The sequence below is a fragment of the Rosa rugosa genome, chromosome 6, assembly GCF_958449725.1.
Source record: "Rosa rugosa chromosome 6, drRosRugo1.1, whole genome shotgun sequence".
Classification (NCBI taxonomy): Eukaryota; Viridiplantae; Streptophyta; class Magnoliopsida; order Rosales; family Rosaceae; genus Rosa; species Rosa rugosa.
This window is the reverse complement of record NC_084825.1, coordinates 42557985-42627228: the sequence shown is the minus strand read 5'-3', so window position 1 is coordinate 42627228 and position 69244 is coordinate 42557985. Positions and strand designations below refer to the sequence as shown.

The 69244-nt window shown below is 39.7% G+C and overlaps 8 protein-coding genes and 2 long non-coding RNA genes across 14 annotated transcripts in view; 6 read left to right on the top strand and 4 right to left on the bottom strand.

The window, feature by feature from the left end:
* The first annotated feature begins 17636 nt into the window (after positions 1 to 17636).
* LOC133717960 (uncharacterized) lies at positions 17637 to 19675 on the top strand. The gene is made up of 4 exons (XR_009850046.1): positions 17637 to 17676; positions 17936 to 18068; positions 18329 to 18426; positions 18776 to 19675. It is a non-coding gene; the product is annotated as an uncharacterized LOC133717960 (long non-coding RNA).
* A 2613-nt stretch (positions 19676 to 22288) lies between these two features.
* LOC133714829 (uncharacterized) lies at positions 22289 to 28977 on the bottom strand. 2 transcript variants are annotated; one of them, XM_062141086.1, is made up of 9 exons: positions 28823 to 28976; positions 28639 to 28680; positions 28511 to 28558; positions 27970 to 28038; positions 26332 to 26391; positions 26112 to 26216; positions 25210 to 25347; positions 24203 to 24307; positions 22289 to 22909 (listed from the first exon to the last, which is right to left on the bottom strand). In XM_062141086.1, exons 1-9 carry the CDS (start codon positions 28881 to 28883, stop codon positions 22524 to 22526), a joined length of 1014 nt encoding a protein of 337 aa, XP_061997070.1. In that variant the 5' UTR covers positions 28884 to 28976; the 3' UTR covers positions 22289 to 22523. The 2 variants fall into 2 exon arrangements, with proteins under 2 accessions (XP_061997070.1, XP_061997071.1); XM_062141087.1 differs by lacking the exon at positions 26332 to 26391 and having other exon boundaries at positions 28823 to 28977.
* Positions 28978 to 32877: 3900 nt separating this feature from the next.
* Positions 32878 to 34622, bottom strand: LOC133718170 (uncharacterized). Of its 4 annotated transcripts, XR_009850122.1 has the most exons (4): positions 34095 to 34622; positions 33955 to 34018; positions 33107 to 33237; positions 32878 to 32966 (listed from the first exon to the last, which is right to left on the bottom strand). XR_009850122.1 is itself a non-coding variant. In XM_062144988.1 (3 exons), the coding sequence occupies exons 1-3, from the start codon at positions 34363 to 34365 to the stop codon at positions 32904 to 32906; spliced, it is 327 nt and encodes a 108-aa protein (XP_062000972.1). In that variant the 5' UTR covers positions 34366 to 34622; the 3' UTR covers positions 32878 to 32903. The 4 variants fall into 4 exon arrangements, 1 of the variants encoding a protein (XP_062000972.1); XR_009850121.1 differs by having other exon boundaries at positions 32878 to 33237; XR_009850123.1 differs by lacking the exon at positions 33107 to 33237.
* Positions 34623 to 36744: 2122 nt separating this feature from the next.
* Positions 36745 to 41778, bottom strand: LOC133718226 (uncharacterized). Its single transcript, XM_062145049.1, has 4 exons — positions 40040 to 41778; positions 39248 to 39687; positions 37103 to 39107; positions 36745 to 36968 (listed from the first exon to the last, which is right to left on the bottom strand). The coding sequence occupies exons 1-3, from the start codon at positions 41477 to 41479 to the stop codon at positions 37634 to 37636; spliced, it is 3354 nt and encodes a 1117-aa protein (XP_062001033.1). The 5' UTR covers positions 41480 to 41778; the 3' UTR covers positions 36745 to 36968; positions 37103 to 37633.
* A 776-nt stretch (positions 41779 to 42554) lies between these two features.
* On the top strand, positions 42555 to 43581 carry LOC133718227 (GCN5-related N-acetyltransferase 8-like). The gene has a single exon (XM_062145050.1). It carries the CDS (start codon positions 42652 to 42654, stop codon positions 43351 to 43353), a length of 702 nt encoding a protein of 233 aa, XP_062001034.1. The 5' UTR covers positions 42555 to 42651; the 3' UTR covers positions 43354 to 43581.
* A 2643-nt stretch (positions 43582 to 46224) lies between these two features.
* LOC133713426 (uncharacterized) lies at positions 46225 to 48750 on the top strand. The gene is made up of 3 exons (XR_009848009.1): positions 46225 to 46913; positions 47588 to 47663; positions 48619 to 48750. It is a non-coding gene; the product is annotated as an uncharacterized LOC133713426 (long non-coding RNA).
* Positions 48751 to 49458: 708 nt separating this feature from the next.
* LOC133714814 (lysM domain receptor-like kinase 3) lies at positions 49459 to 51054 on the top strand. The gene has a single exon (XM_062141067.1). It carries the CDS (start codon positions 49684 to 49686, stop codon positions 50866 to 50868), a length of 1185 nt encoding a protein of 394 aa, XP_061997051.1. The 5' UTR covers positions 49459 to 49683; the 3' UTR covers positions 50869 to 51054.
* Positions 51055 to 53468: 2414 nt separating this feature from the next.
* LOC133715234 (uncharacterized protein C24H6.02c) lies at positions 53469 to 55714 on the top strand. Its single transcript, XM_062141651.1, has 2 exons — positions 53469 to 53626; positions 55012 to 55714. Exons 1-2 carry the CDS (start codon positions 53548 to 53550, stop codon positions 55533 to 55535), a joined length of 603 nt encoding a protein of 200 aa, XP_061997635.1. The 5' UTR covers positions 53469 to 53547; the 3' UTR covers positions 55536 to 55714.
* A 428-nt stretch (positions 55715 to 56142) lies between these two features.
* Positions 56143 to 60204, top strand: LOC133714979 (ATPase GET3B-like). Its single transcript, XM_062141270.1, has 11 exons — positions 56143 to 56366; positions 57433 to 57644; positions 57778 to 57840; positions 58006 to 58116; positions 58220 to 58294; positions 58369 to 58437; positions 58527 to 58592; positions 58854 to 58928; positions 59006 to 59104; positions 59304 to 59438; positions 59694 to 60204. The coding sequence occupies exons 1-11, from the start codon at positions 56171 to 56173 to the stop codon at positions 59829 to 59831; spliced, it is 1239 nt and encodes a 412-aa protein (XP_061997254.1). The 5' UTR covers positions 56143 to 56170; the 3' UTR covers positions 59832 to 60204.
* Positions 60205 to 68048: 7844 nt separating this feature from the next.
* The window catches only part of LOC133716809 (pectinesterase/pectinesterase inhibitor PPE8B-like), a 1533-nt gene continuing 337 nt past the window's right edge, over positions 68049 to 69244 (bottom strand). The window contains exons 2-3 of the mRNA XM_062143465.1: positions 68710 to 69123; positions 68049 to 68179 (exon numbers count right to left, since the gene is read on the bottom strand). Coding sequence (XP_061999449.1) covers positions 68049 to 68179; positions 68710 to 69123 — 545 coding nt within the window. The remainder of the gene's footprint in view (positions 68180 to 68709; positions 69124 to 69244) is intronic.

Genomic DNA, 69244 nt, shown 5'->3' with positions numbered 1-69244 from the left:
CTAACACTTATTTCATCATCATCTACTCCAATGTACCTAAAAATAAAAATTGAATTAAAAATCGATTCGTTAAGGAATTAACTAAGCAAAATGTGAGGAATTAACTATTAAAATATCACATTAAAATGCTTCTATCATGACAATGAGCCACCATTGAAGCATGTGATGTGGTTCCTACTTCTACTTTGGAGCCTACTATCGAGCTTGAAAAGCAAACAACCCCTACTCTTGAGACTTATGAGCAACACAAGAAGAAGAGTCCACCATTAAGTGAAGCACAAGAGGAGTCCATCAAGAAGTTAAGGGAGGTTTGTGGAGTTGTCAAGAAGAAGGAAATATCTAAGAGGTATGATTGGCCTCCACCTCCAAGCTACAAGCTCGCTTCTTCAATTGCTAGATGTTTTGGAAATGATAGTGATGCTAGCACAATTACTGTGAGTGGTAAGAAGACATCCTTTGAGCCACCTTGAGGGAGAAAAGTGAAGAAGACCGGCTTGGGGTCTTTAAAAACAAGCGCTTCTAGGGAGGCAACTCTAGGTTGTTTTGTATTTGCCTTGTTCATTTTGCATCAATAAGGCTATTTAGCCATCTTTTTGGGAGGATGGGAGGTGTTCGGTGTTGGAAGTGTGAAGAAGAAAGAATGTGGTAGGATGCAGTTTCTGTCTAGAAATTTCAGTTCAATTTGGGTGACTAAAGTTTTAAATCTACATGCTATTTTGAGCTGAATTTTTCTAGAGATATTCCTCTGTGTGCCTGCTATGTATTACCAAAATTTCAGTCTCTTTCAGCCACTGGAGCTCTAGTTATTTAGTGGTCAATGCATGGAGGTCAGAACAGAGACAACTACTGTAGAGTGAATTTGAGAAGCCATATCCTCTACATATCAAGCTATTTGGAGCTAAAATTTCTCAGAGTTGTATCTTCATACGTCTTCTATATATTGATACAATAGTTTTTCATTTGAACCTTCCTAGCTTCAGATTTTGTGTTCCAAGTGACAGAGGTCAGAAATAGGGCACAGCAGAAACTGCAGAACAGATTAGTGAGTTTGGAGGCCAACGATTTTTGACTCAGAATTTATATTTCAGTGAAATTTTACCATCAAGTAGCCTTATGAGTCTAATTTCATATCTAGTTGGTCTCACCCTCTTTGCACCTTTGGAGCTTCAGACATTTCTGTTTTGGTGACTGAGGGTCAGCAGAAGACTTCATGATAGATAAGCAATTTTGACCAGCTTTGGTTTTCATCTCATTTGGATATAGGTGGCTTACTTTATATGGATAGAAAGCTATCTGAGTCTATTTTCCATGCCAAGTAGTCTCACTTATTTATCTCTTTCTGAGTTTGAGATATGGGCATTTGAAGATATAAAGGTCATTGCTGGAAGTTTTCTGCACTCACTAGTTTGTGTTCACTCGGGGTGGTTGTACGTCTTGCACTTCAACTCTTCAATGGAGGCCATTATAGGGCTGTTGTGAGGTGTGCTGGAGGTGGTCAAGGCCATGTGCTTAATGGAGGACCTTGTCCTTATTCTTTGGTGGCCTATTTGTGATGCATTGCTCTTTGGATGCTATATATATCTCAATGGAGTCAATCTTTCATGAGCACCTAGAGTTAGCTTGGAGCATACGTTATGGAAGTCAAGGTCTTGTGCCTTGAGGATGGTGTCTCATATTAGTCTTCTCCAAAGGTCGTGAGCAATGGAAGTGTCTACAAAGGGGGTTTTCCGTATCTTTTCTCCCCATTTAGATAGTTAATTTTTGTGCCTTCGCCCGAACTTCACTCTCATGCCTAAATCTAACATGGATTTAGCTTTCGAGCTCATCACTTGAAAACATTGAGGACAATGTTGGTTTTAAGTAGGGGTAGGCGTCCGGACCCGAAAGACCGAGGACCCGACCCGAACCGAGGAAAAAAGACCGAATCGGTTCGGTTTTAGAATAGAAATTTTTGGATCGGTCTAAAGCCCGACCCGATTTTATGTAATCGGTTCGGTCTCCGGTTGCATATTTTCAGGGCCCGAAAGCCCGACCCGACCCGAATACTGTAGCACATGCCACATGTCAGCCCATAATTGGGTGTTATAATAATAAGTTTAATATTAAAAAAAATATATATACACAACCCTAAACTCCTAAAGGCCTCGGTGTCCACTAACTCAACCTCAGCCTCCCTCTCTTTGCAACTTTGCAGCCTTTGCTTGTATCGACTATCGACCTCAGCCCCAAATTTCAGATCTGATGAAATTGATTGAAATCTCCCTCTCCCTCTCTCAGTCCCAGTGAGTTGTGTATCTCTCTCTCCGGTCTCCATTACCAGCTCCTGCTCCGGTCTCGATCTCCGAATATCGAAATCCTCCTCCTCCTGCTCCGGTCTTGACCGTTACTTTTTCTCAACGTCTCTCTATCTCTCTCTGTGATCAAAGCTTCTTCCTCTCTGCCCAGTTACCCACCACCGCTCCACCATTCACAGACAGAGAGAGAGACGATGATACCGCAGCAATGGGGTCCTCCCTGCAATCACGAATGCACGCACAAGTACGCAGCCCTTATGCAGATTCCATGTAAAAATCCCTCTCCTTCCTCACTTTCCCTCAACACCTCCCCGATCTGTAATTTCTTTCATCATTTTATCAGATTCTTGTTTCGATCTTCTTGTTTTTAAGCTCCGGCGACACTTTGTTTCTGTAATTCTGGCTGCAAATGATACTATTTGTGTTTCATTTAATCTCGTATGTTACCGGACATAATTTGCAAAATTAGGAAAACCCTGATTGTAATCAAATTTGAAAGATGTAGCCTCTATTAATGTCTTGGTAATGGAATTAGCAGGGAGTTGTGTAGCAAATTATATCACAGAGTCTTTCGAGAACCCAATATTAACCTCAGTGTGGTAGGGCGCTTATGTTTTCTATCATCTGCTGTTTTATCATACTATACAGTATTCTAATTCTATATTACTTATGTTAATAGAGTGAAAATAATTAGCATCATTTGATTTGTTTGTTTCTGCCCATACTATAGCTATTTACTTGAGACTTTCTCACCATCTATATTTTGTACTTCTCAGTTTTGCTGTTATATTGAATTGTCATTCATACCCCAAATACTTCAACTTTCAATATACCCATGCTAGTATAAATCTATAGCTACTTGGATTGTGTTTCATGCATTGGAACAATGAATTTCATTTGTTGGATTTTATCTACTATGCAATCTCTCTACGAATCCATTTAGTCTTCATTAGGTTGCAAGTAAGGAATACTGTAATTCTACTGTGTTTTAGACATGTCATTTCATTAGGGTTAAGTTGTTAATAAAATACATTATGTATATATGTATGTTTCCTGATTTGGTTTCCAAATGTATATTTTGTTTCTGACATTGGACTGTGTGTAATGCAGAGCTGCATATGAGAAGTCAGTTTTCTGTGATACATTTCATTTAGGGGAAACATGTTGGAGGGACTGCAGTTCGTGCCACAAGGTTAACTGGAAGTTTGATTATGTTTAAAGAATTCTACCTCTCTCTCTCTCTCTCTCTCTCTCTCTCTCTCTCACTCACTCTATTGATATATTTCCTTAATTTTCTGCAGCCTCTCCACTGTGGATGCGTAGCCTCTAGGTCATTATATGAGTGCCTGGATTACGGGGGTGTAGGGTGCATTGCCTGTGCAAACAGTTCTCAACCTCGTGTGGTATGAACAAATTCAGGATTTTTATTGTATGCTGAGTTTATGATTACAATGTTGATATCCACTGAATTATGGATTTTGTTTAAACCCTCACTTTAGCTTCCATCATTGATATTTAACTTCAGTAATCAGAACATAAATTGATGCATTTATTCGATGAAGTAAAAGGGAACTGTACTTTCTTTCTACTCCTAGTCTGCTTCCATCACTTGTTGCTTTCAAGATATTGGATTATTGGTTACTGCTTTAATGTTGTGTTGCTGTGTTGGTATCTTTGTGATTTGGTATCTTGCAGATTTGTGCACTTGTCGAGTTGTCATGGAGGTTTGGACTTGTGGAGCAAGGCAGCAACAAGGCGTTTGTGCACTTGTGGACAGTTTGACTTTGTGCAAAACTGCAAATTGTGTTTATTCATTTGGATTGTTTAATTTCTGTTGGACAATTTGGATTGTTTAATTTCTGTTGGACAATGTATTCTGGACTCTTGAGTTTGTGTTGTAAAGTGTAAACTCTGGCTAAACTTGATTATTGCAAATTGATTATAGTTATGTTAATGAGTTTATTTCACAGCATTATATAATTTGATATGCATTCTAGGTACCAAAACTGGCAAAACAGGCAAAACAGACAAAACTGTCATTTTGGGCCCGAAAAAGCCCGAAAACCGAACCGGACCGAATGGGTTCGGTTTCTGTCGGTTTTCAGTTTACAAAAAGCCCGAACCGACAGTTTCGGGTTCGGTCTCGGTCTCACCAATTTTCGGGCCCGGCCCGACCCGAGCCCAGCCCTAGTTTTAAGTGTGGGGGTGAGGGCTCGGGTGCCCTATAATAATAATAATAATAATAATAATAATAATAATAATAATAATAATAATAATAATAATAATAATAATAATAATAATAATAATAATAATAATAATAATAATAATAATAATAATAATAATAATAATAATAATAATAATAATAATAATAATAATAATAATAATAATAATAATAATAATAATAATAATAATAATAATAATAATAATAATAATAATAATAATAATAATAATAATAATAATAATAATAATAATAATAATAATAATAATAATAATAATAATAATAATAATAATAATAATAATAATAATAATAATAATAATAATAATAATAATAATAATAATAATAATAATAATAATAATAATAATAATAATAATAATAATAATAATAATAATAATAATAATAATAAAATCAAAAGCTCAAAAAGATTTTCCATTTTTAGATTAGCTTTTTGTACTTAAATTTTAGTGGTTAATGCCTTTTCCAACCCCAATGGCGAGCCATGGACTTAACTTGTTGTGATTGTGAATAGATTGAGCATGATCTAGGACTTTGAATTTGTTTTGTAATTGAGTGTATATGTGATCTATGCTTGATTATATGTGTGCATTTAGCCTATGGTTAGGTTGGTTCATCATAATTAGAGAAGCATATAGATTATTCGATTAACTTGCATGCCTTATTTGTGAGCTTTTGAGCCTAATATCCATAGTGTATGCATTGTTCATTCACTTATTCTTTCATGTGTACACAATTTCATGACATTGCGTATCTAGAACTTGCTTGAGACCTCTCGAGACTACTTTTAGCTTGTGACAGGATAGAAAGGATTGAGGCATTAGGCATAATACCACCATGGCCAAAGAAGCATGTGCCCAAAGATATTTACCACTAGATTGCCACTTTGAGCCTATTTATTTATGGACTAATTTCAGTTTACCCCCCTGAGGTTAGGGGTCGTCATCATGTTAGTCCCTCTAGTTTCAATTTAATCATGTTAGTCCCTGTCCTCTCAAATTTCATCATCCGTGTCCAATTTCTACTATTCCGTCCAATTTGGACCGTTAAGTCTGACTTTTGAGGACTAAAATGGTCATTTCAAGACAAAAAAAAAAACTAAAAAAAAAAAAAAGTTTTTTTTTTTTTTTTGCATTTTTTTTATTTTCTTGTTTTTTTTTTCTCTTTTTCTTCACTTATTATTATTATTTTTTATTTATAATTTTGTCTTCAACCTATACACCACAAGTTATAATAGGTTTATAAAAACAAAAAAAAAAATACTCTAGGTGGTTAAAAAGCCGCTCGCTGGTCTACGATATTTGTGATATATCTCCGATAAAGCGAAAAATTTTAGGATGTATCTGTAAAATATATTTATAAAATATAATAGGTTTATAAAGTGAAGAATAATAGGATATATCCCCAACAAAGTGAAGAAATATCTGTAAAATATGATTAAAAAAATAAATACAGATATTTCTTCACTTTATTGGGGATATATCCTAAAATTCTTCGCTTTATCGGAGATATACCACAAGTTATAATAGGTTTATAAAAACAAAAACAAAAAATATTCTAGGTGTTTCTTTTTTATTTTTTTTTATTTTTTATTTTTATAAATTTTTTCTTCAACCTATACACCACAAGTTATAATAGGTTTATAAAAAAAAAAAAAAAATACTCTAGGTGGTTAAAAAGTCGCTCGCTGGTCTACGATATTTGTGATATATCTCCGATAAAGTGAAAAATTTTAGGATATATTTGTAAAATATATCTATAAAATATAATAGGTTTGTAAAATATGATTAAAAAAATAAATACAGATATTTCTTCACTTTATTGGGGATATATCCTAAAATTCTTCGCTCGCTGGTCTACGATATTTGTGGAACATCTCCGATAAAGCGAAGAATTTTAGGATATATCCCCAATAAAGTGAAGAAATATCTGTATTTATTTTTTTAATCATATTTTATAGATATTTCTTCACTTTATTGAGGATATCTTAAAATTCTTCACTTTATAAACCTATTATATTTTACAGATATATCCTAAAATTCTTCGCTTTATCGGAGATATATCACAAATATCGTAGACTAGCGAGCGACTTTTTAACTACCTAGAGTATTTTTTTTTTGTTTTTATAAACCTATTATAACTTGTGGTGTATAGGTTGAAGACAAAATTATAAAATAATAATAATAATAATAATAATAAGCGAAGAAAAAGAAAAAGAAAAAACAAGAAAATAAAAAAAATGCAAAAAAAAAAACAGAAAAAAAAATGCAAAAAAAAAAATCTTTTTTTTTTTTTTTAGTTTTTTTTTTGTCTTGAAATGACCATTTTAGCCCTCAAAAGTCAGACTTAACGGTCCAAATTGGACGGAATAGTAGAAATTGGACACGGATGATGAAATTTGAGAGTACAGGGACTAACATGATTAAATTGAAACTAGAAAGACTAACATGATGACGACCCCTAACCTCAGGGGGGTAAACTGAAATTAGTCCTTTATTTATTTAGCTTTTTTTTATTCATTTGCACCACAAATCTCTACCTAGCCTAAACACTTTTATCCTACCCTTTCATGGTAGTTAGTGAAGCGATTCGAGAGAATGACTTTATGTTTGGGTGCTTCAAAAGAAAGAAAAAGTCAAAAGTGTGAGGTTACAAAAGAATACGTGTGGGGGTGAGTGATTTGTATAGAAAAGAAAGTTCTCAAAAAAAAAAAAAAAACAAGAAGAAGAAGAAGTTGTGAAAATAAAAAGAAAGTTGAAGGAAAAAAGAAAAAGAAAAGTAGAAAAGATAAAAAAAAGTTGTCTTGAAAAGATAAAAAAAAAAAAAAAGAAGAAGAAGGGTATAACATAGTTTAGTTAGCGGGTTGTACATTGGGATTAGAGTGAGTGATTTAGCATTCGAAAGCAAAAGTCTTCAATCTCTACAAGAGAGAGTTGCTTCACGAGCTTCTATAGACTTTGTATTTCCTTATCCTTCATTTCTTATAGCCACTTGCCCTTAGCCCCATTACAACCAAATAAAATACCTCTTGATCTTGAATGTTGTGGGCTACCCAGCGGATATGAGATCGAAGAGCAAGCATATGGCGGCGCGTGTTGTGAAATTGCTTTTGAGTGAAATACATGTAACCCCTAAACACTTAAGCGGTAATATTTAGTGAACCTTTGTGAGTTTAGTAGGTTATATCGGGTCTTCTATATGCCTATTTGATTGTGGTGGATTGATTTGACACATGATCAACACATGCATATACTTGAACATTTCTCACATGTGCATCTCAATTGCCTTACAAATTCACTTAGGGTCGAGCCTAGTCAAAGTCAACAAAATTTAGGGTTGGGCTGGGGCTTTAATATGCTAACCCTTACCCGCCCCAAAAGCCCGAGTCACTAGGGCCCTGTCTGGCCGGCCTTCCAAATAGGGCCGAAATGGGCCTAAAAGGGCTTTAATTTGTTTAACAAAAAGAAATACATTATTTTTTTTTCCTCAAAATGTGGCTCCATGGTCATATAGGCAATATAAGGCTCATTGTTTTTCGTTGATCATATTTAATATATATATATATATATATATATTGAAATTAACTTATAAGTTATAACATTTATAATATTAGTTAATGTGGTTATATTTAATTAACTATCTCTCTAAATCTCTAAAAAATTAATTGTTATTTAACAAAGGAAAACAAGAATTAAAGAAAATAAATCTTAGGAAATCAATTACCAAAAAAGAGATAAGTGTTCAAGGAAATCTCTATTCTATGTTTGGCCCAAACTCTAGGTTACTTGACCTAGTGGTAATAGGGTTACATTAGAAGGATCTAGATTCCTATTCAATGTATGATTACTTTCCTTGTATGATTTGGATTCTATGCATTGTAATCCTCCATATAAATAGGCCCCTATTATCAATGAGAATACACATAAAATTCCTCTCAATTACCGTTTCCCTAAAACACGTTATCAGCACGAGCTCTAACCCTAGCTTTAGAAACCAAAACCCCATAAATTGATCAAGCTCCACCAGATTTGTCTTGCCTACGCTACTACTGCCCCTGCAGCCCCCGCGTTGCAACTCAACGCTAACCCTACCAGGTTAGCCTCGCTGCCCCTGTAGCGCCCGCAAGCCCTGCTTGCCTTCTACCTTCGCGCGCGCTCGCCTGCCCTCGCAACCGCAACTCACCAGCGACCCCGCGGCATCTCCGTAGCTTCCTTGTGGCCCCGAGGCATCTCCGCAGAGGCCTCGCGGCATCCTCGCAGCGGTCTCTCGGCATTCCCGCAGCATACCTGCAGCGACCCCCTCGACTCAGCATTCCAGTGACTCGCCCGCGACCGCGCCACCACTGCAGCTCCAACGCGCCCCTGCACTTGCTGTCCCCGTGATTGCGCCCTACATTTGCTGTCCTCGCAGCCCTATGCTCGCTTGTTGCCCCCGCAACCCTATGCTCACCCTCTACCCCAACAGCTCCTACAAGCCCCTGCGCTCGCTTCTCCCGCGAATGCTCGCCTGCCCTCGCGACTTCTCTTCTTCGCGGCTCCGCATCCTCGCAGCTCATCATCCTCGTGGCCCCGCATTCTCGCTGCTCTGCATTCTCGCGGCTCTGCATTCTCGCGACCCTACGGCACAGCAACACATCCGCTACACGCCAGCAACCCCGCGACGCGCCCGTGACACTGCTACCCTGAGACCACGCGACCATCTCTCTAGCCTGTTCGCCTAGGACTAAAGCTCGCTCTGCAATCCTAAGAGGTAAACTTTTCTAAAAGTTCCCGTTTTTTGAAGTTTTCATTCTTTCTTCTTTTCTCGGGGACTTCCAGCATCCCTTCTTCTACCCCCCCCCCCCCCCAATTTCTTTTCATAGGGGAGACCAAAAAGCCGAACTGTGGGGGTTCGTGCTCACTCCAAGCTTGGAGCTTGTAGAGTCCTCCAAACTTAGAGTTTGTTGAGAAGAAAACGATCGACCACATACATCGTTGTTTCGATCTAATCCAAAACCCCTCTTGAAATCAGATTTTCTTGGAAGCGACTACGCTCAGAAATTCTTATTGTTTTCGTGGTAGCCTTTTCGCTCCGAAACTAACCCTAATTTCTTGTTCTCTTTCAAGATGAGTAACCTGAACAAATTAGACTTTGCTCCATTGGGAACAACTAGCTCTGGATATCACAGGTGGGTTCGTGATGTCCGCCAGCATCTCAAGGCCAATGGAATCCTGGATACGATTCTCGAGCCTAGCTAGGAAGTGCTAACTGTTGAGCAAGCTCAAGCTTTGGAAGCAAATAGAGCAGCCTTAGAGGCAAATAAGGCGAAAGTCATCATCCTAATAACTCGTCATATGGATGATTCGCTCCAGTACGAGTGTATGAATGAAGAAGACCCCAGAAGGTTGTGGGTCTCACTCGAAGAAAGATTTGGCAACGTCCGTGACTCCCTGCTTCCTGACCTAGAAGTGAGATGGCATAGCCTCCGCTTCTGTGATTTCAAGTCAGTTCTTGATTACAACTCAGAAGCACTTCGCATTAAATCCTTAATGGAATTCTGTTGATTGAGAAGACTCTCTCTACCTTCCCCGTCTCTGCATTGATGGTTGCTAAGAACTATCGAATTGATGTTACTGCAGGACGGATCACAATGTTTCATGAGCTTATTGGAGCCATGAATGTTGCTGAAAAGCATGACAACATCCTTGTGAAGAACTATAATTCGAGATCCACGGAAACAGAGCATATTCCGGAATTCAATTATAGTCGCGCCCCTAAGAGAGGGCACCAAGAGCGAAACCCTAATCTTAGGGATACTTCTGGATGTTCTGGTCCATATAATTGCTATACTTGGGAAGGTAACAGCCAAAATAGGCGAACACGGAACCGAAGAGGTTAACGTGGAAAGAAAGAGGGAGGCAACGCCTCTGGCCATGTTGGTGGCGCCACCAACACTAAGAGCCATCTAAATGATGCTTTCAAAGCGCCTCAATCAATGGAGTCTGAGCACAGAGATGCATGTTCTCGATGTGGAGTATCCGATCATTGGGCACACGTTTGTAGAGCTCGTGAAGAAATTGTCACCGCCTACAAAGCATATTGTGAAGCAAGAGAAGCTCACTATGTGGAACAAGAAGATCAAGAAGATGATCTAAAGTGAAGGGTTGGAGACTACAAATCTGGCTGGGATCAATAAATCGCCAATTCTGTTTAAGTCTCTATTTTTCCAAGAGATGTAATAGGCAATTGCCATATACTTTGTTGTAATTGCCAATGGTTTAGTCTTTCTTCAAAGTAGGCTCACCCAAAGTAAGTGTGATGTCTAGGAAGGTTCTGAGATTAGTGGTACTTAAGCGAGCCTTGCTCCACCGACATCTCTCTACTCACTTGGTCACATTTATTTTGGAATTACCGAAAGAAGTTAGACGACTACCATTGTTTTGCATTAGCTAGCATTTGGATTAGATTCTCCTAATGGTTAAGAGACAATGATGTACTCTGTTGGCTTATGAATAAAATTTTGAGTTCTTTTCATTATGACTCCATTTTGATTCTGAGCATATGACTTTGTGACTACGATGGCTGGGCCATCAGTATTAATTCAAGGACATGGAATAGCCCAAGTTCCACTTGCCAAATGGCACCTTGATTACAGCTGTCACAGAAACTCTCTACGCTCTTAGGGCAAATCGTACCCTATAAATAGCCAACGAATTCCATGCGAAAATGCATGTAGAGAACAGAAATGAGTTCCTTTACAATATCTCTAATGATTGCGAACAAAGACGCATCTTAGAGAAGTTTATGTGTCTCTCTAGTGGACTATATGTCACTATTCGAGCTATTGATCCAATAAAAGTTATGAGAGAATATCTCTTGGATTTAAACACATATTGGCTTTGTCAAGACAGGATAGGTCATCCTGGTCATGATATGATGATCCGTCTACTAAAGACTTCACATGGACATCTTTTCTCTCGAGCGAAATGAAGCATGAATCAAAAGTTGATTCCTGGACTAAGTGTGACCGACGCTACTGCCTAGGGCACCGCCTCCGTCCACCACCAGCCTAGGGCTGGCGTAGTCCCTATCCATGATGTCATGGATGGCGTTCCATGGCGTCCATCATGGTGATGGCGCCCCAGGTGATGCTGCAATCACCAACTTGCTTCAAATAGCGTTTTAGACGCTCAGGCCCAACCAAAATCCTCATTGGTTGCTTCTAAAGCCTCTCGCTCGTTTTTACAAAGCCCGTTCCATAAGGAACTTAGGATTGAGACTGTCCTCTACAAAGGTTATCAAAATACTCATTCCGTTCTTACATAGAATCCGTAGGGATTCTGTGGACTGATTCAACCAACCTGCGGACTTTTAAATATCTCATGATGTTGGTTGTCACGCAAACACGCTGGTCACATGTTGTGTCATTGTCCACCTGTAAAAGCTACTTATGCTACACTCCTAGCACATATCATACAACAACGGGCTCATTCCCCGAATCATCCTATTCCGTCAATTGGACTTGACCATGCTAGAGAGTTTACATCGAAGACTTTCGATGGTTATTGCATTAGGCCTAATGTTGGACATTATATTCCCATGAACACACCCAATTGGTCTCGCGAAAACTTCTACTATGGTAGTCTGAACATTGGTAATGCGCACCAATCTTCTTACATCCGCTTGGGGTGATGCAATATCGCATGCAGCTATGCTAATTCTTCTACGACCTACCTCCACCCAATGTACCTCTGCGTTACAGCTAGTGACTGGGTACACGTATTTTGTACTTACGCACATTTGAATGAGCCATTTATGTACCCATTGCGCCGCCACAGCGCACTATGATAGGTCCTTACAGACGAATGGGTCACTCAGTTGGATTTGAAAGTCTAACAATCGTCCGCCACTTAATGCCCTTGCAAGACGATCTCATTACCGCTAGATTTGCAGGTTGTCACTTTGATAAGACAGTCTTCCTGTCGTTAGGGGGAGATAAGAACACGGATGTTCAGCAGGATCTACAGAAATTATCGTGGTCTGTCCCCACTATGTCTCATCTCGATCCCTACTAAAGTGACGAGATCACACATCTGCTGCAAATATGCCTGCAAGGAGGTACGTCCCTACGAGAGGACGTAGCGCCACCCTACACGGAGGTAGGCATGGCGCCAACGCCAAAGAGAGTGGCACTCTGGCATTACAGGCCATGGCCCCAGCTAGGATGCGTGGGAGGCCTGTGGGTTCGAAGGATACTTTGGCACATTCCAATCCTTTGATCATCAAGACTCAAAATCCGTCTCATGAGAATCTTCCGGGTTATAGTTATCGTTGGGGGACGCCTCAATGTCAGAACCTATTCCTATTCCTGAGAATATAAGAGCTCTTTGAAAATTACACTAGTGTACATGAGACGTGGGATAGAAACTCCATCATAATTGATGATGTGGTTGCGCATTTTGTTGCGCATGAGTTTGTTGAGTCAGATGATATCGAACCACGCTCCGTTGATGAATGAATGCCAACGTAGAGAGATTTGGCCTAAATGGAAAGATGCGATCCAGGTTAAGATGGATTCTCTAACGAAGAGGAAAGTTTTCGAGCAAGTGATGCCAACACCTCCTATCATAAAGCCTGTTGACTAAATAGGTATTCGTTAGAAAGCGTGATGAGAAAAAGAGATGGCAATCTCGCCTTATGGCGCAAGGCTTTTCACAAAACGCCCTGAAATCGACTACGATGAGACATATTCTCTCGTAATGGATGTCATTACACTCCACTACCCTGTCAGTTTGGTAGTTTCCGAATAACTGATTATGCAGCTTACAAATGTGGTCACTACGTATCTCTATGAGGGTCTAGATAGGGAATATACATGAAGGTTCATGGTGAACTTCATTTACCTAAGTCAAGTGGCTCTAGACTACGGAGCGCGTTTACAAAGAGGTTGAAACGCTCACTAAAGTGATTACTTTATTGGGAAGAGATATGCCCACGCGTTTCCATAACAAGTTTCGGATTCTATCGCGGTTCATGTTGGACATGATCTTCATTGGAAGCCCTTCAAGAGTTAAGGGAAACCGCTGAACACTTGAAATCCGAGTTTGAGAAGAAGGATTTTGGAGAACACAATTATGTCTCGGTTTGGAACTTGAGCATCGTGTTGATAGATGCTTAGGCATTTTGACAAGGTCAAACCTTCAAGCACCCCCATGATCGTCCATAGTCTTGATCCTGAAAATGATCCTCTTCCTCTGAAGGATGATGACGAAGATGTGCTAGAGGCGGAAGTGCCCTACATAAGTACAATAGGCGAATTATTGTACTTAGCTCCATGCACAAGACCGGACATCTCATTTGCAGTGAACTTGTTAGCTAAGGTATATCTTTGCGCCAACGCGACGCCATTGGATTGGTGTAAAAGATATCTTTCGATACTAAAGATGTACGACTGATATAGGCATGCTTTATCCCTATAGAGAGATGATGGATTCGGACCCATCACACACCAGGATCGCCGCCAACACTGGCCTGCGTCCACTATCCCCATCCCAAAACGACATATACGTGTTTTGGAAGGTTTTGCTGATATTGGGTATCTCTCTGACCCATACAAAGGTCATTCCCAAACTGGTTAAGTGTTCACCATGGGGAAAAGACCGTGATATCCTGGAGGTCTACAGAATAAACCTTAGTCGCTATATCTTCGAACAATGTAGAGATTATTGCTCTTCACGAAGTGGTTCGTAAATGTATATGGATTGGATCCATAATTACGCATGTTCGAACAATTATGGTTTGAAGTCTACCACATATGAGCCTACGAGCATTTAGGATAATGCTGCTTGTTTTAAACAAATGAACCAAGGCTACATCAAAAGCGACAACACCAAGCATAATCAGCAACAACAGACTCTCCTCAAGATCAAAGTGAACTATGTTCGATCTGAGGACAGTGTGGCAGACTTTCTCACTAATTCATTGCTTAAATTCCACTTTCGAGAAACATGTTGGTAGCATCATTTGCGGAAGTTATCCGAACTCCCATGACCGTAGTCATCAGGGGGATATGCAGACACCAGGGGGAGATGTCTACATGTATGGTCTCGAAATGTGAAGGGTGTGTTGTGCTCTTTTTCCCCTTCGACCGAGGTTATTTTTATCCCACTGGGTTTTTGTTACTCGGCAAGGTTTTTAACGAGGCAACGAGAGAAGCACTGCGTTTGGGCAACACAAGGGGGAGTGTTCAAGGAAATCTCTATTCTGTGTTTGGCCCAAACTCTAGGTTACTTGACCTAGTGGTAATAGGGTTACATTAGAGGGATCTAGATTCATATTCAATGTATGATTACTTTCCTTGTATGATTTGGATTCTATGCATTGTAATCCTCTATATAAAGAGGCCCCTACTATCAATGAGAATACACATAAAATTCCTCTCAATTACCGTTTCCTTAAAACAATAAGTTGTATGTTATAGAAAAAAGAGAAATTTGTTGAAAAAATAGAAAATTATTAGGGCCTAAACCGGCGGGCCTAGAGGGCCGGGCCGGGTTTCATTTGCATGTCCCTTACCCTACCCTATTTGAGAAAGGGTCGGGCCGGCCCGCCCTAATGCAAGGATAGGGTCGGGCTTCGGCCCTACTGGCCGGGCGGACTTAGGGCTGAAGGGCCAAATGATGACCCCTAGAAGCAACCGTGAAAAGTGATTTCGGAGAACACGGGCGGAGCGAGAGGTGGCTATCCTGTGTTATAGCTCAAGTGACATTATCAAACTTCTATATAGATTGTATATAAATTCTATAGTTTCTTATAGGTTTACATATCGTGTGCTTTTTAGTCCACCTAAAAAAAAAAAAAAACTATTATGCTTCTGTCATTATCAAAAGGGAAAAATTCACCAACGGTGTCTGGACACTTAGGGGACTTTCAGAATGATACCTGAACTTACAAAGTTATCAATGTGATACCTGGACTCATTTTTTCGTATCAACGTCGTACCTATGACTAATTTCCGTAACGGCTCCGTGACGGAAATTGGCCGTAGGTATCACATTGATACAAAAAAATGAGTCCAGGTATCACATTGATAACTTTGTAAGTTCAGGTATCATTCTGAAAGTCCCTAAGTGTCCAGACACCGTTGGTGAATTTTTCCCAATTTTGCACGTGCGATGCACGTGAGTCACTTAATGAAGACAAACGGACCGATTTACCCTCAAATTCTTTCTTTCTTTTTTTTTTCTTTTTTTTCTTTATTCTTCTTTCTTTCTTTCTTTCTTCTTCTTCTTATTTTCTGGTTTCTTCTTCCCCTGATTTGAATCATCAAGATTCAAACCATCTTGCTCGTCCGATTCCCACCGCGGATCGCCGATCAAACACCGCCGCTGCGTCTCAATCCACCTTCATGCACCACAGATGTTTCTGGTTCCCCCAACTTCAAATCCTATAGCAAATTGAAATTGTGCATTGAGGCTTCACCTCTCACTCCGAGTTCATCCCCGCCGCCGTCGCCAATGACTTGACCACAACAACCTCCACCACCGCACAACAACTTCGTCCTCCGCTGCTTCTCGATTGGGTTTGGGGATAAGGACTGCTTCTTCCTCCACCGCTAGCGAAATCATGGAGGCTCAAGGCCACATTCTAAGGGCCACCAGCCGGAAGGACAGCCACAGCAAGGTTTGCACCACCAAAGGCCCCAGGGACCGCAGCATCAGGCTCGTCGCCCACACCGCCATTCAATTCTACGACATGCAGGACCGACTTGGATACGACCAGCCTAGCAAGGTCGTCGATTGGCTAATCAAGAAAGCCAAGGCCGCAATCAACGAGCTCGACTAGCTGCCACCGTGGAACCCAAACTAAATTTATGTTCATACAACATTTTCTCCGACGATGCCGATATTCGCCGCGCAGGACGCGCAGAACGTGAGCCTCAATTTCTCGATGGTGGAGGCTCCGAGTTCTTTGTCTACTAATCGGTGAGGCACAATGGTGGGTAGCAGCGGAGTGGCGAAGCTGGTGAATAAGAACAGCTCGAATTTTCTGCAGGTGAGGATGGTGTGGAGGCCGAAGTTGTTAATCTTTGTCTTCCTAAAATTGCCTCTGATCGAAGTTGGGCTAGAGGCCGAAGTTGTCAGCTAAACCGATGAAGTTGCAGGTGAGGATGGTGTGGAGGTGGTGTTGCATGTCGGGAACGAAGGAGAGGATGGAGGGGTGGGATTAGAGCTGTGAATTGAGAGTGGAGGGCTGGCGGGGTCTGAGTTTCTGATCAATGGTGTATAAAAGGGGGTCGGAGGAGAGAACGAGAGTGGTGGTGGTCAAGTCATTGGCGGCGGCGGCGGGGATGAACTCGGAGTGAGCGGTAAAGCCTCAATGCACAATTTCAATTTGCTATAGGATTTGAAGTTGGGGGAACCAGAAACATCTGTGGTGCATGAAGGTGGATTGAGACGCAGCGGCGGTGTTTGATAGGCGATCGGCGGTGGGAATCGAACGAGCAAGATGATTTGAATCTTGATGATTCAAATCAGGGGAAGAAGAAACCAGAAAAGAAGAAGAAGAAAGAAAGAAAGAAAGAAAGAAGAATAAAGAAAAGAAAAGAAAGAAATAATTTGAGGGTAAATCGGTCCTTTTGTCTTCATTAAGTGACTCACGTGCAAAATTGGGAAAAATTCACCAACGGTGTCTGGACACTTAGGGGACTTTCAGAATGATACCTGAACTTACAAAGTTATCAATGTGATACCTGGACTCATTTTTTCGTATCAATGTGATACCTACGACCAATTTCCGTCACTGAGCCGTTACGGAAATTGGTCATAGGTACGATGTTGATACGAAAAAATGAGTCCAGGTATTACATTGATAACTTTGTAAGTTCAGGTATCATTCTGAAAGTCCCCTAAGTGTCCAGACACCGTTGGTGAATTTTTCCCTTATCAAAAATAAACTTTCATCTTCGTTAGCAACATTCTTCATCGCCCTCCCCCTATAACAATTTTCTTGTAGTGTATTGCATGACCATTTATGATTTTATTTTTAGTTTAAAGAAAAACAGCTTAAATGATAATTTTATTCATACGGTCATACCTACTTTCATTATTTTTACCACTAACTAGCTAAAAGGATATGGGAGAGTTCAAACATGGAGAGGCCATGTGGAAGGTTAGCTAAATTTTCTCACTTTTTCATGAAATTACTACTACCTGCTTGGTTGTTGAGAATAGTACATGTTTGTTAGTTCTTATGTATTAGAAGCTCAAGGAGTCAAGGCCTCGAAAGAAAAACAAAGAGAAAGAAGATATTGTCCAATGAGTTTTGTGGTTGTAGCTGTAAACATCTTATAGATTTGTGATTAGCTTACTTGCATGCTGGACTTTGTTTTGCATTTTTTATTTATGAATAACGGTGTGCTCTTTGCCAGCCATGGTAGGTGATGTGAATTTATATATGAATGACCTGAGGTATTCTCCTTTTCCTATCATGTGTGCTTCTTCAAACAGTTTTTCAGGTCAGTTAGTATGATTACCTGACTCTGAGGCATGGTTTTTATCTCAGTAAGTAAAACAGTTTTAAAACTCATTCTCTTACCAATGATTGCTTACGATTTCTCACAAAAAATTAATTTAATTAGTAGTACGTAAAAGCAAGTGAACCATTTTAGTTCTTAGGCAAGTATCTTTATAATGATAGATTCAAACCTAAACCGCTAAAAATTCAGTTCTTTGCTCAATCTGTGATTACGTTGATAAGTAGATAAATAACTGTTAAGTTTAACAAAAACATTTATGCTGCTGCTACATTCATTTGTTTGCAGGACAATCACTATTGTCTAAAGAATAGTCTTTGCTTCCTCACTTTCTGCCTAGGATTTCCAACACTGTCAATGACCACCAGCTCAGTCATAGAAAGAATGTAAGTTGTCTTATTAGAACAACTGTTAGTCATGATAACTCGATTGTAAAGAAAAGAGAAAATATAGACTTAAAATTATTATAAACAAGAATACAAAATGATACTGATCCTAAAATTTGTTTGTTCTTGAATCTAAAATGTTAGCTTAGGAAGATTATAGAAACTCTTGATCAATTCTTATATATATATAACATAAAAATGAAAGAAATTAAGAAACAGCTTTGCTGATAACAGTCTTGCCTATTAAACATTACTTTTGTAGTTATATTAATTGTAGATATTTTTGAATGCTAAACTAAATCATTTTTCCTCAAAAACAATAGACTAATCTACATATTCTACTGGTTAGTGAAAGCATCACAAGATTGACAAAAAGCATGCTTTGGCTGTTCATTCGCAGAAGACCAGCAAAACCAAAGCTATAAAACAATGCAATTTATCTGGCTTCTGTTGGATCAAAAGCACACAGTATAACTGCTCTAGTATACTCTTGATATTCCAACCTCTCTACGGCGTGCCTAGTGTTTTTTTCAAGATCTCCTAGTCTTCTCGTCTGGCGGCGCTCATCGGTGGTGGCCGGTTCGCCATGCCGACTGGGCTGCTGCTGAAAGCTATGCCGGTAGTCTCCTGAGTGCGGCGTGGCTCGAGGCTTTGTGCGGAATGGATGATGATGGAGCCTGGGTTTTTCGGATTGTGTAGGTGGTGCTTGTCGACGGCTTCCATGACCTATGGCGGTGGGCATCTTCGGCAGGGAATCTCCTGGACCTATGACGGCGTGGTGGCCATGGCGGTTTTCCGGCAGATTGGTGGGGCGGCGGGGCTTTGGTGGTCTGGAGGTGGGAGGAAGTGGCAGGCTCGGGTCATCCTTTGGCTGCTGGACCCATTCTCTTGGGACTGCTCTCTTTTGGGCTGGGGTGTTTTTGCCCTAGGTCCATCCTATGTTTTTTTAGTTTTTCTAATTACAATAAGGTTCCGTTTCTAGGGACATTCTACGCACATTTGTGCATCTAGTTTTAGTATTTAGTTTTGGAATTTGGTCTGGTCTTGTCAACTTAATTCTCAGTGGATCTAGGTGTACACCAATTGAGGTCTCTAGGCAGCTAGGTTTATTGGTTAAAGAGTTAGGTTGGAAGGGCCGGATCTCTCTAGTGCCTCCGGCGTAGTACCAAAGGGGGATTCCCGCTATGTCTACGTATTGATTGTACAATGAGTGGGTCTGTGTTTCTATGTACCGTTGTGGGTACTACCACTATCTTCTTGTCTGTAAATAGCAGCGGAATGGTATGTAATGACCTATTCTGACTTTTGATGAATATATATTCGTCTCCTGGCTCCATTATCAAAAAAAAAAGCACACAGTTACCACTACAAAATTTTCTTGCATACAATGAAGGTATACAAATTCTACCGCAATTAATCTGAGTATTAATATGCTACCATTTCATCTATAATTATAATCAAGCTCCTTTTTGTACTTTTCTTTATGCTCAGAAATCTATTTTTTGTTTTTCACTCGAACTTTAATATCTGTAGGATTAAAACCACATAGCTCAGCATATTGACCAAAGAGAAAACAAGCTGAACTTCCAAACCTTCCATCATTCGTTCCATTCATGTCTCTCGATCTCTTGGTGAGTCCTCGCTAAACTATTCTGTTTCTATGCTTAATAATAGTTAGCCTCTAATCTAATAACACTATTGTCACTAACTCCTAAAATATTTTGCAGGAATGCGCACGCAAGTCCATGCACTCACAACAAAGATCAGTTGAGTACTCTTCATTTTTGTTTACACACTGTCCTCATTTCCCAGGGTGTAAATCTGTATTTTATATATGCTCACCAGTTTTACATACAGGCCCATCTGGATGCATCAAGAGTTCAAAAAGATCTCTCATTCTAATTTTGTCTCTGAGAGGTGGAGTTGAGCAACACAAGTTGGAAGAGTAATTAATACATTTTGCGGATGTTTGAATACATGTATATAGTTGCTGGTCACAATTAGGGAGCTTAGATCCAAATTAAAATACCAGATTCTACTTGGTATTTCCACTTTTGTAATATAACTATACAATATTTCGTAAACTATGAATCTATAAATTTGACAAGAAAAAAAAAACCGGCGGCATCGCGCGGGCTTACAGTTCCTAGTATATTTTAAATCGAACCACTTACGATGCTTTAAACCAAACAGTGTTTTTTGTTTCCTCTGGAAATTTCCTATTTGATATTTTGAATAAGTTATTCACATTTGGTGTTTTAGTTTCCTATATGGTGGGCTGATTCTATAGAATGTTCTTAGTTTTATATAAACTCTGCACGGGATAGAACGAAAGTGTGGCATTTCCGGCAAATTGGATGCCTGTAATGTGTATGATGAAGGGAAGATATTGAGCGTCGTGACAGATTGCTCTCCCCATGGCACACATGTTGCTGGCATTGATACTGCTTTACATGCAAAGCTACTGTTAGATAACTTTATTCCGTTGCTGCACCTCGATAGACGATAGTAAGACAATATATATATACCTATGCTACTCGTTGTTGTTCTTAGGAGGCCCGGCCTGTTGAATGGAGTTGCACCTGGAGCACAGTTGTTACATATTGTAAAATTGGGGACGCACGCTTAGGTTCAATGGAGACAGGAACTGGGCTGACTCGAGCTTTGATTGCTGCTGTGGAGGTTTCAAAATCTCTGTTTCGGACATACCAATCTGAGGGGTATATATCAGTGTATTGATGGCCGTAATACAATGTTTTTTGCAGCATAAATGTGATCCGATCAACATGAGTTATGGAGAATCAGCGTTACTACCGGACTATGGGTGCTTTAATTTGTTGACCTCGTTAATGAAGTATGATAACTACATTATTAACTGTTGCTTTCATAGCTGTACTGATATCTTCCTTTCTTTTTCCTTTCATGCGTTATGTTACCATCTCTTTATTGATACTAAATTAGGCTGTGAACAAGCATCGTCTGGTATTTGTGAGTAATGCTGGCAATAGTGGTCCGACATTGAGCACTGTTGGGCATCTTGGTACTACATCGATCAAGCATTATAGGAGTGATGCACATGTCTCTCCTAACCTGCAATGGCTGCTGGAGCTCATTGTGTAGATGAAGCCCCTGGCGAAGGGTTTGAATACACTTGGTATATTAACTTTCTTAGGTTGCTCGACTGGTTTCATCACAATTTGGTTTTTCTGCAGGTCTAGCCGAGGACCAACTGCTGCCGATGGAGATCTTGGTGTCAGGTGTCTGTATAAGTGCTCGGCGCAGCTGTTGCTCCTGTCCCAAGGCAATTAGAATTATTGTCTTAGAGTAGAGTACAAGACGTGTTTACCTTTACCCAGTAGGTTCTGGATTCCTACTCATGGATGGAGTTCCAGTAAGGAATATGTTTATTGATGAAGGTTAACAAAAGAAAAAATCAAATTGAGTTTTCCTAGTCATCGATCTAAAACAAAATCAAAATGCAACAGCATTCTCATCTTAAACACAATCAAACTACACTTATCGATCTTAACCCGCACTTACGCCCGACTCATAAGAAGCTAGCTAGCGCTTGCAATATAATGGCTAGTCCAACTGAAAATCAAGTTCACTGTATAAAATATAAACCACAAATCAGAAACTGTCAACACTTAATGATCAAGCTAAAAGCGCCAAGTACAAAGGCAGATAAAGAACACTCGATTGGCTTTGTGTCAACTGTATAAGGAAGGAAGAAGGTGGTTCTAGAAAAACGGCTCAGGCGATACTTTTATTTATAGCTATGTAAGGACCATGACTTTAACAGTCACGACAAACCATTAGGATAGTATAACCCCAGGAACTACAAGCTAAAATAAGGTGAAGAGAAAAGCAAAATATAACCATACGCAATACTCATAGATAAAAGCATCATAAATTGTTCTTCTCACAAATAATTAAGCTTAATTACGAGGTTAGAACCTTCATCTACTAAAAACGTACAACTTGGTGAGTAGGAAGTCATAATAGATCGAATAACCTGATGGAAAATAATACCACGAAAGGTTATTTTGAGGACGCATTCGATTTCTTGCATAAAGAGAAAGGGGATGGCGGATTTGTCATGGATAATTTGGGAAGGCCGCAAGGGGCATATACTTATAGTTGGGGCAGACGTCCCCCCAGTGACCAAAATCAAAACAACGACCACACCTCCTGAGAACAGCAAGTCCTCCCTCAGCACAGCATGCAAGTCCCCACTTACCACAACCCTTGCATTTTATGTCATAGAGACGCCCAACTTGTTGGCCTGGTGGAACATTATCTCGCCATGGGCATTCCAAGTTACAGTGGTCCCCAGGACAGATGGGACAACCGTCATCTCCTTCTTCTTCGTCTCTGATTTCTTCCTTTTTAGAGTCTTTCACATGCACAAACACATAGTCGCCCATACGGAGATAAGACTCTCCAGCATCATTTGTTTTCATCTGACCTAATAATTTTTCACCTGGAAGGTATGTAGAGAACATAACAAACAATAATCAAACTAGGAAACAAGTTGACTTGATGAATTATAATCAACAGGAAAGAATGAAAGAGCTGTTGGCAAATATAAAAACTTTATCACAGTTATGCATCATCAGCACAAACTGAAATAATTTAACGGGTAAGCAAGTACTTAATTATTTGGCACAATACTGTAGTAAATATGCACCTTTTACCCAGAACCTTGTTTCTCTTTATAGACTTATGACTGCAAACAGTAATAGGATGATGATGCAAAATATCACAGCAAGAAAAAACCACAGCACACGAACGCAGAATTTTATAGAGGTTCGACAAAAAACTTTGCCTACGTCCTCTGTGTGATCTCTCTCGAGAATCACTAGCAATATGGAGAGTAACAACTTGATTACAAGTACTTATTGAAATCCCTATGCTAATCCCCAACCCCCTTTGCTAGATCTCTCTATCACCCTTGGCTCTCCCTGCCCCTGTGTTTATATGTAGCTGAGAACTCTCTGAGATCTCTCTTTGATCTCTTCTCTGATCTGAGGACACATTATGTGACCTCCCTGCAGCCCTATTTATAGATTGTAGGTGCTGGTTACAAACATGTCACATTAGGATTCCTAAAACTATTAGAACAAGGAAAGAGAGCTAGCTTTCCTATTCCTAACTAGAATAGAACTTACTTTCCAGGTCTAAATCAATAGGAATAACTCTTCCTATTCCAAAACCCATTAGGATACTAGAAGAATTCCTGTGCGCACTAATCTTCATTTACCCATTTGGTTTTGCCTTGAATCCTAATCAATTTAGGCATATCAACGAGCCAAATTCACAACAAATACTTCATCTAAGACACAAGAACAAGTAAACGCAATGCCTCATACGCAAATGTTTTCTATCTTCAGAACTTGAATCAAGCTCAAAGAGAGATACGCCAAGTCAAAACAAGCAATCTTGGAATTTACTGGTAATACGGCACCAAAGGCATACAATAAGTGGATTGTCTGCTCATTTTCATAAGATCTATGATAATGGAGGAGTGATTGGTCATGGCCGAATAAATGAAGAAAGAGAAGATAAAGAGGTGTAATTTGGGAAAGAGATAAAGATAATAATAATCAAGAGTGTGGAATGTAACTTGAGGAAGGTGAATTTCACTACCCTAACCTAAAATTGTAGTTGTAAATTAAACTTTTAAAATTCACAGAAACATACATTGTTTGCTCAAAACCGGAGAAGATCAACATAATCTTCCACAGAAACCCTACGACAAAAACCAAAAGCTTACCATCGCAGCCGTTCTCAACAGCCAGATTCGGATCCTCGTCCTCAGTTTCCTGGTCCTCAGATTCATTGTCCTCAGATTCTTCGTCCTTGATATTATTGCTTTGTCCTTGCGAAGAGGATGCACAACAGCAGTATTAAGAGGTGAGATAATAATAAATTAAGGCATGTGACAAGTACAGGATTCATTAATTTAAATTGAAGGAATATGCCATTCACTTTAAACAGACATCTAAGTGACCTCTAAACAAAAATTAACGATAAAAAAAAGAGTAACTGTTTACAACTTGGCATTTCTTGGTTAAAATTTTAGTTGTATCTGACGGAAGTTAACTGTAGCTATAAGACAAGACTACGATGAAGAGGCCAAGCTATTCTTTTTATGTGAAGGAGAACAGGTTGAGGATAACTAAGAGTTGTTCGGTGAGTTGAGAACAAGATTGGAAGGAAGAGAATGGAGGGTTAATTTTCAGTAAACAGAACAAAATAAAGAAAACAAAGGAATGGCATTTTAGGATTGTGCCAATAATATCTATCAAAACATTTTTTTCCCAAAACAATTAGATTAGACCTCTTAACTATTTGAAAGCAACTGACTTTCAAGAATAGTAGATGTTCATTCCAGAAACTAGAAGAGAAACCTGGAAAGTTGACCAAAACAAAGAAAAGTTTGTTGGACCTATGTGACCTTTAAGAAATTCTATTGAAGTCTGACATTTGCAGAGGTTGTTTGAAATTATACTCAATGAAGTGGATGGATCTGCAGATACCAAAAACTTAAAAATAAAGTAAAGTTCCCAGTACAAGACTTTAGTTCCAATACAAAGCTGTTTTCAAAGCAATGTATGATATGTACCACATAGAAGAACAAAAATCCAGTAAATAAACCAAACATAAATTCAACATAATTACTTTCAAACCCACAAAAAAAAAATAACACAGTGGGTGTAAATTTAAATCAAACAAGATAATCCTCCCCCAGAAATCCTACAACAAAAATCAAAAGCCTACCTTGAGTCCTGTTCTTGTCAGCCACATCCATATCCGAGGAAGAACATCCCTTGTCCTCCAGTAATTTGAAATATTCCCGCAGCTTCTTCTCAACTCGATCATCCAAGAGATCCGATCCCATAGGTTCCCATTCCATTACTTTGAGGTTTATGGGTAAAAGAATGCACAATAGCAGTTAGGACTGACATACCAAACTAAGGTTTCACGTTTTACACAAACCAACAGAAATTTAAAATGCTTGTTCTTTTGCATCTAGGAGTTTTAGAGAAAAACAAAAAGTAAACAAACTAGGAAACATAAGTCCACCAGGACTCGTAGACGGTAGACTTCAAGAATTAACCACAAGAAATAATGAAAAATCGTTGGCAAACACAATGATTTTACTACAGTTATGCATCATCAGCACAGATCAAGATGACTTAATTGGCTAGATGAATAAGTACTTAATAATACAATTTGGCACAACATTTCATCTGAGAAGCAAGAACTATCATTAATTGTTAGAACTCTCAACTATTTAGTAGCAATTTTCTTTCAAGAATAGTAGATGTTCATTCCGGAAACTAAGAGAGAAAGTTATACTCCACTAACCAAATGGAATGGATGGATCCTCGAACACCAAAAACTAAAAAGAAAAGTAAAAATTCCTCCCCTGAAACTTCATTTCAATACCGTGCTGTATTCAAACCAATATTACTACATGTAACACATAGAAAAACAAAAAATCTAGTACTTAAACCAAACATAAACAGTGTCAAATTTTTTTTTTTTTTTTTTTTTAACTAAAACAACATAAAATTGTAGATGTAAATTCAAATTCACAAACAGACATTCCTTTCTCCAAACCTGAGAAAATTCAAGATAATCTTCCTCAGAAACCCTACAACAAAATCACAGCTTACCATGAGTCGCGGTCTCATCATTCAGCATCTTCCGATAAACGGAATCACTATCAATGGAAAACAAATCAAAATCAAAACCCACTTTTGCCACGAAATGTGTGAGATCTGCGTGTGAAGATAATGCACGACAGGGGCGTTAGGGTGAGAATATAACAAATTAAGGTTTCACATTTACAAGAAGAAAAAATAAGTAGAAAATAAATAAACACCAAAAACATACCGCAAAGAAAATTCCCCAAATTGTAATAACCAGGACCCTCTAATTCTCCCCCCTTGCTACCTGTTTGAGGATCCAAAAGTAAAGGTGATGATGACGACAGGACCCAAAAACACTGACCGGTGCAAAATTTTAGATGGTTGTTCTTCTCCATCTAGGAGTAATTTAAAGGGAACATAAGAAGTTGACTCGAAGATATAATCAACATGAAAGAATGAAAGAATTGTTGGCAAATATAATGATTTTATGTTAGTTACGCATCATCAGCACACACCAAAACGACTTAATTGGCTAGACGGATAATCATCAGATATCAAAAAACAATTTGGCACGACGAGTTGGAATTTTAGTTTGAGGAGGAATCTAAATGATGAGGAGGCAAGGGAAGCTTCAGATTTGATGGGGTTGGCAGACAGAAAAATTCAGTTTGGTGAGTTTGAAAAAGGACGCAAAGACTGGAAGCTTCTAATCCTTTTGAAAATTCCCAACTGTCATTAGCTCTGTTCCAAACTTTGATCCTGTTGGCTTTATCTCAAAAGCCAAAGTTCCTCCAAAGATTAAGATTTTAAGCTGGTTGGTGGTGCGTGAGAGATCGAATACCTGCGAGATGGTTCAATGGAGGAGACTAAATTGTTGTTTCTAGCCTCACCGGATACACTTTTACGTAAACTGAACGCGAGAACGCAATTCATATCCTTCTGCAATGTGAGGTGGCCTTAGGGATCTCCAGCACAGACTGACATGTAATCATAACTGTTTTGGTCTTGGGAAAGGGAAGAAGTCCAATGGGTTGTAAGGATGCGGTGTCCTTGCAGTTTTTAGGTGTGTATGCAGTGTGCACGCAAAGAAATAGAAAATATTGGATGTCTATGAAGGGGTACGGGCGGTAATTTGGACTTCAGTTTCTGAGGCTTCAAAAAGATTGTAGTTTCTCTTGTATTTTAAGGGATGGGTAAGCAGCAGCAGTTTTGGAGTACTCTATTTTTGTTTTCCCTCTTTCGGGTGTTGTGAGGGGTCTTGGATTATGTTGATTTTCTTTTGAGCTCTGCTGCATCTCTGTTCTGTGGACTCCTTGTCCACTGTGTTTGTATTCATCTTCTTGTTGATAAAATATATTTCTTTTCAAAAAGATAAAAATAAAAAAATAGAAACAATTTTGGCACAATATTTCATCCAAGACACAAGAACTAGTAAAAAATTATTAGAACTCGTAACTATTTAGTAGCAACTGACTTCAAGAATAGTAGATGTTCATTTTAGAAACTAGAGAGAACTTAGAACAATGAGCAAAACAAAGGAAATGGGAACTATATCCCATTAACCAGATGGAATAGAAGGATCCACAAACACCAAAAACTAAAACTAAGGTAAAGATTCCTCTCTGAACATTTAATTCCAACACAGAGATTTTCAAATTAAATTATGATATATGTACCAAATAGAAGAACGATACCTTAGCACATAAACCAAAGTCAAAACAGTTTGAAAATGAAATTATATCTGGCTAAAATAAAATAAGATTGTAGGTGTAAATACACACAAAAAAATATAGTCTTTGCTCAAAACCTGAGAAAATCAAGATAATTTACCTCAGAAACCATACCAAAAGGAAGGGGGGAGGAAGAAAAATCAAAAGCTTACCATGAGTCCTCTTGTTAGTGAAATTGCCAAAACCCAGCAGCTTCATCTGGACACTAAGCTTTTGCATAGCTTTGGGGTTTGTCGAAGATGCACAACAGCAGTATTAAGGTGAGAAAATAATAACTTTAGAAACATGCCATTCATTTTAAATAAAATAAAGGAACTATAAATTCAACTTAGCATTTATTGGCTTAAATTTGGTTGTATCAGATGAAATATAACTGTAGTTACAAGACAAGACTACAATAGGAAGGCCAAGCTATTTGTGGTCAAGGACAACCAGAGTTGATGGGTGAGTTTGAGAACAAGCTTGGAAGGAAGAGAATGTAGAGTTAATTTGTTTTAGTAAACGAAACTAAAATAAATGACATTCTATGAGTTGCAAACTTGCAATAGTATCTCTCTAAAAACAAAATTCAGTACTGGCTTTATTTCCCTCAAAACAGTGAGATGCTTAATCAATTAGAGGTAATCTCATGCATTCATACTTTAAAAAAAAAAAAAAAAAAAAAAAAATAGATAAACAAGACCAAAAACTTACCATACAGCACATAGAAATACTTTTCAGATTCTTCCCGAGCTAGTGATCCTGTGGGTGTGAAGATAATAAATTAAGGTTTTGCGTTTGTAGAAGCTAAAAAGAAAGAAGGAAAAAAACAAAAAACATACCCCCCGGTGTTTGAGCATCCTTTGATTGTCCCCCCTTTCTACCTGTTGGAGGTTCCATGGGAGTTAAATACACCAAAAACTAAAAATTCAATTAAATACAAAGCGAAGAACAAAAATCTGAACATGAAGACCAGAAATCAAAAATATTGCTCAGAAATCCTAAAAAAGAATATCAAAAGCTTACCATCAGTCCTTTCCTTTCCGGCCCCCGCGTCCATGACTTCCTTCAATATTTCCGAACCCATTGGGATGATTCCATAGGCTTTGAGGTTTTGTGAAGAGCGGAAAAGAACTCGGTTCTGTGATTGCGACGAAAACGCCCGATATTGTGTTTTTATATATCTTATTTAAAAATTAAAAAAAAAAAAACACACGTGTCATTGTATTCTTGCACGTGGCATGGCTTTATGAGATAAGGAGGACAAAAAGAAGATGAAATCCAATCAGGCAAAGGCCCAGCACCAATACTTTGAATCTTTGTTTTCTTGCCATGGGTAAAAGCCCAGCCTGGCCCGCTGCAAAGCCCATCGCAGCCTTATCCGTTAGGCATGAGGTAGGGCTAGGACGGAGGGTTCAAAGCTCAAGCCCGCCCGCGACTCTGGCCATTTCATGCCCATTAAAGATTGCCCGGTCTGATTATAAGCCCATTCAATTATAGTATTAATATTCTTTTATGTAATTATTAGTTGAATATGTGAACTAATTATTGCATTAGGCCATATTTTTCTTTAATTTTGTATTTTATCTTCTTCTTCTTCTTTTTTTCTGACAGAGAAATAGAGATTTCATTATCCCAAAGTCAGAACGGCACTTACAAATAATCCTCATTTGCTTGTACCCTACATCAGTGTTCAAGCAGGTAAAGGAAAACGGGTACCATCCACTAGTTCATTGTCGCTCAATTATTCCAAAGCCTACACAACTATGACAATTCAACGTACACGAAGAAAACTATCTTGAATCTTCATTTGTCAATGCACTCAATTGTGGTACTCCATAAGACTCATTAACTGGGTGTAAAAAGAACCCATAGCTGGTAGACTAAAACACACACGAAGTGCCTATATTGGGCCTGAGCACACTACCTTCCCCAAACAAAGTTAGAGAGTTATTGGAAATAACTAATTCCTAAAAAAACCTTAAAGCCCAAAGAAACTCAGCCCAAGGCCCAACACAAAGAGCAAGCCTAGCTCAGGCCCAGAACCAACACATGTTCATGACAAACCCCGTCATCGAAGCATTGACACCAGACGCCCGCCGTCGCGCCAACCAGAAGCCCAGCAAGGCTGCAAAGTCCCCGCCCCCGTCGAATCCACCCCGCAAAACGCAGCTCATCCAATGGCCCAGGCAACACCCTCAACACAACCCATCATCAACTCGAAACCAGAGGAAGAAGAATCAGATCGCTCGACTGGCCAACCACACCTCTCCATGGGATCGCCTTGATCTGATCACACCATCGTGCCGCCTACCACCACCTGCATCGGCGGACGCCCTCGGTTCGGCCACCCCTTCTGTCGATGCCCAAAAGCCTTCTTGCAGGAGCCACCAAGCTCCCCTGAAAAACCCCCCGTCCGGCTGCACTCACCGCACTCCGACGAGGCCAGAGGCCTGGCGAGGTGTGGGAGCCGCCGGACGAGATCAGAGAAAGGTAGCGAAGGTCAAAGCCGCCGGTAGGGTTCTCACAGAGAGAGTTGTTCTTTTGCGACCCAAAGAAACTGTTGATAGGAGCATTTTAATGCGACGTTTTAACTGTTATTTCCTCATATTTACTTAGTTATTTCCTTAAATAAATCCGTCTTGATTAGGAAAGTTTCCATCTTTACAAAGTTTCTATTTTTAGTAATTTTAATAAAAGTTTCTATTTTCTAGGTACATTGGAATAAATGACAAGGAAATGAGCTGAAATGAAGAAATGGAGTTTTCCTGGTCCGACTAGGAATCCCAGTCAACGCAGGAATCCTGATGAGGCTAGGAAACCTGAAGGCATTAGGAGACCACATGGCTTGAAGATGACATGGGAGATATTACGGGAGATTAAATCTGATTTTTGCATGGGAAATCAAGGAGATTACGTTGAGAAAATCAAGGGAGAATTTCAAGGGATTGTGCAACAAGAAAAGGCTCAAAACAAGTCCAGATTCGTTCCTTAATTCCCTCAAGATATGTTGGCTGAAATTGGAGAATAAAATCTGCAATTTTAATGTGAAAATCAAGAGAAAATCAAGGGGAGGATGTTAAGGATAAAGCCGTGGAGAGATTTAAGGGAGAAAAGGTCCAAAATGAGTCCGGATACATTGTCTAGGTTCATGCCTAGATATTTGGCCGAAAATTAAGAGAAAAATCAGAAATAATCTTGGGAAAATCAGCAACAATATATTAGGGATTGATTTTGGAGGTTTTTGATTGGTTGGATGACACACAGAGCTGACGTGGCGCTACGTGATTGGTCGAAGCTGTGTGGCAAAGCTTGGCCGTTCCCCTATATAAACCCCCCTATGCTAGACGTTTAAAACACACTTTTTCATTCAGAAAATCCTCCATAACGTCATAAGCTCTCTCTCTCTCTCCATCCTCTAAAGCAAGCCACGGAGTTCAAGCAAGGCCGAAGGGAGAAGAAGGAGCCGTGACTATTCCTCCACCATCCACCATTGAAGACTTGCTTTCAAGCTTCAAGGATCACAACAAAAATCATTCATCCTCATCTTCCATCCACGGTGTAATTCGACCTCTACTTTGTAACCTTTGTTTGAATTTCGTTGGTTTGTTTTAGTTGACATTCATGATTGAACAAAGTTATTAATTTCTGGAATTTTATATGATTGAATGAAATTTTCAGATTCATATTATTGTTCTTCGAGAGTTGCTTATGTGGGTTTGTTTAATTAAATTTGCGTTATAGATAACTTTTGTATTTTAATCTTATGTGGTTGCAAACACTTAGGGTTTCGATATAATTGGTGCTAGGTTTAAGAACATGAAATCGACTTTTCGTTTTGCGTAAACTTGAATCAAAGTAGTAAAGATTTTGTACAAAGATCGAATTTAATTAACGAGGATTGCAATTAGGTGGACTTTTCCATACTAAGTTGTACACTTGAGTTGATAGCCTTTCTCTATGTGTAATGCGTTAAACATGACATGATTGACTAGCTTTCTAGGGTTTGATTGCATGTTTGATAGGATTAATCTAGGTGCTTTCGCTTAGGTTAATTAGCATTGAAAAGTAAAAAATGGGAATTCATTTGCTTTCGAATGTTTCACATGATCAACTCCTTTCTCATGACTTAGATGAACAATATTAGGGTTTGAATCAATTTTAATCATAAGTTTCGGTTTTGATCTTTGTTCTCTCATTCCATTCGTGCTTTTATGTTTTTGCATTTTAATTGTTTTGTTATCTTAGTTTTATTTTCGAAAAAACCAAAAACAAAATCCCCCCCTTTTTCGTGTAAAATGTTTATAGTTGTGAATATCTTTGTGAATATTATACTTTATTTTAATTTTAATTGTTTAATTGTTTGACAATGACAGGTGTACCCTCAATCCCCGGAATAGAACGATCCCTATTTGCTTATACTACTAACGATATTTCAGGGTTAAATTATGCGCTTGCTTAAAGCGTATCAACTGTATTCTGTATTTTATCTTGTACAATCGTTAACATGTTATAATTTTCCATAGCTATTCGACCCTGTCCACCCAGAAAGCCTGTAAGACCCTGAGCCTTGATTTTTAAGAAAAAAACCCGACCCAAAATAAGAAAAATATGTTTGTGGGCTTGTGGCCGTGCCCATTGATCCCCAGACTTTCCCTTCTCGCTAATATCCTTGTTTAGTTCTCAGGAGATAGAGGCCAATTTGTTGCTTTTAGTAAACGTTCACTCTTCCATAATTCTTTTTTCCTCCCTTTTTATTTTTATTTTTTATATTTTTATTGAGAATAACATGTGAGTTATCTCAGCAACAAGTTCTAACATAAAATTACTTCAATGTAAATCAAACAGCTCAAATCTATATTCACTTCTTCACATAAATCGAAGATGAACAAGCACGTCGCAAATGGAAATAAACAAGCTCAACAGACTCTAAGCAAAGGCCATCAGCAAGTATATATGTATATACGTTCCTCTCTAGACATGTGCTTCAGATACACCTATTCAAACAACTCTTCAAAGTGTACAACTTTTAACCATTGAGCCAAGGGGATGGAGATCATTCGGTATTAGTAAGCAAGACATTGACTAAGATACCTGAGCCAAAGAATCATGGCAACCGGCATCTTTGATTGAATACATTTTCCAGGATATAAAATTCCATGAAAACTACCTACATCCCAAAGAAGCATAAGAATACAAATTTATACAAATAACACACCCCTATGCTAGTAAAAACTCATCTGTAGCTCAAGAGCTAAATTAGACCATACGATGATTGTCAAGGGAAGAATACAATTTATAACCACCAACCATGAACATGTCAGAGTAGTGCTTTTTGGTGTTCAACCAAGACAAGCTCTCAATTGTCCAAGTCAATTTCACGGTTAGAGGCTCCTCCACTGGCTGATTCTCAACTGTACTAGCCCGCTCCACTTGAGCTACTATAAACATCAAATACCATAAAAGTCCAAAACAAAAACAAGAACCATGTAGAGATGCACATGTTGATCATGGTTGAAATGAAAATATACGCGGAAAATAAAATATCATATTTATCAATCTTGGCATGAAAACCCAGAATTGGGAGTGACCACTATGCAAATGACAGTGATATTTTTTATTAAAACAAAACAGGTCAGCAAATGGGTCAACCTCTCTTAAACAAGATGCAGATTTTCATGTTGTCTCATGAGTTCTGGTTTATAAAAGGTCAAACCAATTCAAACAAAGTCTGCTCATTTATATACACGTATATCATTCATTTATATACATGTATGCCACAATATTCGATCAGTCACAGTCACAGTCACACGTAGATACCCAAATAGATAGTTCCATATATAGATAAACTATACAATTTAAAGACTGAATTAGTACTTTTGTTACAGATTTCATAAACTCAATGAGATCCCAGCAAGCAATAGGACATGAGATTCTAAACATTACATATATGCTTCATCTGTAATCAACATGTATCAAACAAAAGCCTAATCAAAATCCATTCACTTGCACTCTAATCACCCAACTGCACCAAATTTGCAGAAAGCTCAATTATCCAAATCAACTACGCAACACACAAAGCTTCAACCCAACTCTCTAAACACAAAAATTAAGAAATCAAAACAGTAAACGATGGTGTTAGTGTTGAAAATACAAACCTTCCATCGGCTGAGGACCTTCGACCAAATCCGTATGCAGCACCAGCACCTCTTCATCCTCTTGCTGCAAGCACAGAGACACAGTCTGAGCTCTGATAGAGCAAAAAAAACCTAACCCTATCCTACTACTGAATCATAACCTTAGCAAATCGGTACTCTTCAAGTAAGGGAATCACAAAATTGAAGGCATTTTGAGAGCGAATGGGAGGACCGGAACCCTAAGTGATCAGTCATTGATCCAAGGCCGGAGCTGTAGCTATCAGAACCGTCGCCAGTGCCTAGTCCTTGTATTGAAGCAACGACAAGTCGTACGAGCACGACATCATCAAGCTTTGCCGGTGCGGCGAGAATTTGACTTTTTTGACGGTGTAGCTGTGGCCGTTGAGCACCGAAATCGGAGCTCTGATGCATCTGACGTCCCAAACCTTGATCGATTTGTCGACGAAGGCGGTGGCGATGACGCAGTCGTCGTACTTGTTCAAATCGCTAGAGAGGATCTCGAACTCGTGCGCCGGGATGATCATGGTGAATCTAGGCTCACGCACGTCCGAGACGCGTGCGGTACAGTTGCCGGAGGCAGAGTTGACGCGGTAGGAGTGCTCCTTGAAGGTGCAGACGGAGGCGGGGCAGAGATAGAGAGAAAGAGATTGGTTAGGGTCGAGAGTGTTTAGATTGGATAACGGAAGAGGGAGAGAGAGAGCTGCTAGTGGCAGCTTTGGTAATTACATTTAATTTTAGTGGCAAGTTATTAAGAGGTGACCTTAATTATCATAGGATATTTTGTGTTATCTGAATTATAATAAGACACTTCAAAATTACCTCTTTTATCATTGGCCCAATGATTTTTTTTTTTTTTTCTTCAACTAATTTAAGCGGAAAGCACAAGCCTTTTGATTACCATATTCAGCAGTTTTTGCCAAACTTCAAAATTACCATAAAAATTGCTAGTGTTTTGAGTTTTGACTGTTTAAAAAAAATATATTAATTCACTCTACCTTTAATCAAATATCTGACATTTACAGTGTTTGAATTATGAGAAATTCTTAGGTGGGGGTTTCCCCACCACGTGGCTTTAGGGCCACCCAATCAGAACAAAGAAATTTTTTTCTCTTTTCCAAAAATACCCTTCCTCCCTAAATGTACAATACTCAAAAGACCCCTCTGCTAGGCAGTGATTGGTCTGCTGCATTGCCACGTGGTGCGGGTGCCCCACGCAAGTCTTTCTCTTGAATTATAATTAAGATACTTAAGACCACACCCATAGTCTAAGATACTTAAGACTAGAGTTTTGACTTTTGAGTCTCTTTGGTCAAAAGAATGATACTTGAGTTGACCGTCATAATCCCACAAGTGACAAGTGTATGTGCACGTGACACTATTTAAAGTGACTACAGTACTAAACTAACGAACTTTAAGACAAAAAAGAAAAAATAAAAGGGCCCAGCAAGGTCAGTAATGAGGACAGGTCATGCCGGAATCTTTGCACTGCATTGGTGTTTAGGACGGTTGGATGGGTGGAAATTTGGGAGAGCCAGATGCTCCTAAATTTAGGCACCCTGTGAAGCCAAAGGGCCGAAGCCAAATCATCGATGATAAAAGAACCAGACCGGTGAGGCAACCATGGTCTCAAATCTGAGATGCTAGCAGAATTTTTTAATTGAATTAAACTTGTTGGAAGAGTGACCACCATAATTCCTTTGAATGTGTTGGAAAAAATCATGTGTAAAGATCCCTAAATTGTCTATGACATAGTTTACGGGGCAATGAAATTGACGCTGTTATAGACGGATGATATGAAAATTATGTTAGGTTTAAATGTTGGGGTACCAATGTGATAATTTTTAAATGTAGTGCACCAAAGTGATGAATTGACTTTATATTAAGTACCATATGTAAAATTTTCTCAAAAGTTAAAATAAAAAATATTTTAAGTAGAAAAAAAAAATTTTAAATATAAAATAAAATCGTAACTGTTTTTTTGTTGTGTGCGAGTTAGTTAGTTAGAATGAGAGAAGTCGGTTAACCAATGAGAATTCTGTTACTCGCATCCATCACTGTTAAATAGCTGTGCTTGGTCTAGTTGTAACCCAGTCTCAATTCTCCAAGAAAATCAAGAAAGCTCAAAGCGCAAGAAATTTCACACCGTCATTTTCCAATGGCTGACCGATACATAATTGTTGGCGCAATTCCTTGTCCTCTCGATCGTGCAGAGGTGCATTTCTAGTGGTTAATTCTCAATTTCCCATTATGATCGAGTTCTTCACCTTCGTTTGACTCTCTGTTCCTGGCTCTCGTTTGGTTTTTTTCACTCTGTGTTTGACTCTCAGTTTCTGGCTCTCGTTTGGCTTTTTCAGATTACGGGGCTGTATGGGACCCCAAAAAGCTATTCCTGACATTTGGTGAAGAGTTGCGTCTGAGCCCAGAGGACATCCTCAACTATTTCAATGAGTAAGTGACTGAGTCTTATATAATCATCGTTGTTCTTTGACTCTGTTGAGAGGTTTCTTCTTTTAATATAAATTTTTAATCTTGTCTGCATTTCATTGTTTCAGGCAGTACGGCCACTGCGTACAAACGGTGACAGTGTCACAGGACAGAAATGGCTACTACTATTGAGGAACGATTGCCATCACTGTAACGCAACTCACATCCGTGGAACTCTACCTAGCAAGTTCGTCAAGATAAAGGGAAAACTTGTGAAATGTAGAAAGTTCTTTAACAGGTATCCACCCTATTACGAGTGGTCTCCTATCTTCAAAGTTAACAGGCCAAAAGGAAAAACATCTTAAATGTAGAATCCCCAATAGTCTCAGGTTAAAACAGTAGCTAAAATAAGGCTCTTATTTGATCTGTATTACATGACAACTTGTATCTGTTCCAATGAAAACATCAATTACAGCAGGAGTTGATTCTCATGGTCCCAATTTATGGGAGCTTTGAAGCTAGGCTCTTCAAAATCATTACAATAGCTAATAAGGCTGTTTGATACGCCGAACAGCAACCAAATGTAGATACTGCAAAGGGCCAAGATGACCAATAACATCATAATCAGTATTAAACCACGAGTGTATAGTGCTCATATAAACAGAAAGGTAATATTCAGAAAGGAAATATAGAAGATGAGTAAGAGAAAGTCTCTCAGTCATACCTTCCTTGTCGCGAACCTTCACTTCAGGAAAAGTGAAGTCAAGTGGATGCAACATGGGGGGATAGTCACAGGGACAATCAAGAGCCGTAGTGATGCATCAGAAAGGTCCGACAGATGCCAAGAACTCTGCCTCCCTGAGACCATAACCTCTGTCCTGTATAGGGGCCATGCAAAGATGGTGCACCAATTGCCTGGCTGAGATTTTAAAATAAACCTTACCAATTTTCTTTGCACAAGCATAAGTTGCTCAAATATTCTCAAAATAATTCAGCTCGAATTCATTGCAAAGAACGATAAGCTTACAAATTTTCAACCTTGTGGTTGTTGAAATATCCAACTACAGAGGAATCGAAAACGCCCCAAAAATGCATTTCTTAATCTCTAATTCGACGAAAGAATACAAGGTAGAAGGAGGCATGTACATTTACAGTAGAGTTTATTCTGGGTGAAAATAATTACCCTTCTCTGTACCAGTAAATATGGGGAAAAAGAATATGGAACAAAATGCATAGGAGAAAGAAGAAACAATTCCTATGCCAAAAATAAAGCTTCCAAATAACCATCCGTATAAGCTAGGCACGGCCAGTGGTCAGTTCGAATTCGTACCAATGTTGAAACATCACACACTTCCATTTGGAAGAGGAGATGGAACCTTGGAGGTAGAAATATCAAAATGAGGAAGCAGCCCATGTTTTTCTTACGGGTATTGATAACGCTGTCCCTTTCGTCTACATCATCAGTGTATGTAAGATGAAGAGGACCTCTATCGAACTCAGTACCGGAGGTAGTAATATCAAGTGCAGAATCGGAGGCCTCATCCCTCCATATGATGTCCCTAATGATTCCTCCGTCTCTAACAGCACTAACAAGTGGTTCGCCAATCACACTTACAACAAATGGTGCCAAGTAGCGCTCAGTTGCCTGAATCACAGAAGATGCAGGAACTTCAAGTAGCTTGACTGACCGGGTTCCAGCTATAGCTGCAACCCCTTTCCCTCCTTTCAATGGGAAGGTCTCCCGTCCAGTGTTGGAATTACCGCATGCCTCCCAAAGAGCATTGAACAAGTCCAAGTAATAACCAGGTGAGGCAACTTCTGGGATGTCAGGTGGTATAACAGCCTTGAGAAACATATCCTCTATTCCTATAGTGATACTGTGAAGCTGACCACGGATTATATGACCATTTTCTGCATTTGTTTCAATGGAAACATCAATCAGACCAGGAGTAGGTTCCCGTGGTTCCAGTTCTATCATTACTGGAGCTCTGAAGCTATCCTCTTCTCGAGAACCATTTTCTACAGAAACAATAGCTAAAGCGGCTGCTTGATCTGATATATCAGTTTTTCTGGGAGGTTCACCAAGAAGAAAAGGTATATGATATGATGCAATAGACCCATACGGTGCAGACGACGAAAAGTTTAGCACAGTTGCGTATAAAGCAGGGAGGGCATCTAACTCATCCAACACACCAGTAGGGGAATCAAGTCCCCATATACGACTTAAAGTCTCTGATTCAAACCTCAAACAACATGATATTCTAACCTTAAATCCTGGCATATGTCTGAAATCAGGAATGCATGAGAAATGCCTCCTTAACGTTACTAATATCTCTGAAATCTTTGCATCCATGACACGCAATGGTTCCTGTGGTCGATCAATTCTTTCAGATTCTGGGGTAATTTGCATAGTACTGCTGCTATCAATATCACTCTCCTCTATTATGGGTTCACTGTCTCTGATGCCTTCTGGGTAACCAGATTCATGATTCCCGAAACCGAAAGATGATAAAGACAAGGACCAAGACTGTTTGACAAGTAGGGGAATCACGCGCTCTAGGTGGACATACGAGGAGATGCTCCTAGACTTCTTAAGATTGTCAGCAGACAGAGGAGACTGGATATTAAAACTGGGAAGTGCAGATGGTGAAATACCGAGTTCTTCCCCAAGATTTAGCATGTCCCTGAGCTTTTTTCCTGGTACACAGATCAGCAACCGAAGGTAGATCCTTCAAAGGCCAAGATGAACAATAGCATCAGCTAATAATGGGAATTGAACAAGTAGAGTGCATAATCCTCGTATAAATAGGAAGGTAATATTCTGAAAGTAAAAATACAAGATGAGGAAAAGGAAGTCTATTAATCATACCTTGCATTGTCGCGAACCTCCAAATCAGGAAAGTAAAGGCAAGTGAATGCAAAAAGGCGAGATAATCTGAGGAATAATCTAGAGCTGTGGTGATGCATCAGAAAGGTTCGACAGATGCCAAGAACTCTGCTTCCCTGAGACCATGACCTCAGTCCTGTATATGGGCCATGTTTGCCAACAAGGAAGGCCATGAACTTGGTAAGCAGCTCTAGCAATCCTCGAGGAGGAATTGTATCAGATTCAGCAATTTTATCAAATATTGGGAAGCAAGCAACCAAAGTATAATCCAATTTGACTTTTGGAAGCAAATGCTGATCAAAAGTCTGCAGCAGACGCTCTCCTAACCAACGGTGCTTTTGACAACCAAACAAGCGATCAGTTAAAGCAACAATCACTGGAACCAATCTCCGACACTCCAACATCAGGTCCACCAGTATCCCCTGAAAAAATAGAGAAACAAAAATGACGCAGACATAGAGATGAACCTTTTGCCCCTTCTCTAATGACGCAAAAACGGTGAAGCAATTGCCTAGCTGAGATTTTAAAATGAACAATATCAAAGTTAAAGAAACAATATTTCTTTTACACAATTTTCATTTTCGTGGTAGTTGAACTGGCACTAAATATATGTAATTGATCATTATTCTAAGCTTGAACAGTATCATGCAAAACCATTGCTTCTGTGCATTTCACATCACTCAACCATTCACATTGGTAGACTACACAAAACTAGTTCATAGGAAGATTACAAACAACAGTATACAAGATGAACCGACAAGGATAGACAATTACCTGTATGGAAGTGAAAGTGGTGGAGTCCATGAGACTTCTAGTGGTCGAAGGATCATTGTCTAAATGAGTTGATGCCCCAATCAAGAACCTATGCAAGCTTCGAAATGCTACTGCAGTTTCCGTGCTGTCTGGAGGTAACCATTTGAAGGCAGATACAGAAACAAGTCCATCTTGAAACACCTTCACCACCAACTTATCATTCCCCGTGTCCTCACCCGAAACACCCTCTAATTTCAACATATCAACACAAATGGAGCAAAAGGCAAGCAGGTCAAGCTTCAACGCTTTCAAAGCCAGCGGATCAAACACACTGGGATAAAATCTCAACCCCATATCAACAATGCCCTTCACTTTCCTCACTTCTCTACTCAACACCAACTCACTGAAACCCAACAACCAATGCAACCCCAGCAATCTAAACACCAACTGCTGCTGCGTTTCCCTCGAAAGCAGCATAAGCCGGCTCGCAATCTGCCCCTCCTGCCCATCAAACGCATCCAAAAACGGCCGGTACATTGTCAAAACAACATGGCAAAGCAAAGGATCAGAGGAATAAATCATTCCGAAAAACTGAACCTTCAGCATTGAAGCCTGCAGCTCCAATGCCATGGCCACCGGCATTATCAAAGCCAAGAACTCAACCATCCCACAAGGCGTCAACACCTGCGGCCACTCCATCAAAAACGACATAGCCCTCCTCAGCTCCTTGTAGTTCAACCCACCCGAACCCTCCTTCCCGGAGCCATTCACCAACACCTGAGGAGCACTGAACGGCACCAGAGGCACCGTCGTATTCAGAATCGAAACGCCGAGCTTTTTGGCGACGATGTTATGAACGACGGTCGTAAACAAGAGAATGTAGCTCTGCGCGGCGTGCGTCCTCTCGCTCTGGCACAGACTCCAAAGATGTCCGCCGATATCGGAGAGCAGGCACGGGTACGACTTCTCCAACTCGCGCAGGCACTCGCACGCCACCGCACGCGCCTGGCGGTCGACGCCGTGGTTGGGGCGGTTAGCGACCGTGAGCAGCAGCTCGACCAGGCCGTCGAGCATGTAGTCGGCGGCGATGACGATCGCGGTGACGGAGAGCATGGTCTGCTCCTTGAGCGCGAGGGTGACGTGGACGCCATCGGCGGGGGTCTGGATCAGGGCGCGGAGGGTTTCGATGAGGCGGTGGAGGGTTTTGGGGAGGGAGTCCGGGTCGGATGTGAAGAGCGGGTCGGAGAACTCTTCGAGGAAGACGATGAGCTGGAGCTTGAGAGGGAATTCGCGTCTGTTGAGACAAGAGAGGGCTTGGTCGATGAGGATTGGGTACGCGGAGGTCCACCTGTGGCGGCGTGCGCCGCCGTGCTGGAAATCGTCGATTAAGGACTCCCAGTCTTGGAGCGTGACAGGCTTCGACGGCGGCGATAGGGACCGCTCCGGTGGCTTATCGGTCATGCTTTTAGTCGAACCGAAACAAACTAGGCCGAGTCGCCTAGCTCAGAGACTCAGGTCGGTTCATAGAAATCGGATCAGATTGAGGCACGTGTGGGAATGTGTGGATTTGAAAGGAAATGAGAGGGAATTTGGAATTTGGAATTTGGAATCTGGATTTGGAAAAGTTGGAATTTCAGGTGGTTGGTGATTCAGAGAGAGGGCTCACTACAAGAGGAGGAGGAGGAGGAGGAGGAGGCTGAAAGATGGGAGCGTGTTTTCCAGTTGCAAATTAGTGTATGGGCATAATTGTCATGATACTTAATTTGGGAATTTGAGAGTGACGCCTCTGTGTCACAGTATCGGTGTGTCTATCCATTTTATCCAATAATCTGAAAAGTTGCTCTTTTTATCAAAATAATTCTTGAACTTTCTCGTTCTACCTTCCAAAATTGTCTACTTAATTTGAAATTATTAACGGATGTTGTAAGTTGTAACAAAAAAATATTATCATTAAAAATTACGCGTATTATTTTTAGTTCATTTTTAACTGTTTTAGACTGAATTTTGAAAATAAATTAGAGTAAATTTTCAAGTGTCTAACCTAAGTCTAGCTCTTAAGAGGGTGTAATTTTGTTAAAGAGTTTAGCTAAATATAAATAAGCAAGTCAAGTCTGAAATGAAGTTACATTGTGATAACACTAACTATTCAAGAGCTTTGCGAGTGAACTATACAGCTTAGTTGAAGATCGACTTGCTTCATTTCTGATTGACTTTACTTTGAGAGTGGAGCACAATTATGTTGAAACCTGACTTGCTTCACTCATAAATCGAGCCTGAACGAGCTAAGAACAAATCGATAAATAACTAAATACAAACTCCAGTCAAATCGAAATTGGATACTATGACGAAAAAATCACAAAAACTAACTTTAAAGAGAGAGTAAATATTCTATTGAAGAAAAGCCGTATGTAAAGTGTTACAAAAATATATATATATATATCTTGTAAGGATAATGACAAAGTACCTTCCATATGTGGCGCGGTACAAGCCGTTGATGAAACCTCCCAATCCCTATAAAATCCGAATCCTGCCTCACTAGCCACTCCCATTTCCCACTCCCCAAAAATCAGCAACCATTTTCTCCCACTAACCCAATCACCAAAAATCCAAAACCCCTAAAACCCTCTCTTCCAATGGCCGCCGCCGCACCTCCACCGCCCCCATCCCCGGTCCCGGAGGCCCCCATCGACGTCCCCAGAGGCTCCACCCCAATGGGCTACCCTCTCTTCGCCCGTATCCGCCTGGCCCACCCCACCGACGTCCCCCACATCCACAAGCTCATCCACCAGATGTCCGTCTTCGAACGCCTCGCCGACCATTGCTCCGCCACCGAAGCCTCCCTCGCCGCCACTCTCTTCACCTCCCCTCCCTTCAAGTCCTTCACCGTCTTCCTCCTCGAAGTCTCCTCCGCCCCTTTCCCCAACGACGCCCATAGCTCCAACCAGTTCTACCACCCCACTATCAAAACCCTCAATCTCGACCTCCCGATCGACGACCCGGAGAGCCATGTCTTCCGATCCAGCGGCGGTGACGCCACCGTCGCTGGGTTTGTGCTGTTTTTCCCGAACTATTCTACTTTTCTCGCCAAGCCGGGGTTTTATGTGGAGGACTTGTTTGTGAGGGAGTGCTACAGGAGGAAGGGGATGGGGAAAATGCTGCTTTCGGCGGTGGCGAAGCAGGCGGTGAAGATGGGGTTCGGGAGAGTGGAGTGGGTTGTGCTGGATTGGAATGTGAATGCGATCAAGTTTTATGAGGAAATGGGGGCCAAGATTATGCAGGAGTGGAGGATTTGCAGGCTCACTGGGGATGCTCTTCAGGCTTATCATGATGCATAGGTTCAAATTTCGATGTTTTTCGAGAAAAATTGAAATCGAAAGGCTAGGTTGATGTTCCTGTTATGTTTTTATGTTTTTATGTTGTTGTGATGAGGAGATTATGAGTGTGGGTGCCATTTGATCTACTGGGTGTAAATTTTTGGGCTCTGGTTGATGGTTAATGCTTGTACCCTGTTATTCTTCTCCAAGAACTTATCTTTCCTAATGACATTTGGCTAATTTTCGGTTTCTTTGGTTTTGATTTGCTGTTTTGCTTTTCTGGGTTTTTGTTATGGCATGGATGATCATTTGGTTTTAGCTTTGTCTGGGCAAAGAGATGAAATTTGGTTGCAATTTAGACTTGCAAAAGTTTGGTCCTGTAAAGAAATGAGTGATGTTAATTGGAGTTGGTCCTGGCCTAGTAACTTTCCTCATTCCTTTTTTGGTGCTGCTTTTACCATAGTTGAATGATTTTCCTCATAATCCTTTTTTTTTTAATGGTTTTACCCAATTTGAATTCGTATATCTGGATTTTTCCACTTTGGTCAAGTGTTGCAATCAAAATGGGACTCTCCTTTCCTTTTTCTTTGGACAAGCGTGAAGAAAAAGAGTTTGAATTTTCAAAGACACTGGAACCTTCCTCAGAATTCTCTTCCTCAATGATGATGAGTATCAAACTCATTTTTGTGAAAGTGAAATGAAGCCAACCTGTGATCATTATCTTCCTCTTTGATTTTCCGCATACATGTTGTAGGGCTCATAGTGAAGGATGTGATTGTGGGAGCATTTAGGACTAGTTTGGGATTGCTGTGACTTTAAAAAAAAGTTGTTGCTGCTGTGTTGTGAGAATAATCTAACTGTGAATTAAAAATTTAAAACAGTTTCCCGTTTGATAGATAATATTTTTAAAAGTGCTGTCAGTACATAGAACAACTTCAGAGTGGGTTACAGCTTCTAAAAGCAACCTATGTACAACTTCAGAGTGGGTTACAGCTTCTAAAAGCAACCTTTGGGCTGCTTCTAAATTCTGCTGTCAGTGACTTATAATTTTCAATTAAAGCTGTTTTTTATCTATTTATCAAACACAATAAAATTTAATTTTAAACAAAAACTAATTTTTTTAAAAACAAAGCAATTACAAACGAGATCTTAGTATTTGAACCCTTACTAAGTTTTCTTTTTCTTTTTTCTTTTGAGGAAGGGAAAATTAATTTGAATCCCCTATTGTTACCAGATTTATCCTTCTTAGTCCTTTAATAGGTGATTAATTAGTCCACTGACCCCAATCATCCATGTATTATTTGGGTTTATCAAATAATTTAATCTCATAATAATGAAGCGACCTTTGAATATGAATTTGAAGACATTGGGAACCGAGACAAAGAAAACCTGCCGTAGAAATATTGTTGGCGCTGCTCAAAACTCCACGCAAGGTATTTGAAGAATGTGGCATGTATACATTTCAGCACCGTCACATAAATTATCGCCACGTTACAGAAGAGATGGGTCCACCCGGTCGACTTCCAACGATGGAGAATCTAATTTTTATTAATATTTATTGATTGTGATTTCATATTTTTTTTATGAAGTTTTTTTTAATGACATAAATAAAATTATTATAGAGAAAATGAAAAATCGCGAACAACGCCCCCTCCCAGCTAATCCATTGAAAGCTAGGGACACAGAAAAGGGGAGATAGAAAAACCATATCTTCGGATTCTGATAATTATAGGCTAAAGCTGCATGATCGGCGACAAAATTAGCTTCTCTAAAAATATGTCTAAAAATTATAGACTGAAATTGAGAAGCTAGCTTCTTGATGTCTGATTTTTATTCCATGGAACAATTGAAGCACCCAAAATGCTATCGATCAGAAGCTTCGAGTCGCCTTCCACTATGACGTGGGAAATATTTTGAAGAAAAGCTGTATGAAGTCTCTCTCTCAATGCAATAGGTTCTGCAACCAAAATATTTGTAGATCCTATAGTTCTGCAAGCAGCAATCAAAAATTTATAATAACAAAACCGATAGAAGTCTTACCGTCTTTACCACGATCCATCAAAGTTTAATTTGACATGTTGATTTGAAGTCAGGAGTTCGAGCTCCATCAAGGGTGGGAATGGGGTGGGTTTTTTTTTTTATTTTTTTAAAAAAATTTGACATGTTGATTTGAAGGAGAATGTCATCTAATTAATATGAAAAAGATTGAGATTTTAGTAATACAAGGCTTAGCTCTGTTGACCTAATAAAAAAGCTTCATAACAGGCTACAGAAGGAGACAAACGAAGATTTTGAAAAATTAATTTATTTCTAGCATTCCATATAGACCATTATGAGGTTAATTTTCATTGAAAAGTTTAGTAGATATTACAAAAGCTTGTCAAATAGTGGTCCAATAAAATAATTTTTTTTTAGCAATTACTAATCTAACAACCACGTGATCACTCTTGATCCAAATTTTTTTGAAGTTTGATTATTTTGTTCCTTTACATCTGAAAGAAAAACATTTGATCACTCCCTGTGAGACCTACTTGTCAATACGTTTTGAGATGTGTCAACGCATCTCTATTCGGCCAAAACTTAGTTTATAAGTTACTTACAACGGTTACTTAAATAACCAATCAATATGAACGATCTTGATACACATTTGACAAAGAGAACATTTGGGGACATTGTGGGAATGGTCAACTTTTGCTGGGTCCACAATTAAGACGATTAACTCTGTAGTTAGTATGACGTTAAATTTCAGTCATGAATACGGCGATTATTACTATAATAATTACGCGCAATGATTACGGTTATGAATGCACGATGAATGACCGTCGTAAATGAGTCATGATTAACCGTCGTTGTAATACCCGGTTGTTTCTTTAATCAAAGCAAACAGTGTGCTTTACTTTCATGATTCGATTACTTTAACTTTAATGATTATGCTGGGTTAATTGTTTGTATTGATCGACATTGCCGACACTCTCTCTCTCCCTCACTCACACTCTCCCTCTCTCCCACTCACACTCTCACTCTCTCTATCAGCCGAACCCAGCAAGAAAAACAGAGCAACCATTCACCTGCCGACCTCTCTCTCCTCAGGCCACCTCAAGACGTCGGACCACCTCCAGTAGCTTCGCCTAGACCTTGCGCAGCCGCCGGTGGCATCCTTGCGCCGCAACATGAACTGTAGTGACGGCGGAGGACCTGGCTCCGTTTGAGCCGATTTCGAATCAATCTCAATATCTTGAGCTACAAGCCACCAATACTCTTGATTCTTGGCTCATATGATTCGCATCAACTTTCTGAACAAGCACCAAGAAGAACCAGACCTGAATCGACCATTTTCACGTTCGTCGGAGCTCGACCGGTTTTTGATCGAAAATCAAAACCTTTCGATCGTGATATCTCGAGTTGTAGTGCATCGTTTTGATTGATTCTTGAACCAGTGGGTTTGCCTTGATGTTCTTAACAACTCTCTAGAAGGAATCGAGGCCTGAAATTGAAGTTTTTACGTCGAAATCTTGGCTCGCCGGTTTCTGCATTTCTTCGCCGGTTTCTGGAAAATTTCCGGCCACCTTCAACTGTTCTAGGTAATTTCCAACCACTTCCTTTCGTTTTTAGACTTCATGCTAGTTATGAAAGTTGTTAAGCATGATGAGAGGAAGAGGAGCAGCCCGGCCCCGACACCATTGGCGGTGGTCGGCGGCGGCTCTGCCACTAACTCCGGCGGCCCTTTCCGGCCACCTCCGGGGATCAAAAATATGGTTTCTGTGCATTTTCAGATTCTATATTTCAATACGATCATTTTGATATATTATACGCAATTTTTGGATATCGTATGATTAAGTTATGAATTTTTAAGTTTAGATCGATTTCGATCGTTAGATTTGTGATCTGTGAAGTTAGGACCGTCAGATGGACTTGTAGTTTTGATATGATGATCTTATGACTGTCCCAGTGGCTTTGTGTGGTCATGGGCGAAGATCCGACCGTTGGATCTTCGTATAAATGCAAAACAGTGATTAGGGAGGCGATTCGTGAGAATCCGTCCGTCGGATTTTCGTATAAATTTGTGAAGATGTTAGTAAGGACGATTCAGGAAGATCCGACCGTTGGATCTTCGTGATGATTTTTGGAGGGTGATCCTAAAGGCGATCCGTGAGGATCCGACCGTTGGATCATCATTTAATTTCGATCCGACCGTTGGATTGTTGTTTGAGTATGTTTTTGAGTTGTTGGCTAAGTTAAGGTCATGTTTGACTAGGTGATTGACGGTCTTCCTTGGGTGAGCGGTTTCGGTGTGTATTGTGTTGAATTGAAGACGCAGCGGGAATATCGAGGTGAGTAAATCGCACATGGTTCATTCACGAACCGAAATTCGGTGATTTTATTTAATTGGAAAATTGTGGAAATTGTTTTATGAAAATAAATATTTGTTTTAAATTATATGGACTTGATCGACTACGGTCCATAGGTAAGTAAAATGTATTTAAACTATAAAAATGAATTTCTAGATTTTATTGCATGTGAACTATAGTTGGTATTAGTGGTCACTCTTGTATGGGTGACTACGTATATATATATTTACGTGGAATATATATTGGATGGTGTGACATCGGGTGAAGTATTGATGTGATTTACTGAGTTATATTTTGAGCATTACCCTTTGGAATATGTGATTTATCTTAGATGTTGTGTTGTCTATGATAATGGGTAATTGAGTAAAGTGCGATAGTTGAGTCGTTGAGATGAATTAAATGAGGAGTCGAGTGAATTGAGGAAAGCAGTCATTCGTAAGGTGAACCTTGGCCCAGGTGACACTTTACGATACAGTTAGAGCTCTAGTCTGTCTGCCATCATACTGCTTGGGGGATAAACGAGTTATCATATGCCCTTGGGTATGACATGACATACTGAATGGGGTGATTAATATAATTAATCATAAGCCTGTAAGTATGATATACTGAATGGGGTGATTAATCTAATTAATCATAAGCCTGTAAGTATAATATACTGCATGGGATGATTTATATAAATAAATCATAAGCCTGTGAGTATATATTGAGTAAACAGTTGTTTGTTTTTGAGTAGTCATGTTGAGATGTGAGTTGATTGATGCTTGAAGTGACGTTGTACACTTCAATTATTATGCAAAGAAAATACTTGAGTTAAATTTATGCTTGAGTTGATCTGGTTACTTTAAATCGTGCAATCCTTTCATTTACTCATACGAGCTGTCAAAAGCTTACCGGGTTTGTGTTGTTGCAATCCCGGTACACTATTCAAATTGTGTAGCGGGTAATCCTACAGGTCAGGAGAATCAGGACGGTGATCGTGCGGGTTAGAGAATTTGTTTTAGTTTTACAGCAATTGTAATTGTGAGGTGAGTTGTGCTCATTTGAGCCTTACAATATAATTTGGTGAGAGTGTGCTGTAATAAACAAATTTGAGATTTGGTTTATGTAATATCGAGCGATGTGAGGTGTGGTTGTTTTGAAAAAAAAAAAATTCAGGTTGTATTTATGTGAGTTGTATTAATTCATGTTTCGGATTTGGATTTGTTATTCAAAATCCGGGGCGTGACAGTCGTCAATGTAGCAATGATTATCATCGTAAGTGTGAAAGTAATGGCGGGAGTAAGGCTTGTCCTACAAGTAAGTCATCGCCTACATAAAGGTGGACCGACGTTAAGGTAAACCATCCCATGTTGATTCCTCTTACTAGACTCGACTAAGAAATGTACTGACTTAGGCATCAGAGGGTTTTCTGGGGGTACCCCCCTTTTCGAGCTAGCGATCAAACTCCGAGTCGACACCCAAATGAAACTTCTCGATTGTTCTTGGTCAGCTCCCGCTGCAGTCCGTATTCATTGGTGAGTCAAAATTCTCTACGAAATTTTTCGTCACCAACATTACTAGTGTAAAATTTGCCAAATTTGATATTTGTTTCTCGAAAAAGATTTTGATGTGCTCAACTAAAGCTTCTTTCATTTTCTAATCATATCAATCAATAAAATCACCTATTGACGTTCTTGCTTGTAATCTTTAATCATATTAATTCCCTCTCTCTAAATAAAAAAACATTTCTTTGGTCGACAATCAAAAACATGACTGAAGTACTCTAGCCCCTTATGGGTCACATGAAAAAACAAAATCCTTCTCTCCTTAAAGTGCTTCTTTCTCCCATCGCTTTCCTTTTTGTCTCCAAGTCTTCGCTGCTCCATGACGACTATGACTCAACTCATACCAACACAAACTTCCTAGTTCTCAACTTCCACATCCACCGTCCCTCTACTTCCAACCCCTCCTCGATCTACTATGATACGGCGTCGTCTCAGCCACCACCTCCACCCTCAACCCCATGTGCAAGACCAAAAAGAGCACGCAGGCGATTGAGCCCCGGAGCCCCCTCAAGCCCCGACCCTCCAAGTCCTTCTCCTCCGACGTCCCTTTATCCGGCAACTACAGCACCACCGGCGGCAACAACTCCAGCTACGGCAACTTCTCCAAGTCCTCCACCTCCTCCTCCTCTGTCGCCTCCCTCAAGTCCCTCAAGTCCTCCCTCCCCGAAAACCCCGTGATCTATGATACCTCGGAGATCTCCTCCTCCACCAACAACTTCCTCAACCACCGCCTCTCCTCCTCCACCACCTCCTCCTCCTGGCGCTGCACCCTCCGCGGCAAAGACGCCGTCGTTTTCCAGCGCAGGTCCCGCACCCCGATCGACCTCCCGGACCTCCAGCAGAGCCTCTCCCTCATCTCCCGTAGCCACCACAGCAGCCTCATCAAGCTCCTCGGCGCGTCGCTCTCCGGCAGCTACGTCTACCTCGTCTACGAGTTCGTCGCCGGCGTCAACCTCGCCGACTGCCTCCGCAACCCTAACAACCCGAGCTACACAGTCCTCTCCACCTGGCTCTCGCGGCTGCAGATCGCCACCGACCTAGCTCACGGCCTGGACTACATCCACCGCTGCTCAGGCCTCGGCTCCGGCTTGGTCCACAACCACATCAAGAGCTCGAGTATCATTGTTACGGAAGCAAGCCTGAACGCCAAGATCTGCCACTTTGGCACGGCCGAGCTCTGCGGAGAGAGCCGGGCGAGGTCGAAGAAGGTAGAAGGAACAAGAGGCTACATGGCGCCGGAGTTTCAAGTGAGCGGGGTCGTCACCCAAAAATGCGATGTGTATGCTTTTGGGGTTGTGATGCTGGAGCTGGTCTCCGGGGAGGAGCCGTTGAAGTATAAGATGGAGGTGGAAGACGGCGGGTATAAGAGAGTGAGTGTTATAGAGACGGCCAGAGAAGCGGTGATGAAAAGTGTTGGTGGAGTGAGGAGGTGGGTGGATAGGAGGTTGAAGGACTCGTTTCCGATGGAGGTGGCGGAGAAGATGGTGCAGGTGGCGCTGGAGTGTGTGGACGATGACCCGGAAAGGAGGCCGGATATGGGTCGGGTTGCGGGATTGGTTTCCAAGTTGTTTTTGGAGTCGCAGAAATGGGCGGAGAATATTGGCTTGCCCATTGACATATCTGTTTCCTTGGCTGCGAGGTGATTCATTAGTCATTACTTCATTCATTCAATTTGAGGTTCCATTTTGTGTTTGCTTTGGGGTTTCAATTTTCGAGGTGGATTCACATTCTTCTGGCTATAGAGTAGAGTTGTATATGATGTGGTAATATAATTTACAGAGAAATTGATTCATTTTTTTTTCAAAGGATTGATGACCAAATTTGGTGCATGTTAACGACCATAATCTTAGAGTTTAAACTAAGAAGCCATGAAGTTATAACAAATTGTTGTGATTCATTTGAGCAAGATTTTTGTTATATCTGCAGACAACAAGTAAATAGCATGGCAGATTACCAAATCATACTCTATGAGTTTACATATTATTCATGTAATATGTGTGAGGTTATAAAATATCCTCTTATGAAGATGCGCCCTCGCCCCTCGAGTAAACCAAAGATAGGAACACTTCTTTTATTATGGATGCGTAAACTTTGATCAAATGAGATTTTGGGAGAAATTAATAACATGATTAGAATGAGTGTTGAGAATTAGCGTTTCAGAGCTCAAATACCTATCCTTTAGCTAGTACTATCATAGTAGTTGATCCAATTTCCAAATGTCTTTGCACAAAAAACTGAAATTGTGTTGGTTAGCAATTTGAAACAAATACATATATAACCCACCTTTTGTCAAAGGTGAATATGTGCAATATCTTCTCAACACTGCAATTCATAACTAATTTTTTTACAAGTAATTCTTAGAGTATTGTAATGCCGCTGAGTTTGCTGGATATGTTTGAGACTCCTACATTGTTACCATCATAAATTCAAATGGTCAAGATTGGAATAATGAGAAAAATGCTAGATTAGAAATACATATGTTTGATGTACCAAAATCAAAATTACCTTGTACTTGTATTGATCAAGTGTCTCCATTTATTTCAGCAAATTTTGTTTATGTGAAAGTAACTCGAACCTTTGAGCTTTCATGTACGCGTAATGATGCTCTAGTCAACCGATTAGAATAAGGTTATCCATTCTATTAGACAAGAATCGGAAAATATATTCTCATAAACATTTAATGTTGGAGAACATCTTCTGTTTGGAAATAAGAAATGAATAGTAGTAAACCTGCATACTATACAGAAGCAAACGTACCCGTAAACCGTTATGTCTTCGTCTAAGCGGAGAGCAGAGTATGGAATTGCAATAAGTAGCAGAGGATAAACTAATTAATGTCTCCGTTAACACAAAGCTTGTTTAAACTAACTAACAATGCCAAATTAAGCCGTTGATCATTTGTATAATTATATTGTTTTCTATTAAGTTTTGATTATTGTGCGCACACCAAGTGAGAATCCATGATTGAGCATCTGCAGAATGCATACTGAGCAGGCTAGGTAGTTATTGATGATTAAGAATTAATATTTATGACATGGTCTAATGGTGTTTGAGAGGAATTAATGTAGTCTTTCAGATTTATGAACCAATTAATATTATATGCAGTTCAACACTTTGGACTACGTTCGTAACATCTCTATCAGTTTCTTAATTCGAAATAAAAAAAACATCCCCATCGATTTCAGACATGAAATGCGTCGGCTGGGAATCTTTTCATGTATGCAACTAACGTTTTTATATAGGTCAAACAATTCCATATGAGATGATGACACTCATGATTAAAATGATTTACATCAAGATGAAAGAAAGCAAATCTTCAAACAGACAAGTGAGACAACCTTGAGATGGAGGCTCAGGTGGTGGGAGGAAGCCGGCCCTGCAGGAACCTCGGAATTATACATATGTAGTCTATTGATGAAAAAGGTGATTAGTTTCATTAGAATTTGGATCATTTGATTGACATAAATTCTGTAACGCTTTGAATTTAGGTTTTATGTTTATCTTCTTGATTGGTTAATGAACATAAAATTTCTTTTTAAAGAAAATAAAATAAAAAAAAGTCTACCAAATTTCTTCTCACATAAAGTGGTCATCACTCGATAATTACTATGATAACCATCCAAGTAACATGTGACTAATGGAGAAAGAGAATTAGTAAAATTCATAACAGAATGTTAGAATGATTTAACGGAACTAATTAGATTGCAGGGCGTTCACAAAAGAGATGCTCACCAATTCTCTAGAAGATCACATAACCCACAATTTTAGGTAGAAATTATGATGTTGGTTTTTTTTTTTCTTTTTCTTGAATAAAGTTATGTAGTCTAATTTCCACGAGATTTAGACATGAAACTATCTATAGTTATAATTTTTTTCTTTTTCATCATGATAATAAAAAAACGAAGTTTGTATTTAATGTTAAAAATCACTAATTACAGGCTAAGTAATATATTAAAAATTAAAACCTTAGGATAACACCAATGATTATGGTTTTGTCATACAACAGATTTTGGACACTTGGGATATGACTCTTTATATAACTGAATTGGCACAAAATGAGTGAATCCTAGTTGGACTGAGACTAACCTTGGATTAACTGTATGACCAAACTTATTAATCGGTAAGTGAGTCACGTAAAAATCCAACGGTAAAAACAAATTTACATAATTTTTTATTTCAAGATATATTATTACTATTTTCGGCCAGAAAAAAGAAAGAAATATATAAAATTGGAGGGCACTAAAGTCCTAAAACCCTGCTTCTCTCTATAAACCCAGCTGTCTCTCTCTCTCTCACCGCAGAGACTAAGAGTGAAATTCACCATGGCTGCTCGGATGTTGCAGAAGCGAATCGGCTCACTCCTCTTCCGCGATCATCGTTCTCTCACCCAAGCGATCAAAGGTCAGTCCCCAGCTCTCTAATCTTGTTCATAATACCATTGGGCTCTCTTAGTTTGTTTTGGTGTGTTTCTATCTGTGTATGAATTGAAATTGATTGGAATTGCGTCCCTATCTTTGAAATTTTGAGTGAATTTCAGCTTCTGGCATTTGGGTCGTGCCTTAATTAATTGCTGATGATTTTGTTCTTTTGGAAAGTTTGGAAGTTGATTGAAGGAAAAAGTTTGGGGCTTTTTGATCTCTTGTTTTGTTATGAGACAAAAATGAAATGTATTTGATGAATGTGACACTCGATTCTTTATATTGTTCTGCTTGGGGAAAAGTTCTCATCTTTTACTGTGTCATTGGTAAGGTAGTCCTATGTGATTAGTGTTGTATTGGAGTTTTGAAATTACTGTTTAAAGGTTTAACCTTGAAGGGAATTGGTTAATCAACTGGGCTGTTTTCGTGATGGGCTGATCATGAATTCAGTTCATTGTGTTGGGTGTGGATTACTAATTGAGAATAGAGTTTATGAATATGATGTTATAAGAACTGTTGGAAGTGAAATTTGCCAAGAATGTTCCGTATTTCGTGGGTTCGGGTTTAAGCAGTAGGAATTACTTGAGGGCGCTGGACTAAACTGGAGGGTCTCAGTATCTAAACCCATAGCCCATGTATACATTTTCTCTATCTGAAGAGTGACGAGAACAATATGTCTATATCTGTTTGCCTGTAACTTCGAGTCACCTAAGCTTTAGAAACAAGTCTTCTTCAAAACCGAGACAGCCTTGACCATCCAAAGACTAAGTATTCCCAAAGGATTTGTTGGAACTCTCCCTGTGATGGTCGAGTTGAACTAGCTCATTCATGCATATGATGTATTCTAGGATAGAAAAGACACTTAATAGTTTACACATGCAAATGATGATGGTTATGTTAAACTTTATTGCAAGTTCTGCTTCGGTAAAGCTAAGACTCATTCTGGATGTTAATTTTAACCCTATTACCTGCTTTTCAACTCACTGCTGTCCTCATAGCTTTGATCTAGTGGTAATGACCTAATTCTTTTTGGAACAATCCATAAGAAGGAATGTGAGGATTGAGGACTTCATCAAGTATTAGATGGTTTATCATATGTTCTTATATTCATGGTGCTGGGACAAGGGTGCAACAATGCAACTGGTTGTTATGTGTTTGTTCTCACACACACAACAGATTAAGATATTGACAAATACTTGAAGTTCTTTTGGTCAACCAAATTCTAATACAATCCATCGCTTTTTCTCCTCTGTTTTGAATATTTTGTTAGTTCATCTAGTCATTTATATGTTTTACATGTAGGCTAAATATTTCGAGCTTACTGTATACGATATTGATAATTTTGTCTGTCCATTTTGTTGCTCGTAGAACAATCTGTTCCTTCTGTATATTCTATCTTCAGCAGATTTCAGCTTGGTAAAAGAGATATTCAGACGGAAACAAAGCCAGCTAATCTTACAAATGAGGATCCTAAGTTGGAAAATCATGAAGCTGATATTTTGAAGCCTAGTTGTGACTCAGATGACCAACCCTCTCACTCATCTGCTGGCAAAGTTGTTGAGATCAAAATGCACGCTGAATACAACTTGAAAACATCCCCGAGGCATGACCTTTGTATGGTCTTCACTTGCACAGTCTGTAACACAAGAACAATGAAGACAGCTTCTCGAGAAGCATACGAGAAAGGTGTGGTGGTGGCACGCTGTAATGGGTGTGACAACCTCCACCTGTTTGCTGATCATCTTGGAATGTTTGGAGAGAAGTGCACCGTTGAGGACTTTCTGGCTGCTCGTGGGGAGGAGGTGAAGAAGGGTACTACTGATTCACTGAATCTGACTATTGAAGATCTGGCTGGAAAGGACTTTGCTGAAAAGAAAGTGGAAAATGCTTGAACTTCAGCCGTCAGAATTTAACATATAATATAAGCTCTCATTTTAAATTTTGTGTAGTTATGTCGAAAATCTGTGGATCGTATCTTAGCAAGCACTTGAGTAGGGATCTTACGACCTAAGTAATTCGCAGCGACTTTCCTTTTCTTCGGCACATGATTATGCTATTACTTTTGACTTCATCTGATGCCAATATATCTGATCAAATACAAGAAATCTTGCTTATAACAATGAGCGAAAGGCAAAAATGCTTTGATACAAGAAGCACGTCTGCTCTCATCCGCAACAAAACTTACCAACTAAAATTTGAGGGGTCTTAACTTGAGAAAAAAGAAAAGAAAAGCAAGTGGATACGGGTTACGGGTCAAGTAGTTTAGATCCACCCGAATTTTCTTTTTGTTATAGGTGGGGCGTCAGAGAGAGTAACTATATATATGACGAAGTGGTGTTAGCTTAGTGGTTAAAGCACCTACTACCTAATGACGAAGTCATGGGTTCGAGTCACCATGGGGGTAGGAGTGAAATCCTTTGATCCTCTTTTTAAAAAAGGAAAAAAAAAAAAAAAAAGAAAAAAAAAAAAAAAAAAAATATAAAGAGCCAAACACTGAAACCAATCTATGTAACTAGAAAAACAATCAATGGCGACTAGTACGTGTATTCCCTCCACCTTCACTGGGTTTCTTCAAAACTTGACTTCCAGAAACTCCATTGCTATGGTGGGTTTGCTCTCTTATGCTCCCAAAACCTTGAAGCCTCTCTCTTATGCCCAGAGCTTCGGTTTCAGTTCACTTTCCACCGCCAGAAAACCGCCCAGAAAATTGCTTCAATTCCAAGGTAGTTTCTTCACTATCAAACTTCAATCTTTTGTGGGCCTGATGGGTTTTGCGTGTTGGGTTATCTGTGTTGGTCCAAAATTGGAACTTTTGGTATTGATTGATGGGTTTTTTTAAGTATGGTTGTAGTTTGGTTTGTTTGAATTTAGTGATTGAGTTGTATTGGATAGTTGGTGATATTGAAGTAGAAGTGATAATGTTTGAAATAAAAGTAGAAGGAGGAGGTGATAGTCTGGTTTTTGCGCCAGAAAGGTTAAATTTTTAGTAGTGTTTTGATGGTGAATTTATGTGCCAAATGCGGCTGAAAATGCATGACAAGGTTTTCTTCTGGGAAAGAAACTGATAGCAGGTTTCATATTAGAAAGATTGGAGCTTTGGGACGGAAATTGTGTTTAAGACTCTTGTATGTGGGATTATTGGCTCTAAATTGGAAAGGAACTCAGATAACCAATAAAGAATGAATGTAGTGTGTAAGAAATTAAGAATAGTGAATGATGGAAAGAAATTGTTCATGTGTATTTGAAAGTTGTCCCGATATCAGTTTACCCTTTTCATGCAATTTCTTATCTTGCTGGAAAACCGTTACTACTTCCTGTACAGCTCAACAGGTGATAGTAATACGGTTGAAAGAGTTGGCACTTAATGCGCTGGTTAATAAGTTTTGTGATTATTGAACTAAATCACCAAAAATTTTGGAGAAATAAGGTCATCTCTTCATTAAGTGTAGTATAGTCGGCAAAAAATAATTACAGAAAAATGAAATTCTCTAAGATTATCAAGTTATTGAGTAGTGTAATATTAGTGGATTTCATGGTTGTATCAGTCATGGAATTGTCTTGCTGGAATTTATATGTAGGCAGTATGTAGGGAGTTGTCCTTGTTTTATTCAAAGTGCCTACGTGCCTCATGAGACCAGGAGACAAAAAAAAAAAAAAAACAACAACAACTAAGTGCCTCACCAGTTTAGAAGGATAGTCTGATGTCTGGATCATAAGCTTATTGACTGTGCATGGTGGAGCTTGACAGAATAAGATCCTTTTCATTCAACTATGTTTTCATTTTGTCAGTGAGATCAGTGGCCACTCCTGCGGAAGCTGTTGCCGGGTTTGAAGAGATGGTTGCTGGGACTCAGCGAAAGTATTACATGCTAGGTGGTAAAGGTGGAGTTGGAAAGACGAGCTGTGCAGCTTCACTTGCTGTAAAGTTTGCTAACAATGGGCATCCCACTCTTGTGGTTTCCACTGATCCAGCACATTCCTTGAGTGATTCCTTTGCTCAGGTTAAAAATGATTTTCTTTGTTGATGTTTTAAAGTACTTGTGCTTTCCCTAAAATGGAACCTAGTATTGTTCTCTTTGTGTGGATGTATGTTTATGTGTTGACACATATATGTGCATTTTATTTTGTCTAAAGGATTTGACTGGAGGCACGCTTGTACCAGTTGATGGGCCTGATGCTCCACTTTTTGCTCTGGAGGTAAGAGGGACAGTGGGTTTAGCTTCCTAAGCTAATTTTTTTGTCACCTATTTCTGCTGTAGTGAAGTATTTGATAAGATAGTTACTATGATGAAAGGTGTTTTTTTTTTTTTCCTGATTCTTGGAATATTTTAGTCTGATGTCTAACTCATAGCTGTACCGCAGATAAACCCCGAGAAGGCAAGGGAAGAATTCAAAACTGCAAGTAAGAAAAATGGTGGAACAGGGGTCAAAGATTTTATGGATGGAATGGGCCTTGGGATGCTTGCTGAACAGGTAAAGCTCTATTTGAAAATGTTGGTATTGCAGCACACTTGATTGACTTAAGCTTTATGATAATATTGCTTCTCTGACATTTTCTGTTTCTTCATTTTTGAAGTTGGGAGAGTTAAAACTGGGAGAACTGCTAGACACACCTCCTCCTGGTTTGGATGAAGCTATTGCGATTTCTAAGGTACGAATTTTCTGGCTTGCCCTGAAAGTCTTTCTTGATTTTCTAATAATGGACAATCTTAATCCTCTTTACAGGTGATACAATTTCTCGAATCACCAGAATATAACATGTTTACTCGTATCGTCTTTGATACTGCACCCACGGTAAGTAATATTCAATTTTGTGACTGCAACTTAGATTTTTTGTTTTTTAATATTTATTCTAATACACTATGATGGGATATTGTTAACAGGGCCATACATTGCGACTTTTATCCTTGCCAGACTTCTTGGATGCATCAATTGGCAAGATATTGAAGGTAATGCTGTCAACTTGGATGAATCACAATGGATATGAGTTTAAGCGTGTGTCTTCTTATTCTTTTGGAACTAAATGGAATTAAATATACAGTATGACTTGAGAAGCTAGTTATGAGATAACTCATGAGCAATTCAAATCTTCTGCCCTGCTTTCAAATTTCAATATAATGAGTCTCTAGATCTGTTTGCCACGAATTGCTTAAACTTTAGATTTTACAACTGATTGACATTTGACGCTATGTTTACATTGTCTGTTACAGCTTAGACAAAAGATATCTTCTGCCACCTCAGCCATCAAATCCGTTTTTGGGTCAGAGGAAAGCAATTCTGGAGCAGTAAGCCTGATGTTTTGATCTTTCTGTAATCTGCAATCTATAGAAATTTGCTAATTTATTCCAAAACTTCAATGCAGTCAGACAAATTAGAGAAACTACGGGAGAGGATGATTAAAGTGCGGGAGCTTTTTCGTGATACCGATTCCACAGAATTTGTCATAGTAACAATACCCACGGTAAGAATTTTGTGATTTTATGTGAATTGTTCTTTTTCCTATCTGTGTAGTTTACTCCATTTTGAGTTTTACTTTGAGAGAGACCACTTACTTGAGCCGTAGTGGTACATTTTATTGCGTACAAGTTGGTACAGTGGTCAAATTTGGTGAAAATTGCTTCTAATTGATTTTTTCTCATGTTCTTTTTCCTATTCCTAAGGTCATGGCAGTCAGTGAGTCATCTAGGTTGCATGCCTCTTTGAAGAAGGAAACTGTTCCTGTGAAGCGACTTATTGTTAATCAGATTCTTCCCCCATCTGCCTCAGACTGCAAATTTTGTTCAATAAAAAGAAAGGTAAGAAACTAATTGCTGTCCTTTTAGTTTTTGGGTAGAGAATATGCCATCTTCTTTTGGCTGAGAAGTATGTATTGTTGTAGCGTTGAGTAAACTAGTTGAAATTAATAACCAGTCTTTCTTTTTTTCCCTTTAATTACTGGCAAGTAATAACCAGTTCAATGCAAGACTTGTTCAAAACTTGCAGAAGTTACTCTGTGCTATTTTGTTTGGAAACAAGAAATTAAAGTTATCTTTTCTTTCCAAATCCCTCAGGATCAGATGCGTGCTCTTGATATGATCCGGAGTGATATAGAGCTCTCTGACTTGACATTGATCCAGGCTCCACTAGTTGACATGGAGATCAGAGGAGTGCCTGCCCTTCGATTTCTGGGAGACATGATTTGGAAATGATTATCAATCTGCACACTTCACGCTGCACAGTCATACGATTGATGATAAACCGAACACTTTTTTGTTCGACGACACCCTTCCCATCTGAGAAAATGGGTTAAATTACATGTCCCCTGTATTTATCCAGAGAATTCATTTCATCTTAAATTTTACACTTCTGTATGAGTAGAGTGACTCAAAAATTAGCAATCAAGAACTTGTTTAAGGACAAGTATAAATTAACAGAGAGATAGAGAGAGTAATGTTGCAGAGAGAATGGAGATTCAAGTGTGTTTATTCATCTCATACAAGGAGGTATTTATAGGAATACAATTGAGGTGTGAGATGCTTAAAGAATGATACAACTTGGATGACAGCTCTATTTCTAGCTTTACATTGTGGCATTGTGGCTGTGATGATGGAGATAACCATGCTTGTTCCCCTTTGGCATAAAACTTATCATATAAGTCACTATACCCATCTTTACACTTAAGCACCTCTCTTTATACTCAAGTACATATCCTATACATGATATAGACATTTATACTATGACTCATATATACTACAATATGATTCATGTATACTACAACACTCCCCCTTGGATATTTCATGTCAATAGTATTGTCTAGGCCGTGCGCTTCGAAATTGCCTCGTTAAAAACCTTGTCAAGTAATAAAACCCTGTGGGAAAAAACAACCTTGGTCGAAGGAGAAAAAGAGCACAACGCGCGTTGAGTGTGGAGTAGTAATATCACAGCTTTGGAGATAAGTGGAGTCTTCTTATCAGCATCATAAGTAGGTAATATGTCTACGAGAGGGATGCAAATAGAGTTGCTGCAACAAAACCTTGCCCGGAAAACCCAGTGGGAAAAAACCGTGGTCGAAGGGAAAAGATGAGCAAAAGCATATATGTTGAATCAAAACATCTTCAGGATGTAGTATAAGTGGGGCGACCATGCTAAAGATGTGCCTCGTTAAAACCTTGCCAGGTAACAAAACCCAGTGGGACAAAATAACCCTGGACGAAGGACAAAAAGAGTACACGATGGTCAAGTGGGTATGCTTCTGGATACTCCCCCTGATTTCAACATCTCCTTTGTGTCTCCCAAACGTGGTGCTTCTCTCGTTGCCTCATTAAAAACCTTGCCGAGTAATAAAAACCCTGTGGGACAAAAATAACCTCGGTCGAAAGGGAAAAAGAGCACAACACACTCTTCACGTTTCGAGACCATATATGTAGACATCTCCCCCTCTGATTGATCTTTGAGGAGAGTCTGTTATTGCTGATTTTATGCTTGATGTTGTCGCTTTTGATGCAGCCTTGCTTCATTTGTTTCAAAATAAGCAGCATTATCTTAAATGCTTGTAGGCTCATCTGTGGTAGACTTCAAACCACAACTGTTCGAACATGCGTAACTATGGATCCAGTCCATATACATTCACGAACTACTTCGTGAAGAGCAATAATCTCTGCATTGTTCGAAGATATAGCGACTAAGGTCTATTCTATAGACCTTCAAGATATCGCGGTCTTTCCCATGGTGAACACTTTACCAGTCTGGGAAGGCCTTTGTATGGGTCAACAGATACCAAATATCAGCAAAACCTTCCAAAAACACTTATGTCATTTTGGGGTAGGGATAGAAAATGCAGGCCAGTGTTTGGCGGCGTTTCTGGTGTGTGATGGATCTGAATCCATCATCTTTTTGTAGGGATAGAATAAGCCCATATCGATCGTACATCTCAAGTATCGAAAGATATCTTTTACACCAATCCAATGGCGTCGCGTTGGCGCAGAGCTATACCTTTAGCTAACAAGTTTATGTCAAAACGAGATGTCCAGTCTTGTGCATTGAGCTAAGTACAATAATGCGCCTATTCGCACTTCTGCCTCTTGCACATCTTCGTCTGATCATCCTTCAGACGAAGAGGATCCTTTTCAGGATCAAGACTACGAACGATCATGGGGTGCTTGAAGGCTTGACCTTTGTCAAAATGCCTAAGCATCTATCAACACGGTGCTCAAGTTCCAAACTGAGGCATAATCGTGTTCCCCCAAAATCCTTCATCTCAAACTCGGATTTCAAGTGTTCAGCGGTTTCCCTTAACTCTTTAAGGGCTTCTAATGAAGATCATGTCTAACATGAACCGCGATAGAATCCGAAACTTGTTTATGGAAACGCGCGGGCATATCCCTTCCCAATCAAGTAGTCACTTTAGTGAGCGTTTCAACTCTATTGTAAACGCGCTCCGTGGTCTAGAGCCACTTTGATTTGGGTAAATAAAGTTTCACTATGAACTTTCATGTATATTCCGTATCTAGATCCCCATAGAGATACGTAGTGATGATAGCTAAATTTATAAGCTATTGATTTTCCTTATTCACACTTAAGATTGTCAATTGTAGCAAGGGTAAACAAGGGTCTTTCCCGCAGAGGACTAAGGTTATAACTACTCAAAACAATGTCACAAAAGTGACCACTGTTCCTAGCGAACAGCAGTCGAAAACCTAATTAAAAACCTAATCTAAACTACTCAGAAAATTACGAAAATTTACAGAGATATACTAGACACACAGGGAGTCTAGCACACAAAATTTGGTATTATTCGGATATCGTTTACTATATAAAATAATTATAAAAATATAGAGGACAGAAAGTAACGAAAACAGATTTTAAGATGGTTTGAAAACAATATGATAAAGATAGTTAGGGAAGATGCATCCACCCCGGACAATCACACACAAGACAATTTGTTCAATCCTAATTCAATTAATCTAGATGAAGATGCTCAGGTTGGCTCGGTACGCTTGAACACAACCTATTACCCTTTCTTACTTCGTACGCTAGGCAGGAAGTGCTCTACACCTAGACTATTCCCAAGCAATGCAACCTAAAGGTACGCTTATTAGATTAAACATGCAGAGATCATTAAGGTCTAAAAGAGTTTGAGACATCACTAGGCATCGCAATAAACTTAGCGCCTTGCTAAACCTAGGACTTAGTTTACTTGATAGTGAAAACTAACAATTGCTTCTCTAGAAGGTTTGAGGAGTCCAACTATTGACACAGGCATCAAACAATCAAAGCGGTAGAATCCTAACACGCATACTAAGCGTGCACTCAAAGCATACAAGCAAGAATTCATCAATGGAAAAGCAGTAAACAAAAGTCTCATCTTGGATTAAAAGAAAATAACATCAAAGGTCAAATCATCTTGTAGTTCATGTCTAGGGGCTTCAAGCAGCCCCCTAACTAATAAAAACTAATTAAACATGGAAGAAATAAAACAAACTAAAGAAGGGGGAGCAAGAGAGAGCGAGAGAGCTGCTGCAGAATCATCTCCTTTTATATGGTTAGAGGTTGCCTCCATCTTTCTTGTTGTGTAGGAAATCCAAAACTTAAAAGAATTAGGGTTAGCGTGCTTAGGTGGAGTTTTCCTATTGGCTCTTGAACTTGATGACTCATTCCAACCATTCACATCATGCCATTTGTCTATATTGAGCTGATATATGAAGCACAAACTCGTCCTCGGGCTTTTCGGTGTGATTTGGGCTTCGAAACATAAATTCCCGTCCAACCTCAGATTCACGCGCAGCCTGACCTTCTTGTACTAAATCGGTCATAACTTCCTCTAGAAAAATGATATTGACGAACCGTAAAAATATCTGGAAACTAGACATCCGAGGCTTTCTATAAATATAAAGATCATCATCTGGATCGTTCTGAGCTGGTCTCAGTGCTCTGTCGAAGTTAACTGATCTGCACAGGCAGATTTCCCGATTTTGCCTTTCAATCCCTCTTTTACTTCTTTTCTCCTTCTTTACTCCAAGATACCTATAAAACAAATAAACAACGTAAATAACTAGAAAATATACTAAACTAACAAAGAAAGTATAGAGATTAACGCTATTAATATCACATAATTATGCTCCTATCAAGTGACCACATTTATAAGCTGCATGTTCAGTTATTTGGAAACTACCAAACGGATAGGGTAGTGGAGTGCAATGACATCCATTACGAGAGAATATATCTCATCGTAGTCAATTCCAGGGCGTTTTTGTGAGAAGCCTTGCGCCATAAGGCGAGATTGCCATCTCTTTTTCTCAACACGCTTTCTAACGAAGACCCATTAGTTAATAGGTTTTATGTAAGGAGGTGTTGGCATCACTGGCTCAAAGACCTTCCTCTTCGTTTAGAGAATCCAACTTAACCTGGATTGCATCTTTTCCATTTAGGCCAAATTTCTCTACGTTGGTATTCATGCTTCAACGGAGCGTGGTTCGATATCATTGATCTCAACAAACTCATGCGTATCAAAATGCGCATCTACATCATCAATTATGATGGAGTTTCTATTCCACGTCTTATGTACACTAGTGTAATTTTCATAGAGCTCTATATTCTCAGAAATAGGTTCTGACGTTGAGGCGTCCCCCAACGATAACCATAATCTGGAAGATACTCATAAGTTGAGTGTCGATGATCCAAGGATTGTGACAAAGTATCCTTCGAATCCACGGGCTTCCCACGCATCTTAGCTGGGGCCATGGCCTGTAACGCCAGAGTGCCACTTTCTATGGCGTTGGCGCCTTGCCTACCTCTGTGTAGGGTGGCGCTACGTCCTCTTATAGGGACGTCCTTCCTTGCAGGCATTTTTACAGCAAATATGTGTGATCTCGTCACTTTTAATAGGGATCGAGATGAGACATAGTGGGCTCACTTTTAATAGGGATCGATATGAGACATAGTGGGCTCACTTTTAATAGGGATCGAGATGAGACATAGTGGGGACAGACCACGACAATTCCTGTTGTTCCTGCTGAACATTCGTGTTCTTATCTCCCCCTAACGATGGGAAGACTGTCTCATCAAAGTGACATCCGTAAATCAAACGGGTAAGAGATCGCCTTTGCAAGGGCATTAAGTGGCGGACGATTGTTGGAGTCTCAAATCCAACTAAGTTGCTCACTTATTTGTAAGGACCTACCATAGGCGCTGTGGCAGCGCGATTGGCACATAAATGGCTCACTCGAATGTGCGTAAGTACAAAATATTTGTACCCAGTCACTAGCTGTAACGCATATATACATTGAGTGGCGGTAGGTCGTAGAGAAATTAGCATAGTTGTATGCGATATTGCATCACCCCAAGCGGATATAAGTATATTGGTGCGCATCACCAATGTCCGAACTACCATCGTAGTTATGTCCGCGAGACCTTTTGGGCGTGTATATGGGAATGTGATGTCCAACATCAGTCCCTTTGCAATAACCATCGAAAGTCTTCGATGTAAAACTCTCTAGCATAGGCAAACCCAATTGACCTAAGGATGACGGGGGGTGAGCCCGTTGTCATATGATTTGTGCTAGGAGTATAGCATACATAGCTTTTACGAGTGGATAATAGCACAACACTTGATCAGTGTGTTTGCGTGTCAACCAACATCATGAGATATTTAAACGTCCGCAAGTTGGTTGAATAGGTCCACAAATATCACCTTGGATTCTTTGCAAGGATTCTTTGCAAGAATGGTATATTTTATTTAGTGTCCTTTGCATAGGATGGTCTCGATCCTATCTTTGCTAAAGAGCAAGCTTTGCAAAACGAAGTAACTCTTTGGACCAATCTTTGGTTCGTACTTCTTTTCGTTTTGAGGAATGGATGTTCGTGAAGTCTTTAATATACAGAACATCATATCACGACCTGGATATCCCAAACGGTCTTGCCAAAGCGTATATGTGTCAGAATCCCATAAGTCATCTCTTATGACATGGTTTGATTCAATGGCTCGAATAGTGGTTGCATACAACCCACTAGAGTGACACATAAGTTTCTCTAATACTCGTTTATGTCCGTAGTCATTAGAGGTAATGCAAAGGAATTCTTGTCCATTCTCACAATGTGTTTCCACATGAAAACTATTGGCTCTTTATATAAAGTTCGGAATTTAACACATGTCCATGACATTGAATAATAATGCGACACTTTATTAATAAGGAAAATAGCCAATGATTACATCAAAGTTTTCCAAAGTCTATTCCATAATAAAATCAAACTTTAGACAAATTGTAGTTACTCAATTCGTTTGGTAACTCCAATGAAATATGACCAGGAAAGTAGAGAGATGTTGGTGGAGCGAGGCTCGCTTAAGTACCCCGATCTCAATTACTTTCCTAGACATCATGCTACATTGGATGCGCCACATGAGAAAGAGTTTTAATACAATTGTCATTTGACTAAGGCACATTTGCCATTCTTGGAAAATAGAAAGGACTATTCTAATCAAAATCTGCGGCATCCTCGTGCTCTTTATCTGCAGCTTTGAAGTCCTCAGTGGTGAGAGTGATATCTTCACCATCTTCATCTTCAGCAAGATTTATATCTTCATCTTCAGCAAGATTTGTTTCTTGCTCTCTCAATTGCCTATACTCCTTATAGCTTGCAGCTAGTTGGGTACTTGCATGGCATTGCTTGAACCAATGCTCAATTGATCCACATCGTTGTGGATATTGCCAAAGCGCTCTTCCAGCGCTACCCATAGGTCTCTTGCATCCTTGATCGACATGTACTCTAATCTGAGAGATTTATCCATGTGGCGTCGCATCAAGATAAGTGCTTGAGCATGCTATGTGGGTGTTCGTTGGAACACAAGGCTCTGGTCAGGTGCCTGGATTATGGGCAATATCCCACTCGCAGTGAGATGGTTCTCAACGTCGGTTACCCAGCCATGGTATTCCAAGACTGTTAAGTCAAGCATTGGAAAGTCGAGTCTAGGTTCATTCGACATCCTGAAAAATAAGAAGAGAAGATATATTAGTTTCGGAGTTTAAACTTCCACGAAAACTAAAATAATAAGATTTCCGAGCTATGCTACCAAGAAATCAATTTCCAAGAATATTTGGATTAGACCAAAACAATGATGTTTGCGGACGCTCTTAGTCCGAACATTATGAACACTCTTAGTTTATTGATTACGAACGCTCTTAGTTCGTTTAGCGTGAATCCCCACGATTCCGCTTTTAGTTCAAAAATCGATGCTTGCGGACGCTCTTAGTCCGAATATTATGAACACTCTTAGTTCATTGATCACGAACGCTCTTAGTTCGTTTAGCGCGAATCTCCACAATTCCGCTTATTAAGTAATCGAACCCACGTTTAATATGGTCATAAATTGATGCTTGCGGACGCTCTTAGTCCGAATATTATGAACACTCTTAGTTCATAGATTACGAACGCTCTTAGTTCGTTTAGCGTGAATTTCTATAATTCCGCTTTTTAATTACAAGTCCCTAAAAAGAAGAGAAAAGGAATACAAATTCAAAAACAGGAACTTTTAATAAGAAATACCTTGAAATAGTGTTGCCGGAAAATTTGTCCAGAAAATGTTGTTGAAGGTGACTGAAAAGTCGCTGGAAAAAGTCGAGAAAATCGTCCGAAAAGTCGCCGGAAAAGTGTCTCGAAAGTCGCCGGAAAAGTGTCCGGAAAGTTGTCGGAAAAGTGTCCGGAAAGTCGCCGGAAAAGTGTCCCGAAAGTTGTCGGAAAAGTGCCCGGAAAGTCGCCGGAAAAGTGTCTGGAAAGTTGCCGGAAAAGTCGTCGGAAACTTGCCGGAAAGGTGTCGGCAGATGCTAGGCAGCTGCTCGGCAGATGCTAGGCAGATGCTCGGCAGATCTGTCGGCAGGCTGTCGGCAGGTCCTCGGCAGGCGTCTCGGCAGCTGTCGGCAGGTCCTCGGCAGGGGTCTCGGCAGCTCTCGGCAGATGCGCTCGGCAGCGTCTCGGTAGCTGCTCGGCAGGTCCTCGGCAGGGGTCTCGGCAGATGCGCTCGGCAGCACTTCGGCAGATCTCGGCAGCGGTTCATTTTTTTTCGGCGGCCGGTTCAGGTTGTTTCCGGCCGGTTCCGGCGGTTCTGAGGCCGGTTTTGGGCTTCTTGGATCAGGGGCTTTCATATGAGCTAGGGTTTGGAGGCTTTTTGTAGGTTTGGAAAAATGACTTCGATTACTTGATGAACTTCCTCTACTCTTGTCAATTTCGATTCTAAATCTAGAGCAATCTCGTGCTGATAACGTGTTTAAGGACAAGTATAAATTAACAGAGAGATAGAGAGAGTAATGTTGCAGAGAGAATGGAGATTCAAGTGTGTTTATTCATCTCATACAAGGAGGTATTTATAGGAATACAATTGAGGTGTGAGATGCTTAAAGAATGATACAATTTGGATGACAGCTCCATTTCTAGCTTTACATTGTGGCATTGTGGCTGTGATGATGGAGATAACCATGCTTGTTCCCCTTTGGCATAAAGCTTATCATATAAGTCACTATACCCATCTTTACACTTAAGCACCTCTCTTTATACTCAAGTACATATCCTATACATGATATAGACATTTATACTATGACTCATATATACTACAATATGATTCATGTATACTACAACAGAACTCAAATTTTGTATACTTCTGGCAGTTGAAAAATTCGACAACTTGAATATTGGCATTTTCAAGCATAACACTAAATGCCAATACAAAAAGTATTCCACTGGCTACTTCTCTCTAGACTAAATTGAACTCTCTGAACTTTGCTTGGTCACGTGAAGATGAAGTTCAGCTAGGTTGAGGTATTGGACTCCCCAATTCTGATGTGTATGGGATACCTGTGGATGGCAGCCAAGAATCTCCGTCAATAAAGTTGGTGGCCGTAAACTGATCGGCCTCAGATGGATCAGTATGATGACCGAGCCATCTGACCCGCCCTGCAAGCTCGGAACCTGGCCCTTTATTCATGAACTCACCATAATACAGAGTGACAATGCCACGGTTTCCATTCCATTCAATCCAACCCTTGGGAGTTACTACACTACCTAGGGTCGATTGCATGAAAACTGTACGTCAATAATTACCCCAAGGTCGACCCAAGTATGTGGGTGTAGCTGTAATGTTGCTCAACAAATCAGCATCTGCAGTCACGTACGTCACAAAATTGGAATGTAAACCCGGTTGAGTCTTCTTCGAAAAGACCGTGGGCAGTAACTGTAACCAGGCCATGATTAGGTCTTTTCTTGCAATAATGGTGCACATTTGGAAAACTGCAGTGCTGTAGCCGAAGATGAAGTCGACAGTGCCACTGATCTTGCATTCCCTAAAGAACTGGCGGCTGTTGTGTGCATACAATGTGTCTTGGTATCCATTTATCTTGCATCGGAAGAAAGCTGATTGGTCACCCTTGACTAGAAGCGCCACTGCCTGGCCGTTGTGTGGTCCGGCTGTGTTCTCAAACCCTATATCTATTGCAATGAAGCCTTCTGCCTTCACAGCTATGCACAACATTGATTCACATACAAAAAATAATTGTTATGAATTGCAGAACTGAAAGAGTGAACATCATGTATGTTATAAAAGTAGCCACGTATGATAGAAAGTGTGGACATTTCTTAC

Excerpts from the sequence above, each read along its gene's own strand:
- LOC133714829 (XM_062141086.1), bottom strand. The coding sequence starts at position 28,883 with ATGGGTTCGGAAATATTGAAGGAAGTCATGGACGCGGGGGCCGGAAAG. Across the intron at positions 28,681-28,822 it reads CGGAAAGGAAAGGACTGATG|GTAGAAAGGGGGGACAATCA; the intron begins GTAAGCTTTTGA and ends AACCTCCAACAG. Across the intron at positions 26,392-27,969 it reads CACTAACAAGAGGACTCATG|GTAGCAAGGGGGGAGAATTA; the intron begins GTAAGCTTTTGA and ends ATCCTCAAACAG.
- LOC133718170 (XM_062144988.1), bottom strand. The coding sequence starts at position 34,365 with ATGCATCAGAGCTCCGATTTCGGTGCTCAACGGCCACAGCTACACCGT. Across the intron at positions 34,019-34,165 it reads ACTGATCACTTAGGGTTCCG|CAAGAGGATGAAGAGGTGCT; the intron begins GTCCTCCCATTC and ends CTGTGCTTGCAG. Across the intron at positions 32,967-33,954 it reads AGGTCCTCAGCCGATGGAAG|GTAGTTTTCATGGAATTTTA; the intron begins GTTTGTATTTTC and ends TTTGGGATGTAG.
- LOC133718226 (XM_062145049.1), bottom strand. The coding sequence starts at position 41,479 with ATGACCGATAAGCCACCGGAGCGGTCCCTATCGCCGCCGTCGAAGCCT. Across the intron at positions 39,688-40,039 it reads CCACTTTCACTTCCATACAG|GGGATACTGGTGGACCTGAT; the intron begins GTAATTGTCTAT and ends CTATTTTTTCAG. Across the intron at positions 39,108-39,247 it reads GAGGTTCGCGACAATGCAAG|GATCTACCTTCGGTTGCTGA; the intron begins GTATGATTAATA and ends TGGCCTTTGAAG.
- LOC133718227 (XM_062145050.1), top strand. The coding sequence starts at position 42,652 with ATGGCCGCCGCCGCACCTCCACCGCCCCCATCCCCGGTCCCGGAGGCC.
- LOC133714814 (XM_062141067.1), top strand. The coding sequence starts at position 49,684 with ATGTGCAAGACCAAAAAGAGCACGCAGGCGATTGAGCCCCGGAGCCCC.
- LOC133715234 (XM_062141651.1), top strand. The coding sequence starts at position 53,548 with ATGGCTGCTCGGATGTTGCAGAAGCGAATCGGCTCACTCCTCTTCCGC. Across the intron at positions 53,627-55,011 it reads TCTCACCCAAGCGATCAAAG|AACAATCTGTTCCTTCTGTA; the intron begins GTCAGTCCCCAG and ends TGTTGCTCGTAG.
- LOC133714979 (XM_062141270.1), top strand. The coding sequence starts at position 56,171 with ATGGCGACTAGTACGTGTATTCCCTCCACCTTCACTGGGTTTCTTCAA. Across the intron at positions 59,105-59,303 it reads TCATAGTAACAATACCCACG|GTCATGGCAGTCAGTGAGTC; the intron begins GTAAGAATTTTG and ends CCTATTCCTAAG. Across the intron at positions 59,439-59,693 it reads TTTGTTCAATAAAAAGAAAG|GATCAGATGCGTGCTCTTGA; the intron begins GTAAGAAACTAA and ends CAAATCCCTCAG.